This window comes from Dendrobium catenatum, unplaced genomic scaffold (assembly GCF_001605985.2).
Source record: "Dendrobium catenatum unplaced genomic scaffold, ASM160598v2 fragScaff_scaffold_390, whole genome shotgun sequence".
NCBI classification, from domain to species: Eukaryota; Viridiplantae; Streptophyta; class Magnoliopsida; order Asparagales; family Orchidaceae; genus Dendrobium; species Dendrobium catenatum.
In genome coordinates, this window is record NW_021318852.1 from 8,575,533 (window position 1) to 8,647,621 (window position 72,089).

The 72,089-nt window shown below is 36.4% G+C and overlaps 3 protein-coding genes across 5 annotated transcripts in view; 2 read left to right on the forward strand and 1 right to left on the reverse strand.

The window, feature by feature from the left end:
* Positions 1–3,223, forward strand: part of LOC110095786 — a 28,966-nt gene extending 25,743 nt beyond the window's left edge. The window contains exon 5 of one of the 3 annotated variants that reach the window (XM_020821459.2): positions 2,640–3,223. In XM_020821459.2, the coding sequence (XP_020677118.1) occupies positions 2,640–2,906 (267 nt within the window). In that variant the 3' untranslated portion in view covers positions 2,907–3,223. The remainder of the gene's footprint in view (positions 1–2,639) is intronic. The other 2 variants (XM_020821461.2, XM_020821462.2) reach the window with 2 other exon arrangements.
* Positions 3,224–7,556: 4,333 nt separating this feature from the next.
* LOC110095783 (protein MODIFIED TRANSPORT TO THE VACUOLE 1) lies at positions 7,557–28,245 on the forward strand. Its single transcript, XM_020821455.2, has 5 exons — positions 7,557–8,112; positions 8,559–9,320; positions 15,905–16,060; positions 26,294–27,184; positions 27,863–28,245. Exons 1-5 carry the CDS (start codon positions 7,906–7,908, stop codon positions 27,902–27,904), a joined length of 2,058 nt encoding a protein of 685 aa, XP_020677114.1. The 5' UTR covers positions 7,557–7,905; the 3' UTR covers positions 27,905–28,245.
* A 9,163-nt stretch (positions 28,246–37,408) lies between these two features.
* LOC110095797 (ELMO domain-containing protein A) lies at positions 37,409–43,134 on the reverse strand. The gene is made up of 9 exons (XM_020821485.2): positions 42,924–43,134; positions 41,800–41,909; positions 41,350–41,418; positions 39,435–39,550; positions 39,280–39,334; positions 38,398–38,518; positions 38,264–38,311; positions 38,073–38,167; positions 37,409–37,984 (listed from the first exon to the last, which is right to left on the reverse strand). The coding sequence occupies exons 1-9, from the start codon at positions 43,015–43,017 to the stop codon at positions 37,886–37,888; spliced, it is 807 nt and encodes a 268-aa protein (XP_020677144.1). The 5' UTR covers positions 43,018–43,134; the 3' UTR covers positions 37,409–37,885.
* Positions 43,135–72,089: the final 28,955 nt, after the last annotated feature.

Here is a 72,089-nt window from a genome sequence, read left to right on the forward strand (position 1 = left end):
GGCTGATCCCAACCGAAATAGGGAAATACTTGGTTAAACCACCTTGTGTTTGAACTCAAGTAATAGCTCTTGCATACATATCTTTAATGATTTGGATATAAGCATTATTGACTCCTTTCTTTTCAAGAACTCTCCATAGCACTTCCCTTGGAACTTTATCATATGTTTTTTCTAAATCAATAAATATCATATGTAGATCCTCCTTATTTTCTCTATATTTCTCCATCAAACCTCGTAATAAATATATGGCTTCCATAGTTGACCTAACCGGCATGAATCCAAATTGATTTTGAGAAACATTAGTATCATGCAACAACCTATGCTCCATAACTCGCTCCCATAATTTTAAAGTATGACACATTAACTTAATACCTCTATAATTCGCACAATCTTGTGCATCACTTTTATTCTTAAAAATAGGAATTAAAACACTCATTCTCCACTCATCTGGCATCTTTTTAGTCTTCAAAATATTATTAAAAAGTTTAGTAAGCCAAGAAATTCCTTCATCTCCTAAGCATTTCCACACCTCTATTGGAATATCATCAGGTCCAACAGCTTTTCCACCCTTCATTTTCTTTAAAGCCTCTCTAACTTCAGTTTTACTAATACGCCGATAAAAATATAAATCTTTATTTTCATTTAGGGTGCTAAGGTCACTATAGTGAATCTTATTTTCACAATCTTCATTAAAAAGTTTAGCAAAATATCTCAACCACTTTTATTGAATGTCATCTTCTAAGAAAAGCATTTTTTTTATCTTCATCCTTAATACACTTCACTTGAACTAAATCCTTATTACTCATATCTCTTTGTTTTGCTAACTTATACATATATCTTTCTCTCTCCTTAGTATCTGTTTCATTTCAGTTTTTTTTTTTTGAAAGACAGGTTTTTATGGATGCAAACCCAAGAAAATACTCTTAGTTGCTATGATGTGAAAAGAAATAACAAGATACAATCAATCCTCTATTCGAGACTCGAGAGGAGGATCAATCTTTCCAAAACTCTATACGCCGCTAGAGCCCAAGACACAAAAGAAAACTCAGAAATTAGCCACCAAAAAGATGCCCTAACCCTAATACAAACTCCTACTTAAAGCAAACACAAAATTCACACCAAAGGACTAAACAGCCCTCAAGCAAATAGCTCTAGCAAGTGGACCCCACCCCTACGGGGGCGGCTAAGCAGCTTGCGAACCAGCAGGCTAGCGCTTGTTGTACTGCAGTAGCCTGCTCACAGGTTGGGCCAACTGGACCGGTCCAAGCATATCAAAAACCTGCCTTAATTAAAAAGGACGATCAAGATGTGGCAAGTAGAATTTCAGCAGGTTTTGATATCAGAATGAAGACACTGAGATGTAGATAATCACAGTAGCTCTGCACATTCACATAAGGCTTCTAGATAATCAAGTCTTCTTGATATAAGCTACCCTTTCTTGGACAACACAAATAATATTATCATGTACTTCTGCCTTTCTCGTACCAAATGTTTTAATACATGAGCATGTCATCTAACATGAAAGAATTTTCCTTTAAATTAAAATATATTAGTATTCTTTAGGCTTCTCTTCAAGGTTTTTGCTGCGCTATCATATATCCTTGACGTATTTGAATTCCAACAATTGCATGTCTATACAACTTTGTCAACATCTTTTATTACCTGCAACTTATTTCTTTCAAATATATGCATTTTCATGCTATCATTCTTAATTGTATGCCTAAAAACTTTTTGATGACTACTAATTGATGCCTTACAATACATGTTGAAGTATGGATTCTCTTCCTACTATATGCACTTTCATGTAATCATTCGTAATTGCATGCTTATAAATTTTTAGGACGGCTGCTATTTAATATCTTGCAATACATGTTGAGATATGGACGCTCAACTATAAAGTAAGCAATTCAACAGTGATTATGAACTTTGTCAAAAATAAGTCTTAACTATTTATAAATCATAGCCTCTAGAAACACATTAGTTTAACAAGTTATCCTCAACCGCATAGTTTTCTTTTTCAGAATTGAAAAGTTTTTTTTTTTTGTTCGGTCGACATACAGCACATTTTGATATGGGGAAAAATTCATAGACATTCAATTTTGATAGTTGTAATTTTTTTTTCTCTTGCAATGCTGGCACTGCCATTTTTAATCTCATTTCCTCTTTTTTTAATACATTACTGTCACTATGAGGAAATTATGTCAAGTCTCGCTTCTCTTTCTTTTGCCCTTATTCTCCCATTTTGGTGCTGCAATGCCCCCAATATCTACTATAGTAGTGGCTGGCTTTCTTAGGAAATGCTCTAACATATTGGGTAAATTCAACCCTTTGATTTCCACAATGGGTCACAACAAACAAGCTTTTTAAGTGCTTAGAAATAGCTCTGTGAGTAGACTTTTAGGTATGATTTGGCTTATAGGGATGCATGTTTGTTGTTGCCTTGGTTTAACGATGTTGTGATATCTCTACCTACTGCAAGTTTGCTTTACAAATTCTGATTTATTTTGATCATTGAAATTTTGAAGCTATTGATCCAATATGATTTTGTGTGACAATTTTTAATGTCTGTTGTGAAGATGAAAATTTCTATATCTTTATCACCCAAACTATCCTTTTGAACTGATATTTCATTTCAAAAGCAGGAATTACAAAAAAAATTGGCTTGCCAGCTAGGCAAATTCAAACATGAAAGGAAAATCATCGTGCTTCAGGATCCATCCTTGAGGTGCTGGCCAGTTTTGTATCACCAGAGCAACAAATATATAGGCTTCATTGGTGGTTGGGTGGATTTTGCCAAGGGAAATAACATTTGTGGAGGAGATATCTGCGAGTTTGAACTTATTAACAAGATGGAACTTAAATTTAGAGTGCATATCACGAAAGCAGAAAGATCCAATCTTTGCTGAAAAAGTAGAATAAACTTGATCAGATTTCATGACGCATCTTCTACTTATCAGAAACAGCTTAGATGGTACACTCTCAACACCCCCATATTGCCCAGCATAGTAATGTTGTCAAGCAGATTATAATCTGTGTTTCTTTACCATGCACATTTAAGTTGTTAGGTTTCTGAATGCAATTTTTACATTTTAAGTGATAGCTTTTGGTAAGCTAATGTGAAGTTCAGATGTTCCAGTTTATTATTTTTTCTAATAGAGTGCTTATTAGTTGTACTAATGGATGCTCTGTTGTTGATTTTAGCCTTGAGATTGCTTGTTCTGAATCTTTTCTGATAAGCATGGTTATTACTTGCTAGAACTGTGGAATCTCATTTGATATAAGCAAGAGCAGGGTTTGTTTGGTTATTTTTTGTTAATTTTTGGCCTGATTTAATCATAGTTTTGTCCTCTTCATGTAAATTTCTAAATTTATTTTGCAATTTCTAAGAAAAGTTCAATTGTTTATAGTTTTATTATGTACTGTAATATATTATTTAATTATTTAAATGTATTCATGAACTTAACGTGTGTGCATATGAAAGAAACAATATAATTATAAAAGAGTAATAGTTTTAATGGCTTGAAAGTCTGATTGTCTGATAAGAATAATAGTTTAGCTATTTCTCTTGGAAAAAGTCACTTCCTATTTCTATCATCAACTGAGTAGTTGAATTGGTCTAACTTTCATAAACTTCTCTCTTCCTATTTCTGACTTGTAAGCAAATGACCCTGCGAGTAACTTGAGATTCATTATGTGCTTTCTAAAATATTTCTATAATGTTTTCAAGTCATATGGTTATTTTATTAAATAGCATGAATGTTGTTGAAGGAATAATTACATATGAGGAAAGATTGTTCCTTGCCTAGGTGAATGGTTGAATGCTATAGAGAATGCATCATGGGCAAAGAATTGATAGATACACATTTGAGCTAATGAGTTGTCTAGTAAATGCCTATCATTTTTAGGATAAATTATTCTGTGCGGATACAAATATCGTCCAGAGGCGAATCAGAACGTTCCATATCACTTTTTTGTTCTGTACTATTGTGATATGACGTATTCTGATTTATCTCCAGACGGTCCGGTGTCCGCACAAAATAATTTCTCCATTCTTAAAACTTGATCCTTATATATCATTATTATTATTGTTTTAAGATTTATGAAATAATGATGCTACAAGGATGATGACATTAAAGTCAATGTCATCGCAAGTTAGTTTATAATTGATAAATGATCATTGAAAAGATGATGATTAGATCAGTGGTTTAGATTTGTTATGGTTAGGGTAGAAATTATGTTAATGCTATTCCCTTGTTTCAAATTTATAATTTAGAATGGATGGTTGAGATTGAATTCAACAAGATCTTAGTGGTTTCAAATAAAAGACTGAATAATTTAATCCCATTGATTTAAATTGAATTGTAAGTTGAATTTGAGAAAGTACATGTTGATATTGGGGAAATACGTAGGCAACTAGATTGTGAGGACAATGAGATATGAGTTGATTGTGCTAGATATAACTTATACCAATTAACTTAATAATTTCTTGAATGACAACATTTGCATTCAAATATTTAAAATTTTTAAGTAGATAATCAGGAGGTTCGTTATTTTTAAATTTAATTAATAAATTTAAGAACTTAATATTTATATGAACCTATAAATGAAAAGTTATATGAACATTTAAAATTTTAATTATATTGTTCAGTGTTGTTGCAATTCGAGATCCCGTGTTTGTGATTTTGATGCTAACAAACATTAGTGATTGTACTTAAATTTCTCATACCATTTTGTATTACATATATACACTATGAAAGAATATTCGGGGCTCAAATTTGGGTAGAATAAGAACATGGTTGATAAGAGTTTACATTTCTTATTTATTTATTTGTAAATTTTATCAGTTGAATATGCTATTTTGGCAATCGTGCACACACACAAGGGAGTGAAAATAAGCTTTAAAATTTTTTGAACTAATCGTAATGTACGATCTAGAACGTATTGTATGATCCATTTAAAATAGAAATCCTAACCGCCAATCAAAATTAAATAAGTATTTTAATTTTTAATTTTTGAACTAATCGTGTAGTATGATGACATACGTAAAGTACGATGTTTGAAAACTTAATTAAATCTCCATGATTAGTCAATCAAATTAAGGTTTTGTTAATTTGGTATATTGCACTGCATGATGTTAATCATACCGTACGATATGCAGAGATGAAAATCGATCGTTTCGACGATCGTACTGGACGAAGCCTTAATTTTTGAATCAGTCTTATGGTATAATGTTAATCGTACTGTGGACGATATGCAGAGATCATTTTCAATCGTCCTAAAAATCATCTTGTACGATCACAAGACAATTGAACTAATCGTATTATACGATTAGTATACAATTTTTTGAATAGTTCATCTTGGGACTGTTCCATCGTACTAGATGTTATATGGTTTTTGAACTAATCATACATTACAATCCTCAATCATATTGTATGAATAATTTCGGTTGAATTGAAATTTTAAGGTTTTAGAGACCTTATATAAAGAGCTTTTCTTAGTTGTCTCTAAGAGAGACTTTTGGCTGTTGAAGGAATTCCGGGGGAGAGCTATTAGAGATCTTGGAGAGTGGAGAAGGAGAATGTGAGTTTTGTGAGAGGGAGAAGAAGTGTGAGTGTTTTCACATGATCACTCAAAGCAAGCTTGCATCTTGATTCCTCTACAGGGCTCTGTGGATCTGCTGGGGTTGCTATGGGAGAAATGCTTCAAGGTCAAAGGTCGAGGTTCTCTGCCTTCATTAGGAGGGTGCAAAATGATTGCAAGGTACTCTGCTTTCACCAAGAAGTTAAAAAAGCTTTTATGTTCGCTTCCTTTATAAGAAGGGTGAAAAGAACTTCCAATGTTCTTTGCCTCCTTAGGAGGCTGAAAATGATTCTGGTTCTCCTTTGCACCGGGTTAGTGGAAATGATTATTGTAAGGGCTTCTCTCATTTTACTGTGCGGGCTAAAGGAGAGACATTAAGAGTTAGTGTAATACCTGGAGAGGAGATTTTGGAAAATGGACGTAGATGATTATTTGATCAAACTACTATAAAATTATGGTGTACTTGTTCTAATTTTATTTTCTTCACTCTACTTTTTTACAATTTATTTTCTTGGAAAATGCATGCTGAAAATATTGTGATTGATATTAAATTAATCTAATTAAATTACCATAATAATTGTGATTGTTGTTATTTTTACTAGCTTCTACATTGAACATTCAAGTGTCTGTGTGAAAGAGAGAGAGAGAGAGTCATAGTATGGATGAAACTCACATACAATTAAAAATAAAATCAACTTGATTAGAGGGAGGAATATGACTTTTTTTAATGAAAAAAAAAAAGAAATAAAAAAATTACAAGTTTTTGCATAGTTGAAAATCACTTGATAAGTTCATTTTTCCTTTTTTTTGGACATTTTGGCCAATTATCACAAACTCAAACGCACAACACATGCACAAGATTTGAACTCAAAATCTCTTAGTTGATAGACAAAACTTCCATCCAACAAATCAAAATTAGCTGTGTATTATTCCTTAATTTGAAGTGGAGATATGCCAGCTCAAATATACTAAGAAGGGGGCACTAGAAAGCTACAGAAGCCACGAAATATGGATAAAGTTTTTTCTCCGTTGTAGGTGGTGGCAAAGAGTCTTGAACTGTTATTATAAATAACAACAAAAAAGGGTCAAGATAATTCTTTATCGAAAGGGGGAGTGAATTACTAAATCTAGCAACAGATCAAAGCCACCTTGAGTTAGCATATGATACATAGATGATTAGGATAGCCTTTATATTAGAAAGATGGTGGACTATATGATTGGGATCAACAATTAAAGGCCACAAACAATCAAAACTAATATGATCCAGCCTGAACGAGGATAGATTAAATGTCAAAGTATTGACTAGCACGGACGAAAAAAGGCTTGACATGTTCTAGATAAAATAAAAATATTTATCATGTTACTCTCATTAATAAAGTGTAAGAGTTGTTGTCCAAAATAAATAAATAAAAGGCTTGCAATCTATCATAATTATAGTTGATTTGGAGTTAGGGGCTAAAACTAATTTACTTGTAAGGCTAAGTGCCCCTATCTTCATAGCAATTTTTACATTAAATTTTTGGATCATTTGTATATATATATCTTAATTTAATTGATACAATTTTATAAAAATATTATCAATTTTTTAAATAATAATTTTATTAGCGTTTAAAGTTTATAGATGGTATGAATGGTAGAAATGAACTATAAGAGTGATATATTTGATATTAAAGTTTTATATGAGTGGTAGGCATGTAATATTAATGTTTTAGATGTTAGATATATAAATGACATGAAATAAAGTGATATGTGTGTAAATTTCCCTAATTATAATGGCTACCTTTATATTTTTTTTATATGTGTATATATTTATCAATCATTCAATCTAACCTGTTCTAATTTCCTTCAAATCTAAGAGCGCAGAGATCAAATGGACGGTCGATGATGGCGTTCGCATGGTTTCTTGTGATGCGTATGCTTAGCGCTTTCTCGGTTCTTCCTCAACAATGCCGTAATTAAAAAAATATATATTAAAAAGCCGAAATACGGCCAATCGATCTTCTTCTTTTTCTCTTCTCTGTACCCGCCCGCCGTGCACGACCTCGTGTTCGATCCGAGCCTGAGAACCCTAATCTCAATTCGTCGTCTCGTCTCGTCTCGCAGTTTTTTTTCTTGGCCTTCAATGCAAGGTTTTTCGTTGGCTTTGAGGTCAAAGAGATTTCCCATTTCTTTACTGATTGTTACAGTTGATCTGTGGTATCGGTGCTTTCCTCTCAGCTCGTATTCTTAGTTATTGCCGATTCATTTGGTCGGTCTTTTCGAGGTTGGGGCTTGAGTCCCCTGGGAACTGTGAGGGCTTGGATTTTCTTTCTGGATTGGGGGACGATGGATACGAGCCGACGGGCCGTGGAATCTTATTGGAGATCTCGCATGATAGATGGAGTGACTGTGGATGAGGATAAGATCGCGCCCGTCTATAAACTCGAGGAGATCTGTGAGCTCCTGCGGACTTCTCACGCGAGCATCGTTAAGGAGGTTTCGGAATTCATCCTTAAGCGGCTTGAGCATAAGAGTCCTATTGTCAAACAAAAGGTATACAGTTTTCACTGATTTAGAAGTCTGTTTTCATGATTTGCTTTGTTATGAGAATTTGCGTTTTCTCTGTGATTGTTATTAGTTATTTAGAGTGGTGATGCGTTGTAAATCACGAAGTACATGAAAAGATGCCTTCTGGTTCAGATTTCTCTAGAAACTATCTACTATTGAAGCTATGCACAAAATTGTAGAGTTAGGACGCATTTTTTGATACTTGGAGTTACACTGAATGCTTCTGCCAGTTTGTTTGGCCTAAGATATTCTTCATATAATAAACTTGCATTCTATTTCTCATATTATATACTTTTCTAGATTTGCTTGTGAATCCTCTGAAGAAATTTTTGATCATTCGATATGGTATGTTGGGGAACATTCATTACAAGAAGTAAAGATTGCAGTTTCTTTGAATTATTTTGATGTTGTTTCCATTGAACTTATAACAGGCTCTAAGACTTGTCAAGTATGCTGTGGTGAAATCTGGAGCAGAGTTCAGGAGGGAAATGCAACGGAATTCAGCTGCAGTGCGCCAACTGCTTCATTACAAGGGAAATTTGGATCCGTTGAAAGGGGATGCTCTTAACAAGGCTGTTCGTGATACAGCTCAGGAAGCTATTTCTGCCCTCTTTTCTTCTGATGATAATAAAGCAGCAGCTGCTCCAGCTGAAAGCATCAATAAGCGAATTGAAGGTTTTGGTAATACAAATTATGAGGTGCCAACAGAGGAGAAGAAATCTTTTCTCAGTGAAGTGGTGGGCCTTGGAAGTGCCTCTATCATTCAGGGAATAACCTCTCTTGCCGTTTCCCATGCATTGAAAAAGAATGATAGTGGGACTTACAGAAGCCCTAATCTGCGGAGGTCTCTAACCACAGAAATAGATAGCAGGGATACATATGAACCAGTAGATGAGCATCATGGTGAAAAGCGGCAGCCATCTGTATCATTAAGGAGTGCAGCTTCTGGTAGTTGGAATCCAGATTCAAGAAATAACTTGATGAGTACATCAGTTAATGATGAGAATAGTTCTAGTCACATGGTGGTTAAGAGTCGTGAGGAGAGGCTTTTGGAGACAATTGTTTCCTCAGGAGGTGTCCGGCTTCAACCTACTCGGGATGCACTTCAGGCATTTCTTGCAGAAGCATCAAAATTGGACCCACTTGCTATGTCCCGCGCAATTGAAATGAAGCTTCAATCTCATCTGTGGCAGGCAAGTTACAGTGATCATCATCATCATTATGGTTATCGATTTACATCTTTCTTTTTATTTTATTCTGTTACATTGGCAGTTTGGTGTGAAACATTTTTTTCATTCTCAATATCATGCATTTGCTGTCATATAGTTGACCCTAATGGGGCTTGATGGGAGTCTGAAAATGATTTATTGGATTTATTATGTCATCTTACCAAGTTCCTTTGGTGCATGTACTTCTATAAATGGCACAAATGAGGGTTTATCTCACCACTTTAGTCTAAAAGGAAAAGCATTTCTGAAAGCTTTTCAGCTATTGCCTATTGTGTATATGCGCAAACTAATTTTAGTGTTTTTGTTGAAAACTAGTTCAAACTCAGTGTAAAAATTTGAGATAACATGATATGAGAAAGTGCAGCGTATACATTTTCTTCTTGCACGGTCTAGAAAAAATTTCATATTTAACTACTACAATTTGTTGCCAAACATGCATATGCTTTTATATATTTAACACTATTGGTGATTGACGAGGAGTCAGAGGAAGATTTATTGGATGTATTATATCATTTTACAAAGTTACTTTGGTTCATTTACTTATATAAATGGATTAAACAAAGGATTCCCTATCCTCTATCCAGCCTAAAAGGAAGAAATTTCTGAATACTTTGCAGCTAATATAACTTCTTGTACGCACACAAAAGTAATTCAAATATTTATGTCATCAACTAGTTCGAAGTTAGAGTAAATGAACGAGGGAACATGTAGGGAATAATTAGTGCACTTAAATTTGCTTCTTGAGCTTTGTAGAAAATTGTGCATATTTAACATTTTTTCCAAATTGCCAAGTTATCTCTTTGGAACAACAACAACAACAACACATTTACAAACTAATTTTTTCTTTAAATTAACATTTAATGTGTATGTCACCCTAACATGCTCAATGCTTATTGCACATTTCTTTTACTTTTTCATTTCATTGCATTTTTCTCTTGTAGTTGCAAAATGCGTATTTGAGGATGACTGGCGGGAGTATTGAAATATCTTTCTGATGCACGCTTACCTGTTTTCCATGTTTTCCTAAAAAACTATCTGTCTTTTAAAATTTATTGTAAATTAGAAGATAGATTGGGTCATTCAATTTTTAGTGTTTGTTCTATATAACATTGATGTTTAATGTGAAGATAAATGGATGAGAAAGTTCATTGATAAATAATTAAAAAACAAAGAGATGGAACCAATAAGGGAAATTGTGCTTGTAATTAAACTATTATGCTATTGGGAAAGATATTGGAGCTATGTATGTTATTTTACGTAAAGTAACCGTAGAAATAATAAGCAGAGGAAATGAAGTTTTAATCATTGCCTATATTTTCTCATTCCCTTAGGGTAATGTTTTATTGGATTTCATTTTTATTGTTAAACTACTATCTTGCTTTTATCAATTAGGTTTTCTACTGTTATTGTTTGGTTTTATTTGATGGATTAGTGGAATAGAAAGAGTAGATATGGGTCCCGTTCTATAGCTTTTTTCATTCATATGCATAAGCATGTGGCAATATGCAAATTCATCAGACTATGCAAGTGTTTGTTTGAGATAGTCTGGTTATATCATTGGATTGTAGTTCTTTTTTTGTAAAGAGCTTATTTTAAAGTTGTATGTTATCTAAAAGATGTATATTGTTTCCTAATGTAATAAGAGAGAATCAAGATGATAACATGCCATTTGGAGACTAAGAGTCATGTGAGTCACCCCCTTCCCCTTTTTGTAGTTGTTTTGTGCAAACTGATAAGGTTGAGAAAACTGTTGGATTCACCCCCACCCACTAGGGCCTACGTAGCTTGACCTGTCGGTCGCAAAGGACTTTGTGCCTAGGAGTTATCAGACTCATCTAGTGCCCAATTATCCATCTGCTCAAGAGGTGGCAGCAAGACTTATTGCCATTAGTTGATTCCTTAAGTTGTCAATCAATTTCCACACATATACCATAGGAGAAACGTAAATTCAATCAAAAAGAAATTTAAATACCTTAAATGCTTCAAATTTTAAATTAATAGCCATAGTTGTCATTATACACTTTAGTTGGCTTCTTATAAGGATCAATATTACGTAAAGAAAAAAGAAAAAGAAACATATTAAGTTACCTTGAAGCCTATCAGACTTAGCGGATGCTAGATCACACTATGCGTGTTATGTCATTGACTAACATTTTTGCTGGCTAACCAATGTTTGACTAAGTCAAACTTTTAATTGAGCTTAAGCTTACAATGAGCTTAATCAAGTTTGAGCCATAGTTTAATACATCGAGTTAAGCTTGAATCAGGGTTGACTTGTGCTAAACTCTTCTTGATTACTTCCCTAGTTGGTAGTAAAAGGTAAACCCAATAAAATTCTTTCACCATATTGTGTGGTTTTGGTTAGTCTATGATGGTGACAACTTTTTTATTTGACAAAAAATGTCATCAACACTAACCACATACCTCAAGAAGATGCGGTCATGCCAGAAGAATATTTTTAAAATTGGTATATAATTTGTGCTCTTAGAGGATGGTCAAGAGGGTGCCCAAATGCGCCTTGTATGTTGTTTTGTTAACTTGCAACTCAATTATTGTCAGGGCTATATGGTGACTTTGAGATGCACTTCACCTCATAGAAGACATTTATTGGTAAATCAAAGTCTTGATTTGATGTCATCGTGGTAGACGAAAAGCAACATGGCCTACTCATTTTTTTGGCTCCAGATCGTTGGTATCCAATATCTCTCTTTAGAATATTATGACAAAGCTCCTTAGCAATTCACCAGGCTTCTAGTTCAGCTTTAAAAGAGCTTGCAAGCTCTTGAGTGGCTTTTGGGCAATTGCGAATTATTTAATGAACATCTTCTTGAATTCAAAAAAGATGTGATGACACTTAACAGTAGGCACGAAATTAATTGTAGGATATTCTTTAAAAGTGTTGAAGAGCAATCGACACCTTAGTGCATCATTGATGTCCATTAATGAGGTTGCTGACAAAATAAGTAATGTGATCGACAACATCGGACCTTCCTCGATATGATTCCAGGTGGAGCATCTTGAATTTTGCGAGTGGCTTCACCTCTACAATTTCCCTGAAAAATACGTAGCTCAGCTCCTACTCCCTCTGTATTCACCTGGGGGATGTGTATTTCTTCATCATTGGTGTGTTTATGTCTGTGATTAGCAACATGTGTTGAGGTTAGTGCCCTAGCATTGGGCCATCTTCGACAAGTTGTCAAGATAGAGGATCATTTGGGGGTGCTCTCTCTTGTAGTTTTTCTCTAAACTCATCCTAACACTTCTTAAATTATCTTTGTGTTTCTCTCTTCCTTTTCTATTAGATCATGGTGGATTGTGAAGTTCTTGTTTTTCATGGTGTGACTCCTAGTTTTGTTGCTCTTTTGCATAATGCCTATTGTCTGGTCACTAATATCAATCCACGCTCACTATCTTAGAGGATGGATTTAAATTTGCCCATGGGCTATATTTTACCCTACAAACAGGTTTAACTACCTAAAACAAGAGATTAGGGTTAGGGAATCAATGAATATGGATGATGGATGTGAGGTTAAGTGATCTTTATGAATGGGAAAAATGGCATAACGTCCAAAACACATGTCTCTTAACTTTTTTATTTATAAGGTTTGGAGGGCTATGTGAAAAAGTAAACCTAAAGAAATAGTACATGATATGATAAGTATAAACTGCATTGACATTTGGGTTAGGTTGAAAGGTGTGCATGTGGATTCTTTGTTTCTGATGTGGCTTGGGGGAGCCCTTAGCAAGTACCTTTGACGAGTATTCAGGGGTGAGTATCTTGGACAAGTATTCAGGGGTGAGTATCTTGGACAAGTATTCAGGGGTGAGTATCTTGAACAAGTCTATGAATGGGAGTTCCTCAAGGTGAGCAGTGAGTTTCCGTGATGAATTTATTTGTGATTCGGGGATGAACATAGTTGATGGAGTCATAACCATGGGCTCTATAGATGTGTGCCACATGTAGCTTGGGCTAGGACATTCGCGGAAGACGGATGGCCTTAGCTAAGGAAAACTACCAAGAGAGTTGAATCCCTCTGGGGCGAGTGCCCTAGGGTGATGGCTTGTCAATTTGAGTCCTTTAGATGAACACACCAGGAGTAACCAAGTCCCTGCATTGATCCTTCAGGGGCAAGCTTGTATGTTTCAAACTCCAATAGGACGAATAGCTATTCTCTCGTTGCTAATTCTGGTGATTGCCCCTCAAGGCATCACTTTTGGGCAAGTGCTCCTCTTGGCCTTGTCCCTTGGGTGTGAATCTGTTTATATAATTGTGATAGGAAACAATAGGGAAAAACAGAAATTAATCGCTAAAATCAGAATTTCAACGGTTTAATCAAGCAGATTTTTAGGTTTTTATGGAAGGAAATATAAGAAAAACTAGGGGTGTCAATTTTTGACACTACCCGAACCCGACCCAGAAAAATCCGGGTTAGGGTCAACCCGGACCCAAAACAAGTCGGGTTCGGGTTCAACAAATCAACCCGTTTAAAAAATCCGGTCGGGTTCAGGTTGACCCAGCAACTAGAAATTGTTACGAAAACTCGTATTTGACCCGAAAACTCGAGATTGACCCGTTTTGACCAAAAAATTGAAGATAGACCCGATTTTTGACCCGAAATCTATCAATTTTGGTCAACTCCAGGTCATTCGTGTCGGTTCGGGTTGACCCGGACTTGAATGGGGTTAGGTTCGGGTCCGTAGACTTGACCCATTTTTTAAAATGGGTTGGGTTCGGGTTGACCTGAATAGTGCCGGGTCAATTTCAGGTTCGACCCGAACCCGACCCGTTGACCCGAATTGACACCCCTAAGAAAAACACTCTTGATTGCTAGAAGATGAAAGAAAATAGCTTGATACAAACGATCCTCTATTCGAGAGGAGGATCAATCTCTCCAAAACTCTCTAGACGCCGCTAGAACCCGAGAACACCAAAGAGCACTAAAAAAATTAGCCACCAAAAAGATGCCCTAACCCTAATACAAACTCCTAATTAAAGAAATCATATAATTAACCCAAAAGGACTAAACAGCCCCCCCTCCCCTTCTCTCTTCCCTAAACCGTGGACCCCACCCTCAATGGGGCGGAAATTTGAGCTTGCGGCCATGCAGACTTTTGCCTGCTATTTGGCCGGCTGGACCGGTCTGGGTGTATCAAATTGTTAGTTACTACACGGGCATGTGTGTACATACAAAACTTGTTGCAACCATATTGCCTCATGGCATTTTTCTATAAATGACTAGGTCATATAGATTCATCACTAATCATTAGCTTAATGTTGATCAAAACATGGATAAATATTCCATACGTCCTTGCTGCTCAGTTAATCTTTTACTATAGGTTCAATTACTATTGAAAACATTAAGACGGAAACAAAAAGTTCTCAGTGAAACAAGTGGCTAAAATCTGTGTTCTCTCTTTTATTCTTATTAACTCAAGGGCCCATATCATATACCTTTCCTCCCATTGCTCAGGGCTACATCTACACTGGAAGCATTGCAGGGCTCCTTGAAGATCTTACCTGCTATGAGCCCACTGGCGCAGAGTATAGTACTTTTTATTCTACTGATGAAAACACAAGAGAAGTGGAGGAAAAACCGCTGACATTACATCAGTATCACTTAGATGATTTAAATGATAACTGATTGAGCTCATTTGTTATATAGAAGATAACTTTTGAACCTATTTGAATGTTTTCAAGAGTAATGGACCTATTTGAAATATCATTCAAAGGTTAATCACCCAATTTAATTTACCCTTTATAAATTGTCATTGGCATCTTGCTTAGAAGATCTTTTATGATGCAACGTCAATACTATTTCGGAAGGAAATTTTTTTCTTCTTCTAAATGAAAGGTGTATGTTTGATTCTGATGAAGCGACATGTTTTAGAGGATATGATTTTTTCCAGGATAAAGAATCTAAGAAGTTGGAGCTAAGCATGGGAACTCCTGACAAAACTTGGTGGACAAAGAGAATAGCAGAGGAAATATCTTTATGCTTCGCCTTGTAATGATTTCTGGTGGTTTAAACTTGAGAATTTTCATGTTGGTATTAAGTATCCTAATTATGAGAATACTGCTAGCCAGCTTTATTTTAATGTTTTTCCAACTTCATCAAAATGCTATATTGTATACATGGAATACTACTTTTTAGGATTAGAACAATATAACATATGAGTTTTTCATTGTTTGAATTATGAATTTATACTTGAGGTTTTGCTAGAAATTCTGTTATAATTTTCAAGCCATGTTGCAACTATTATGTCATGTATCTTGTTGATTATTTATATGAATTACCAGTGGTGATGTGAAGAGCGTATTTGTCTGGACTTTTAGCAGTTCTATGAAGAAATGAATGCTTGTTTTCTGTAAGAAGATACCTTCTGTGGCATGATATTACCTATTTTGTCATTCTATATTTAGGATGTCAGTTATTACTATATTTAGGTTTTCTTATTAGTATTTTTTGAAGTAATAATATGGATTATAATACGTCATAATTATAAGTAGAATTGCTAAAAGTCTTTTTTTTTTCCTGCTTGATTTTTAGGTCCGAATGAAGGCAATCTGTGTCCTGGAATCAATTTTGAGGAAGCAGGATGACGATTATTGTTCTATTATCGAATCTTACTTCAGTGAAAATAATGATGCTGTGGTTAAATGCTGCGAATTACCCCAAGCTTCACTGCGGGAAAAGGCAAACAAGGTAATTATCATAATGTTTGGTCTAATCATCCATTTATAGTGTTTCCCTACTTTTTCTATCGTTACTACATGTAGTTCTTTTTTTTTATATTTTAGAATTTGAGCTTTGCTGTTTGCGTCACTATTTTGATAGAATTAGATTATTCGTATGATTATTGTCCTTCACAAACCGTCACTAGTACATCAGTTCATTACATCCTACAAAAGAAAAGGTCGCCTTGTTATCTTTTGTAAAGCATGTGTTCTTGGCTGTTTTTCTACGCATTTATCCCTAAAACAAAAAGTCTCCATAACCTTGAAAAGTGGACCTTATTATTTGATTATAGTGTGAATATGTTGCTTGGTTTGTATGGTCAGTTGCTGAAGCAGTAGAATCAAGGACCAGATTCTGACTTTCTAGCCCGTATAGTCAGTTGTTGAAGCAGTAGAATTGAGGACCAGATTCAACTTTCTTGCCCGTAGGTATAATAAATAACCTAAAGTAGTGGCCCCCCCATCTCTCTCTCTCTCTCTCTCTCTCTCTTAATCTAAAAGTTTGTTTTTAATGACTTAGTTGATCAGGCTAGATTGGTGCTACCATAGTTGTGGAAGATTTTTCTAGGCGCACACTCACATCCATGTACCTCATTTCTACGCATGCACTATATATTTCAATTGCACGCATCTACTAGGAGAATCTCCATTCTCCATGAGCGGGCCCCCTCTCCCCCATAACCATAATGAATGTTTTTTTTTTAAATTGAAGGAGAATCTTCATTCTCCACTTTAGTTAGTTTTGATATTATGACCTTCAAATGTGAGTTAAGGTTCCTTGTGTTTACACCATTAAAACTTTGGGGATGCAAGGCAGTCCTTTTATGATTAATTGATCATCAAGTGTATGGGACTGTATGCATAAAAAAATTTAAAATAGATGGCTTTGATACATGATAAGATGATTTTGATTTCAAGGCTTATTGTCTTTCAAACGGCTTAGAATTAGGTACATGTGTTCTTGATGATGTATTGTATGTATTTGTTACTTTTGATAGGTGAAATTCGAGGATGAACCTATGCTTATAAAATGGCTTCTATATGGCATATGATAGTCTTTATATGTTGAACATGTTTGATGGATAATTAAGTCATCACAGAAATTGATTAAGATCAATACACATGTAATTTTTATTTTGTAAATTACGAACAATAGAGTGTTCTTGATTTGAAATTTTTATTAAATGGTAGATTAAAAAAATTTAAGAAGAGAATAATCATTGTCCTTGTAGGAGGAGAGAAGTCCATCTCATATACACACGAACAAACACACATGTAAAAAATGATAGGTTTTGCTTGTTGACAATTCCTTCATGTAAGAAGGTGATAGGAAACACTTGTAGAACTCAAGTGGGAACTTATCAATTAAGGAATTGTAGCGATATCTAGCCACAATCTCTAAACAAATAAAAAAACAGCAATAATAACGCAGTAATTGATGAAATCGGAAGGAAAATACCCAGATACAATTGATCCTCAATTCGAGAGGAGGATCTATCTCTTTCAATTCTCTAGACGCCGCTAGAGCTTAAGAACGCCAAGCAGCAATAGAAATTCAGCAATTCCCATATAACCTAAAGTCTAATCCCCTATTTCTACTTAAAGCAAACAAAATAACAAAGTAAATTGCTAAACAACCCATGTAAATCTAATTCCTGCCCTAGCCACCCCCTCCTTCCTCACCAAAATCAAATAGTGGGCTCCCAAAGGGGGTCGACTGTAGCATAGTCGAACCCTTGGTTCGCCTAGAGTACACACGGGTTGGCCCTTTGCCTAGGGCCGGCTGGACCGGTCTAGCATGGACTTGTCTAACAATACTCCCCTCTCAAAGAATCACCTTGTTCTCAAGGTGAAATGACGAAAACTGGTGCTTCACTCTCTCATATAGCTTCCACGTGACTTTGTAGTCTGGTAGGTTCTTCCATTTAATTAGAACATCCTTAGTCCCTTCTTCTCCCTGACGAACCCTGCTCAACTCCATTGATTCTAATACCACCTCCAAATCCTCTGTCAATGTCACCAATAACTCTGAACTAGTTGCATGATCCCCCATCGCTCTCCTCAAATGTGACACGTGGAACATTGGATGTATAGTCAACATCGAGGGTAATCTCAAACGATATGCTACTGATCCATTCCTTTCCAATACCTCATATAGGCCAAAGTACCTTGGGACAAGCTTTCTCATTTCTCCTGTTGGCTGCCATCCACTGTCTGTATGGTCATAGCTTAAAGAACACCCTCTCTAATTGTAGGCGTATTTAATGATGAGACAATATGCTGAAGTTAAATACATAAAAGGAAAGAAAAATGATACACGTGATTTCTTAGTCATAGGATTATACTATTATAGGATTAAGATATATGTCTATATGTGATATATATATAACTTGCTAGCTTAATCTTGATAGATTTTTACAACAACACTCAAGCCATATCAATTATATTAATTTACACCAAAGCTATCAAAACTAAATCCAAACCTAATATATAAGGATGTATATATCGACTACCATGATATGACTATCATGACATGACTCATTTCTTAGTTCTTAGGGTTTTATATGATCAACTGGATCCTCCCTTACCTCCCTAGTTTACTTTAGATTATCTTAGATAGACTTGACTTTGCCATCTCAAATAAATCTTAGGTGACTTTAACCACCTTAGGTACAAAAAACATTTTGAATTTGCTTATATATAGCTTGTTCTTGAAGCTATATGTAATCATGAATTTGTGTCCACTATTGATGGTGGATTCTTATTTGTGGTGTTCCTTGGATTACATTATAGGAAGTGCAAAAAATATGCCTTAGTTTACTTGTTGAATACCATATGCTAAATTTGTTGGAGTAGTTGAGTTCGGGTTTTGCAGCATTTTTAAAAATTTTGGTTTATGTAGCAGTTGCAACTATATGCTCCTGTAGTGATCATTTTTTATTATTTGCTCTTTGATTCCTGTAGTTTTTTTGCTTCGTTATAAATCATATCGTTGGTTTTGAGCATTGCTACAACTTCTTATACTCTACAATTTTGTTTAGGATTGTGGTAATTTTGGTTATGCTTTCTAAATTCACTTTAATTGTTGGGCTTAAATTCCACAAGATTTCTGGTGTTCTTTATAATTTGTGACTAACTTTGTGTTAATTGAGTCATGGGTTTTCAAAAACTATTGGACTTTATTTAGTATTGAGAGGACAAACTACTTTGGGATGAGTTGTTTATCAGTACGAGATAACGTTACATGAAAATTAGTTTAAAAAAAAAAAAATTCTAGTTTTTACTTTCAATCCTGTCAGTGCCTTTTGGACGTGGCATTTCTTTGAGTGTGGTGTCCTGGCAATAATCAATTTTGGGGGACATTATCTCTATGAATCATTGCAAGGTTGGGATTTTATACTTTAGTAAATGCTTTCCTCTTCTCTTCTCTTCTAAATATTTTTTTTTTTCTGTGTTGCAAGTTCTGTTTTAGCCAGATTAGCTTAAACTTGGGTTTCAATGTAGTGTAAAAATTCAAATTTTCATATGTTTATTCTGGATTAGATTTATTGTTGATCATCATCATTTGTTTTCAATTTTTTGTTTTTTCAAATATTCTTAAAGAAATTGAATTTGTATAATTAATGATATATGTGAATCCTAATTTCTTTTATGTGATTACATTCATTATATCATTTTAGTTGAACATCCTTAACCTTCCTACATCAAACATTCTGGTATGGATGATGCCACTATCTAGGTCTCGCCCTCACTTTTCCTACCAACCAAAAAGGCAATGAAGTTTTGATGGCTTGATGCTCAATTATTAGGTGCATTGATTTAAGGAACATCGCGCAAATCTTTTGTCCATTAGCCTATATTATACTTTGTTATTTCCTATTTATATTTGATTATTATTATTATTATTATTTGTTGACCTTTATGCATTATCCAAAATAAACAAAAAAATTTTCACTTACCTGTTATACAACACCGGTTGCACACTCTGCAAATTCCGCCAAAAATCCCGCTCCGTATCTCGTATCTCGTATCCTTCGAAGGCTTGGTCAAATCCCGGACACCTCGCTGCCACCTCGGGATACCTGTGCAAAGCAAGCGATCACTTGCTCCTTGGCATCGTTAAAATGAGGGGGAAGTCTTAGCTCACTCGGTTGTTCTCTTCCCCATTCGCTACCTCCCTTCGTCCCTGCATACAAATCCCGAACTCCCTTCCTCCTCCGACCTCCACACCATCAATCGACCCCGGCTACAGACGCAAGACTCCTCCTTCCCTTCCGATCTATTCCCATCTACCCACTGTAATCCCGATCGAAGGCCATCTCGCCTCTAAGAACAACGCCAGCCCCGACCTCATCACCTCAAAATCTCAGCCGAATCCTTCCTCAAGACCCTACTTCCATCCATATCCAAAACCAGAGCCGCTGCCCTCTCCATTGCCTCCGACCTCCAGGCCGAACCCAGCTAGCCCTTACCTTCCCATATATGAACCGAACCCTAGCCCAGCCCGATCTCATGGTTCCTTCGGTTAAGAGAGAGAGAGAGAGAGAGAGAGAAGAAGAAGAAGAAGAAGAAGAAGCTTTCTCTCTACCTTGATCTTCCTCCAGCCTTCAAATCAAACTCCTTCCTCTGCTCTTACCCAATTTCTCTCTTTCTCTATAGGTAGTTTACTTCTCCCTCTATCTCTATCTTCGTGTGTGTGTGTATATATATGTCTGTGTGTGTTATTATATAATATATTTATTATATATACATAATTCTTTCTTAAAAAAAAAGAATTTATTGTGTAAAAAAGAGAGGAAATTTTACAAACTTGGGAAAATCCATCTCGGTGCTTGCAACGCGGCGAACAACCACCCATGCGTGCTTTTCTTAGCACGGTGGGAGGAAGTTTATCGCGGTGCTTGTGGCGAGGCGGGTAATCCCCTCCAAAAGTCATATTTTTGGCGTTTGCAACGCATCGAGGGATCCCATGTGCACACTTTTCTTAGCGTGACGGGAGGAAACTCGGTGCAAAGCCTATGACGAGGCGGGCAATCCCTGTGCACGCTTTTCCTAGCACGGCGGGGCAATAAAGAACTCTTTTTTTTTTAAATGCTTTTAAAAAACCCATGCACGCCTTTCTTGGAGTGTTGGATGACAAACAAAAAATCACCGTTGCGGTGTCTTACAAAAGACTAAACGTGCACATCTTTCTTGACGTCCCGGGTAGGCGGCCTCTTGGTTTTTTCCCCTAAAAGGGGGAGACGTCGGGAGGCTACCGAAATTTTGTTTGAAATAAGATAAATAATTGGAACAATTTGGGACTTGTGGAGTTGATGTAATTGATTTAAATAAATTCAAATATAAGTGAATATAAACTTTAAATGAATTTAAAAGACAACGTAAGCTTGAACTAAACTTGATTGAACTCATTTTGAACTCGGACTTGAACTCTACAAGACAGCAGGGGACTACTTGAACTCAAATGAGTTGAACAATGAACTTGATTGAACTCAAAAGACCGCAGGGGACTTAACGAACAAAAGAGGCTCGTGTTGAGCCCAAACTTTATTTGAACATGTTTTGGACTTGAATGTGAATTGGACTTGTGAGTTTGGACTCGAGCTGAATAAGACTACACGGAACAAGACTTGTACAAAGAAAATTGGATCAATGAATTAACAAAGTGTACATCATGGGTTAATGAGTTCAAATGCTTATATTAGTTAGTCCTAATCTTCTAAATGAAAACCAACGTATGAACAAGGGATTGATTTGAATCCTAACACTAAGCTCTTAATAAAGGATAAAGAAGTATTACTCCACCTTTGAGAATGAATACTACATGAATTTGTGGAGAATGTTAAAATGAATTTCAATATACAGCAGGGGACATGTGGAAGAAGTCATCCAAACATAATCAATGTGTAAGCAAGAATCAAGTTGAATACAACTAAGATGAAGGGGGAGTAAAGAAATTTCTCTTAAGCAATAACATAATCAAATCTCATGACAAAATGTGATGCTCTCAAACGGATAGCACAACTTGCTTGCAAAGAGAGATCAACAAGATCTCCACCTATAAGTTATGGCATGAGATCTCCAATAAACGTCAAAGAGTCATCATGAATTCCTAACCAAATGCAAATGGGTAATAATCCATCTATAATCGTATGCAAGGAGTTTGTGGAAATGCATTCAAGTGAATAACGATGGACTAGTAGAGTTTGCAAGTAATGAATGGTGGAAATTATGGTGAATAAGGAAGTTCATATGAGAAAAATAATTGGAAGTGTTCTCCAATGAAAGCCAAAGGTCGTCATGTTAACGTGAGCACTAATGACAATAAGCAAGGATGTTAAACTTGGTGTATGTATTGTAAGTGACCTTCAAAGATAGGGGAACTTCAAGGACACATAATGACATATCCATAAGTGTTGCTGTGATATGATCATAGGTAAAGTCTGAAGATTTGATATCTCTACAAAGTATGAAGAATATAAGAGTTAATGACAATCATGATTGTTCAAGCAAAGATCGATTGAAAGATTTGTGACTCACTTGTAAACAACAAACGAGTTCCATAAACAATGGAAGGAAGCATACGATGAGCATAGTAGATTCTTGAAAAATGTATGTGCGAAAACTAACGATGATTGTAGTCATTCCGACAGTCAACAACAAGCTACAAATACACTCATCAATCTCTTATAGATCATTGAGATCTTCGTGCAACGAGTTCAATGAATCATTAGCAAACACAAAGGGGGAAAGTGTAGTGAACACAACCTACCCAGAGATCTATCATGAAGACAGATATATCTATCTCCATCAAGAAGAAGAATCAGATATGTAACGAACACAACTTTTTTGCAAACAGAGATCAAACTGAAAGGATAACAAGTGCTTGTAATCAATCGATAATATAGAGTTCTTAAGAAATTTTTGAGATATTCAAGCTAATCAAAATGCAAAAGGGTGTGGAGGGCATTTAACGAATGAAACAATTGCATTACAACACTCCAACAATTTACATCAACATATAAACAAGCATATTGATCTGCATGCAAATAATGATAGGAGATCCGCAACATATATGAGTCCACTAAGAATACTGGTGTACACACTACCTCTTATCTGTATATAGATACAAAAAAGACTCCAGTAAACGCAGTATCTTGAAGTCAATTTCAGCTTAGAAATGAATAAATTTACCTACCTACATACAACAGTAGCGGATGTACTAAAAAGACCAAAGACCACAACAAAATGAATAAAGAATACAAAATGAATGCAAGTTCTTATGAGCCTTGTGAGGAGACCCATATACGTGCCACATGCTATCTACAAGCAAATGCCGGATGATATGCAGCAAGTGCAAATGTCTACGGGCCATTGTAGAAAGCTCGCCAAGCATACAAAATGCCATTTACAAACAAAATGCCAAATGACCACAACGGATGCAAATGCCTACAACATGTTGAAGGAGGCATGTTATGTATTCAACAGGCTATCTGCGGTCAAATACGAGAGAACTGTAATGGATGCAAGTATACGCAACCGAAATCAGGATATTCGTTAGTGCGCTACAATCCACCTGCAGAAAACAAGTAGTGCACGACAGTTTACCTGTACAAGACAGCAAACAACTCAATCCCCAAGCTGCTGCAAAATGCCACCGGATGTGCAACCTTCGTACAAGCAGACAGAAGGCGTCAACAAAGTCTAAAATAAAGCTCCGCACATGCATCATAGTTTGTATACACATAGGTACACAAAAAGGGCAAGTGCAATCATAAAACCCGCATAGGCCCCGATGAGCGTGTTATTGGTACACACGTGACGTCTAGGAATGCTGCGCGGGTCACTAAATTTGAACAAGATCCTCCTAAGCAGGTATATAAGAGTCGACAAAGTTCAATAAATAATTATAAAATGCCCCCAAATACCCGCATGGGCCGTGACGAGCGTGTTATTAGTACACATGTCGTCTAAGGATGCTGCGTGGGTTAATAAGTGAATTCAAATTCGAACCCGATCCTTCTATGCGAATCAATAAGAGTCGAAAGGGTTCGAACCATCAAACAAATACACGGTTGTGGAGACCGATATATTTGTTTCAATATATTCATATTAGGCCTTCAAGGCCTATAATCAAAGAGAATTCACTAACAAATACATAAAGCCTACGAAACCAGATCTCCTATTTGCAAGTTGATAGAGTCGAGAAGGTTCAAGCTTTAAATGGAAATAACCTTGAACACCACGATGATAGCCGTGTTGAATGTATGGGTGTCAATATTGGACATGACCCGAAAACCCGACATGGAAATTTCAGGTTCGGGTCAACCCGAACCTGAACCGGGTCGGGTTTGGGTTAGATATTTCAACCCCTTTGTAAAATCGGGTCGGTTCGGGTTGACCCGGAAACTCGAAATCAACCCAGTTTGACCCAGGTTCGCGTCATTCACGTTCGCGTCCATCCGTCGCGTCGTCTATGGTCTGTCGTGTCGTTTGCGGTCTGTCGGGTTCGACGTCGCGTCCGCGGTTGGCCGTCCGCGTCAAAACTCAAGCGGCTCAAGCGATCATGCCCATAGGGCATTCCAGAACCGCAGAACGTTTCCCGGACAATGATCCGCCGTCCGCTCGTCCGGTGACTACTGCCCTCGCACCGTCACTGCGTCGCACGCCAGCAAACGGACTAATGGAGTCACCGCGTTCACCAGCCATACTCGCAGCCAAAGGTCTGCCAGCAGTCGCGTCCGCTGACGGTCCGTTCGCCAGCTATTTCGCGCGCTTGTTCAGCCAAATCGTGGAAATCCGTGTCGGGTCGGGCTGACCCAAACCCGAAGCGGGTCAGGTTCGGGTCCAAAAAATTGACCCGTTTGCAAAAAACTGGTCGGGTTTGGGTTGACCCGAATAGTGCCGGGTCAATTTCGGTTTGACCCGAACTCGACCCATGACCTGAAATTGACATCCCTAGTTGAATGTTTATCTCAACCGGAGGGGTTCACAAACACTTTCAAATACCTTCCAAGCTCCACCTAAATACCCACAAAAATCTCAAAATTTCAAAATCCAAAAATATTTAAAACTGAAATATTCCATCAAACATTTAATGCAAAATCCATCCACCCTCGACAACAGTTTGCCTGGGTGGATAAATTAAAAATTACTTCAGCTCACAAAGAGCTAATGCGTAGTCGAAAATATCACTATGATTCATTCTTAAACAATCTTTTGCCAATAAGGACGTGGTATGTGTCCTATGACCGACGGTTTTGCCGCCAAATAGAATCGCAGGATAAACGGTTATGACCCGGGGCTCTTTGAACCGAGTGGTTTTGCCGCCAAATGGGGCACCAAGAAATACCGGTTATAGCTAGAGTCAATACGCTCCTTAGTGACATCAAATCCTTGATATATGAATCAATATGCTATGATCGATAGGGCATAAAGCCCTCTGTTAGCTAAGGTGGATTCAAATTTGTCCCCTTAGACAAACACTCACCCCAGGTCTACAAGGTCCCCTTAAACGAAGCAACCCATGGTTGTCGACAAGGATCCTTCTGTCAGGTTGGGTCGACTACCTCCTCTGACTAAGTAGACCAGGGACCACGATGGCCTGGGATGACGAAACCATGGGATCTTGATCGGGTCCATCATCCATTCTCCCACTATCTGCTTTAAGTGCAAGATAGTGAAATTTCTAATTTTAAATATCAAATCTTCAAGTTCTCAACCATTTCCAAAATCTCCAAATCCTAAGCCCATTGATGCTACTAAATGCCAAATAACACGTATCTCTACATATCTGATTGACGACTAGCCTTAATTGAAAGTTCTCTCTCGTTATCGAGAGGGATAATTAACTATAGGGGTTTGCACCTATAGGAAACCAGAACTCAGATCATAAAGTCCTCGCAAAATGAGGGCGAAATCTACAAACCTATCAGCCTTCCAAAATTTACCCCTAAACTTAAATTTGTTAAAACTCCCTCGTCGAAAAGAAAAAGTAAAATAGTCGGGCGGAGGCCGGGGCCAAATTTTCGGAGCCCACATTATTATTATTATTATCTTTATTTTAATTCATTTGCTTACTTATCAGAACGGTAATGGAATGAATTGAAAAAATCTAGGCAGTAAAACAGTATCTTTGTTTTTCTTCGAGTTCTTTGTGCTAAAATGGTAATTAATCACCATTTTGGCCTTCAATATTCAGGTCTTAACTCTCCTGGGTGGGGACCTGCATTCTGCACCTGGAAATGAGGACCCAACTGATGGAAAATCCAAGCCAGTTCCCACTGCTCAGTTGCCTGATTTAATCGATACAGGTGGCTTGGAAGATGATGAATTTGGAACTTCTTCCAAAAATCTTGTTGATGAAGGCGTTGGAGATCTAACATCAGCTCCTCTAGTTGATGATCTATTTGGTGGTGCACAGATTTCTGAAGTAAGCATCAGCAAAAATGAAAATGCTGATGATCCATTTGCTGATGTCTCATTCCATACTGCTAATGAGAAAAAGCACACAGACATCTTCTCTGGATTGACAATTGATGATAAGAAATCTGATCATATTGTACTTACTGAAAACAAGCATGACTTCGACATTTTTGGTTCCAACTCTTGGAATGTTGAATCTGATGATAAGAAAAATGTTCAAGATTTGATGGCTGGAAATTATCTTTCTGTAATGAATCAGGACAGCGTACAAACAAGAGCATCTGGAGCCCTATTGGATGGGAGCAATCAGCAGAGTCAACTTCCTCCCAGTGTGAATTCTAAGGGTTTTCTTGGTCCAAATGATTACTACCCCATGACTGGCTTGCAATATAACATGCAGCCAAATATTATGCTCAATCCGGCTCTTGCTGCACAGTCCATGAACTATGGTTCAATGGGAGCTTATATCACTCAGCAGCAATTACTATACCAAAATATTGGGAATGCTAATTCAGGTTATATCAATGTTGCTGGTCTTGCCACGGATGGAGGTTACGCTTCAGCACTCCCTGACATTTTCCAGATATCAAATAATCCAATTCAGGGCAATAGTCCAGTGATGACCAACTCAAAGAAGGATGAGACAAAGGCTTTTGATTTTATTTCGGTATGCTCTCTACTCTTCATCTTTAACTCTATTTATTTCAGCCAATTCTTTCACTTTATCATGATTAATATTTTCTTACGCTTTCAAACCAATAAAAAAATTTATATTTTTATATCATTTCTATTCATGCAAGTGATGTGGTTCATTTTAGTTGTATTTGTGTATGCGAAAATATATACTTGTGAAAGGATCCAGGGCTAAGTATAAGGTTTTTTCTTTGAAGTCGTAAGTTCGAATCAAATCGAGTCATACACTGTGATTTATTGTTCATCATCTCTCTCTCTTTCTCTCTCATTATATATATAGTGATTAATGCTGATTTCTAATTAAGGCTTCGTTTGGGATGGCTTTGTAATTGCTTCTTAAATCTGCTTTCTAGTACAAAAATTAAAAATTGTGTACTAAAAAACTGCTTTAAGAAGCATTAAAAAAACCGTCTCAAATGAAGCTTAAAAGTATCAATTATGGATCGGATTCAATTAGATTTTTCAATTTAACATAATTCAAATACCATTATGCATTAAATCAACACCAAACTTGAATTTACTCTTAGGACCTCCATTGTAATGCTTATATGGATTATCTCATGAAAGAGATGAGAGCACCATTTCCTTGATGGTATTTATTGGAGCATAATTAGAACATATTCAATCTTGTTTCGCCTTCTTTTTTTAACAGGAGCATATATCTGCTGCTCGAGATTCAAAGAGAATACGGTGAATTATGGATGACCTTGAACTGAGAGATGATCTGCAGTTAGAAAGTGGCTGTTTAAAGTATCTGATGAATGTTTTTTCGAGTAATTTGAGTAAATCATTTCTTCCATAATGTATTTAAGACGTTGATCTAGTTTTGCTCCTACCATTAGGCATATGAAAAAACCAGAAATCATATACATTGAGCAGAATGTTGAGGAACTTTTGTAAAGCGCTTTCAAAATGAAGATAAACTGTGCAATTTGCCATTCTTTAGGACTGTAAATTGTAATAATATGTTTGTATTCACGTTGTGCTAGACCATTTATGGATGTCTTTTTTGGAATAGATTTTGTATATTGTACACGATGCTGTGATTTTAATAATGAATCGTTTTTTTAATGATTACAAATGAAATAAAAATGAGTTCAGCATTTAATTTTGCTAGAGTAATTGTGCATTAGGTTCCTTGTTGGTAGTCTTGCATTGCACAGGCAATTTGTGCCCCTTAAATTGGAGAAATCATTATGTGCAGACGCCGGATGCAGCTCTACGTCCGGAGGCGAATCAGGTGCAACCACATCAGCGGTAACGAGCGGTATCAAGTAGTACCGAGCTGCTGTACCGATCAAAGTGGTGACATGGCGTATTCTGATTGTCTTCGAATGGCATTCGGCGTCCACACAGAATAATTTTTCCTTAAATTGTTTGCTTGTACCTGGAGAAACCAGGTTTACTAGAGCAAAGTTTTGAGGGTTTGAAAGTCGAAACTTGTTATGGGTTTTAATTTTTACCAACTGTAGAAGTTTTAATTGTGATTGTTTTGCTGCTAAGTTTTTCTTGGTTTAATTTAAATTTTTTTGGGTGTAATATTCAAAGGAATTGAATGATTTTTTATTTATTTAAATTAGTCGACATTCATTATGTTGGCATTTTCATAATTTCAAAACTAGCGGCCATTTTCAACTGAAGCAGATTAAGGCTTCGTTTGGGACGGCTTTTTTACTGTATCATAAAAATTTTTTTAGTAAAAAATTAAAATTTTTACATTAGAAAATTATTTTAAGAAGCAGAAATAAAGTTATCCCAAATGAAGCAGAAATTAGAGTAGACGGATGGGTTCAAGGGGAGCAGAATTTCTGCCAGCAGAGTTTGGGAGGATCACACAGTTTTAAATAATCAATTTCTTGGAGAATTTTGTGACAGTTATTTATTTGAGTTCTTATTGATGTTTTATGCACCAACGCTTTTGTTGCATCAATCTTCATAAATAAAACGCTAATGCTTATAAATCCAAAGTTTAACAGCTCTCTCTTATACATTAATACAAAGTCATACGAGAAATTTCAGGAGAAAATTCTGGCAGAATTCCGACTGGGATCAACCTCTTCAATTTTCTCCCATCATTCACGGATGACAACCGAGTGAATGATGATAATAATGAAAAACAACAGAAGATGGTCAATATTTCATCTTTTAGGATATAATGGATTGCAAATCTCAACATGAGTAAACGATCGTCCGTGAATGGACAAATTATTCTGTGCGGAGTCCGGACGTTGTCCAGAAATAAAAAAAAAGCGTCGCTATCACCCCAAAAGTGTACCGCGCTCGGTATCAAATGGTACCAGACGTTTCTCTTGTCCTGTGTCCTCACTGAATAATCTCTCCTGAATGAAGATGTGTGATTGAGTACCCATCATTACCTGCAGCCTGAAATCCAAAAAGGTCTGCACTAGCAAATTAGCCTTTTTCAGGGCTCAGCTTTAGTGAAATCAGAGAGCCTTTTCAGTTCCTAAAAGGCTCCAGAGTCTCGAGAGGTAATAAGAGATTCACATGCATCAGTTCTGGCATCTCCACTACTTTTAAAAACAGAGATATTTCATCCACTTTGCCATGAAGGACGGATAAATATCAAATACTTGTCTGCTATTGATGGATGGAAGACTATTTGCGACTGAAGGCTTGATTCCAGGACCTTGACATAAGGTAAAAGAAAGTGTCAAAAAGACTCTTTAAGAGTTGCCACCTTTAGGAAGGTCATATTTTTTTTTTGGGAAATTTTGGGGCTTACGCCCATTCATTAATAGAGAAAAAAATTACAGTAAAGGACCCACCTCCAAGCAAAAAGCAGGAGTGGGGAACAAAAATTACAAGTAATGCTCAGTAAAGAAAAACCTATACCACCCCCAAAAAATGAAACCAAAAAGTGTGGTAATTCAAAAAATCAGGACTCATAAATTGCTGCAGCCAAAAGAGGCAGCCCGAAGTCATAAGAATCAAAAAGGGCTCCTGGTTGCCTAAACAATAGACCATCCAAGGAGCTAAGCTGCAGCGGTCATCATTGTCCTGCAAAAAAATTCTCGAACGCAGCATAATGTTGATGTTATAGCAAAGATAACAGCCAACCGAGATGTTCAAAGAATCCAGATAGGCAAGACTGCTATAAACGTCATCGAAGGAACAGCAGAACCACAATGGAAGGTTGCCAGGGGGAGCAACAGAAGCACCCAGCTGAAAGAAAGCCAGCATATTAACCCAATAAATGTAGTATACCATGAGCATTTTTCCAGTCCATGATCTTAGCATAACAAGCTTTTTTAACTTTCCTGGCCACCGTGGTATAGCACTCAATAATGTTGCCAAAAAGCCTATCATTACGGGCTCGCCAGATAAAATAAACAGCAGCATTTAACATCAAACAATAACAATTCCTCATGATTCTGTTATCAGAAATATCTTCAATAAACTCAAAAGCTTGCAGAAGATTCGGTCTGAGAAGCAGAGTTTGAGATTGAGGGATTAAGGAATTGAGAACCATGAAAGAAAAATCACATTCAAAGAATAAATGTGAGTGATTTTCACAGAAATACTGACAGAAAACACAAGAGGTGTTAACTGAGATACCCCGTTTTAAAAGCTGATCAGAAGTTTTCAATCCCTGTCTAACCGCAAGCCAACCATAAGAGGAGTATCTAATGGCAGAGTGCTTGTGCCAAATAAAGCTATGCCAAGTTACCTTTTGAAGCTGCTTAAAGTATTCATTTTGAAAAAATTTGTTCGAAACTTTTTCCCCATTATTCCAGAGGCAACCCGTAAAGCTGCTGGCCAAATACACAGAATTTATCTTGTTAGCCAAGAGAAGAGGCCAGTGGTCAGGAACGGCCCAGGTGCCGTTAGAGACAATATCAGACACAGTCAGGGAGTTAAGATTATCATAGCCAGCTAAATCCAGATCTTGAAAGATACTTATAAGAGAGTTACCAAAGCACCAAGGGTCCCAAATAAGAGAGAAATTACAGCTTGGGTAGACCCTAAGAGAGATGCAGTGCTTAATCAATTGAGCCACTTTGCATAAGTTAAACCAGAAATGAGATCTGCGATTTGGGAGAGGAGCCCAGAGAGATTTGTAACGATTACGCCACCATTGAAAAAGAGGATTGCTACCATTAAGAAACCTCCAAATAGTAGAGCACGAAAAACCAAAAGATAGGGAGTCCAGGGAAGGCAGTCCTATGCCCCCATTAATAGTTGGAGTGCAAGTATCTTTCCAAGCAATGAGGTGCAGTTTTTTAACCGAGATTTCCTTGTAGAAAAGAAATCTCGAACATAGCTTGTTTAAAGTCTTGAAGCAGCTTTTGGGTATAGAGGAACCTCTAACCCAAAAGGCAATAGTATTCATGATGGTATATCTGAGGAATTGGATCCTCCCCCCAAAAGAAAGAGTCTTAGCTTTGCACCCGTCTAAAGCTTTAGTAATTCTCAGAAGAAGAGGCTGAAAATGAGCTTGAGAAAGCTTTTTAGTGAAGACCGGGATCCCCAAGTATTTGATCGGAGACAAAGTTTGCTGAATGTTGAGGAGAAGACAAATATCATCAGCCGTTATGCAATTTTTAGAGAAAATAATAGAACTTTTGGAAGGGTTAACCCTAAGCCCAGAATGAGATTCAAAATTCTCCAGAATCGTCTTAAGGGAGGAAGCCTCCCTAAGGGTAGCCTTAGAGAAAACAAGTAAGTCATCAGCATATAAGAGGTGAGTAACTAAGGAGTTACCCAACGAGATACCCGAGAAGAGTTGATTAGTATTAGCTTCCTCAAAGCAAGCAGAGAGGCCGTCCATAACAATAGTGAAGAGATAGGGGGATAAGGGGAAACCCTGCCTCAAGCCAGATGTAGAATTGAAATAACATTCCAGCGCCCCATTAATCGCAACAGAGAAATGAATATCAGAGATGCAAGCTTGAATCCAAGAAATGAAAATACTAGGGAAGCCTTTAGCTCTCAATCTGTCTAAAAGAAAATGCCTTGAAACAGTATCGAAAGCCTTGTGAATATCAAATTTAGCACAAAAATAAGTCTCTTTAGAATTATAATTAAAAGTGCCAAGCAGCTCAGAAGCAAGAATAATATTGTCTGAGATAATTCTATCTTTAATAAAACCAGCTTGAGCAGTATGAACAATAGTTGGCATAACCTCTTTCATTCTGTTAGCAAGCAACTTTGCAATAATTTTATAGAAAGCATTACATAAAGAGATGGGACGGAAATCACTAACAGTAGTTGCATGAGGGTGCTTTGGGATCAAAGCAATAGCCGTATTTTTAGCAGATTTATGCATGAAAGAAGTGGCGAAAAAGGATTGAACCGCAGAGCAAATTTTGTTACCAAGAATGTGCCAAGTAGCCTTATAAAATGCAAACGTGAAACCATCAGGGCCCGGGGAAGCATTGGAGGGAGAAGAAAAAACAACCTGCTTAATTTCCTCAACCGAGAACGGGGCAATCAGCGAATCCAGCATCCCAGATGGAATGGAGTTTCCAGAAGGAAGGCTGGAAAGCAAAGGAGGTTGCGGGGTGTTGAATAATCTTTGAAAATGATCTATAAAAGCATTAGAAATGCTCTGGCTGGTAGTATGTAAAACCCCATTAACATCAATCCCCTTAATATGGTTGCAGTTGTGACGGATATTAATATTGGAATATAAAAATTTCAGATCGTCTTCACCAGCTTTGAGCCAGTGGGCTTTGCTTCTTTGGGAAATCCAGTCAACCAGACGAGCCTGACCAGCACAAATATTTTCAGTAATAGTTTTGAGTCTCAAGTTTAGAGAATAATCTAACGGATCTCTTTCAAGAGTGGAAACAGTATGAGCTTGCTCTTGAGAAAGCTTATTCAAATCCTCTTTCAAACAATTAGAAGAGTTCCAATTTCTCCGTTTGAGCTTAAACTTAAGCTCCTTTAATTTATGATAGAGGTCACAGATAGGACTTCCAGTAGCCGGCATGGAAAAAACCGACATCACATCATCCCAAAACGTAGGAATTTTGCTGCAGTAATTCTTATACAAAAACCTATGGGGATGTTTCATAGGATTGTCCAGACATAGAATAATAGGGCAGTGGTCGGAGATTTCCGGGTCAGAGACAATATAATAAGAATTTGGAAACAAATTAAGCCACTCATCATTAATGTGAACTCTATCCAATTTAATGTGTATCGGAACATCTAAACGTTGATTATACCAAGTGTAGAAATGGCCAATAGAGGGTAAATCAGAGACACCAGAGTTAAAAACAAAGTTGTTTAACTCACCCAGCTTACTGAGGGGAATGGGATTACCCCCAGCTTTTTCCGATGGATTCCTGCAACAATTAAAATCGCCCAAAATGGCCCAAGGAAGAGAAATGCTACTAGCAAGATTAGCAGTAAAATTCCAAAGTTGTTGTCTCTCCGCCACAGAATTAGAAGCATAAATCACCGAAATACAACATAAATCCTGACCACCACAGGAAACCACCCCATGGATAATCTGAGAAGAAGAGAAGAGAGGTCTAAAAGAGACCTTAAGAGCATTCCACTTAATCTAGATGCGACCCGGAGAAGAGTCGCCAAAATTATCCAAACAGCCCTCAACAGGGAAAATCGAATGAGAACGAATGAACCAGTCATCAGAAAGTGACTGAACAGAAATCTTAGCTTCCAGAATAAAAACCATATCCAGGCTATATTTTTGAACCAACGACTTGCAAGACAAAACTTTGGAGGCATTGTTAAACCCCCTAACGTTCCACGCGGCCAGACGGGGAAGGGTCATTTATGTTTGTGTTTTGAGTTGGCAGCCTTTTTGGCTTGTTTGCTCCTAGTGTTTTTGGGACTAGGTTTGTCATGAGAAGGGCTATTAGAGGATTTAGTAGTTTGGGATGGGGTGCTGGAAGAGGATTGTTGGGGAGAGGATTGAATGTTGGGATTGTCCTGACCCATAGGAGGGGAAAAAGGAATGTCCTGGAGGTCTGGAAGGGGATGGTTAGGAGGGGGATGAGGTTCCTGAACAGAGGATAGAATCTCAAATTTATTGGCAATCGGAAGGGAGTCTGCAGCCTTAAGCATTAAGGGAGGCTCAGTCTTAGCAGGGGAAGAAATGTCTGTGGAACAGAATTCATACGTGGGGGAGTTTAGATTGGGTAAAGGGGTGGGAATTTGAGGTGCTGGATTAGGAGTGGGAATTTGAAGAGTCTGATTGGGCTGATAGTTTGGTAAAGGGAGCAGAGGAGGAGCAGTCATAGGGCCTGCCGAAGAAGAAGAGGGATTGTTAGGAAGAGAAGATGGCGGGGGCTGGCTTTTTCGAGGTCTTCGACTAGAACTTCGACCACGAACCTTCAGAGGCAGGGTGGGTTGTTTCGTGGCTATCTGAGGATTTGGGTTTTTTGGGCAAGTGGAAGGACTATGATAGATAGAGCTGCAGTGTTCACAAGGGATAGGTTTCCAGTCGTAAAGAACTGAGAGGGGGGTTAACTTGCCATCCACAGAGATAAAAATTTCATCCGGCAAAGGGTCAGTACAAGATACCTGGACACAAACCCGAGCGAAGGTCAGCCTGGTTTTAGCAGCTGTTAGAGCATCCACCGCTAAAGGCACTCCAACACAACTAGCAATTTTGGAGATTCCTTCCGGTGTCCAGCAAGAAAGGGGAAGATTTTTTATCTTGATCCAAAGAGGGATCGAAGCAAATTCTTCGCGCTTGGGAACGAAATCCGGCGACCATTTTTGAAGAATGAAAGGCTTACCAAAGAAAAACCATGGACCACCAGTCCAAGCCATTTCAAAGTCTTCAGGAGAAGAGAATTTCAGCAGAAAGAACCCGTCATCAAGCGTAAGAAGAGAAATCTCGCCTTTGAGCTTCCAAGTGCGCTTGATAACCGAGAGAAGGGCTTCATAAAAAGGCCTCTTGCCAATAGAATAGCCTACCAACGAAAGCGACCATTCCGGGGCTCCAGCTTCAAACTGGGTCTGGGTGAAGAGCGCGGTAAAGTTTTTGGTGGGGTGATGAGCCAGCGAACTGGAGAAGTCATGAGAGATAGGCGATTGAGAGGATAGGAGGAGCTTCCAATGAAGGAGATCCTCAGAAAAGGGGGCTCTGGCGGTGGAGGATGCAGATGGATGAGGGGGAAAGGCGGAGGAGGACATCCTACAGGCGGAGTCCTCCTCAGGCGGCGGGCCGAGAAAAAAAAACCCGCGGGAAAAGCAAAACCCTAACAGAGCTTCTCACACTAATCTCTCACTAGTCTCTCCCCTCACCATGTCCTTATCAGATTTTCAGATAAGACACTCCCTTAGGAAGGTCATATCAGTGAGACCAAAAAAAAAGAAAAACATTAAAGGAGATCCTTATGCAGCCTATTTCTTAGGTTTCGTTTGGGACAGTTTTTTTATTGCTTTCTAAAACGGAGTTTTAATACATTTTTTTTATTTTTGTATTAAAACTCCGTTTTAGAAAATAGTAAAAAAAAAAAAAAAAAAAGCCGTCCCAAACGAAGCCTTAATCTGTTGATTTAGAGTTGGGGCTTCCAACCAAGAGGTCTTGAATTCAAAGTCTAAGCTCTGAACTAAGAAGTTTCAGGTTGAAAATGTTGTTTGTGTGTGAAGCCCAACTTAATCAATTGATTTGGAGCTTAAGCTCTCCACAAATGAGTAATTATTCCGTCAGGTTACCGAATGCATCCGGAAACCAATAACAAAACGCCACATCATTAAAGTGCTCGGTACCGTGCTCAGTACAGCGCGCTCGGTACACTCGGTATGCTCAATATTGCTCGGTGTTTTCACCGGATGTAATAATTTTTCTCCACAAAGAGGTCCCAGTCTCAAAATCTAAGCCCCCAATCAAAAAGTTTTTGAGTTCAAAGTATTGTATATGTGAGTTTATGGTTAAATTTGTACCCTCAATAAAAAGAAAATTCATTCTAACACTGATAAATAAATCTCATGACAACCATAATGATAGTGGAGGACAAAATTTTTCATGTGATAGAATGAGTTGTGACTGTGATTCTGTGAGTTTAAACTAGTTAAATTTGAGCTAGTTCATTATGTGTTTGTATTCAACTCGTTTAAAATTTTATTTGTTTGAAATTATTTGTGAATATTGTATGCATTGAACTCATTTAAATTTCAATTTAACATTAGCTAATTTGAAATGACTGAAAGTAAATAAATAATGAGAATAATTAACATTATTTGAATTCATTAGCTAATTAGCTAATTTCAATTTAACATCATTTGTGAATTCTTCTATTTATTATTAACCAATTAATAAATTTGAAAAAAAAATGAAAATTAATAATTTGCAATTTAAAGATATATTTATTAAATAATTTTAATTTTTGTGTCAAAATAAGCCGAAAAACAGTTGAACAAGGCTTTATTTGTTGTGACTTGTGAAGAACATGAACTCAAGGTAATTGTTTAATATCAATTTGCTTTTTTTTTTCTCCTTAAAAATGATGAGTGATAAATTGCCAAGTGGCCTCGACAAGTGATCTTGAAGACAACCTTTTTTTTTTTAAAACATTGAATAAGAGGTTATTACTCACTCAACAATTAAACTGATTGTTATAAAAAGGACACTTTTTTCAGATAGCTTATTGATGGTGCTCAGTAGGAGATTCATTCAAGCCTTGCCAGACTTTCCTCTACCCCATCCCATGGTTTTCTTCACAATTTTAGAGGGGAGGCAGAGGAAAACAAATAACACAGGGTTGGCATTCTATTTTTGATAATCTAAGACCATCTCCAATGCTGTTTTCCGTTGCTCCAACCGAGCAGTCATTTTGCTGCTATTTCATCGCGGGTGAATAGTGCGACATCAATACCCGCTAATTTTTTATGTGTCAACGGGATTTGCCCGTGAAATGGAGATAGACGGTTACGAGACGACGAAACCCGCAAAATAGAGTTCGATTGGAGCAGAATTATCTCATTTTGAAGCTTTGTTGTATTTTGCAATGGAAAATGAGGTTTTCGGTTGGAGATGCCCTAATAGAAATGGGCATTCACTTTATATGTTCATAGAAATAACATTATATAACTTGTTACACCATTGAAATAAATCAGACGCTACAATAAAGTAGCCTCTTTCAGCATCAAAGATCCATAAGCTTTGTTGATGGCAAAGTCTTCCCTAAATCCTCAAAGCAAAGCCATCACTACAGAAAGTTTGTTGATTTTTTTATTTCTTTTACTCGTATACAGCTGAATAAGACAGATTTTGATAAACTTTCAAGGCTAATTACAAAGGCTGATTAATAGACACAACTTGAACTCATTCACTACGAAAAATTATTCTGTTTGGACACCGAACAACATCAGAGACCAATAAAAATGCACCACACCACTTTTTTACTGTACTGCAGCTCAGTACTGCTCCGTACTCGGTACCGCGACATCCGGACGTAGAGCAGCGTCCGGCATCCGCACAGAATAATTTCTCGTTCATTACAGACTGGCTGGTTAGCTACATAGTGACACGCAAAACCAGCTGAGAAAGAAGATAAATAATTGACAAGTAGAAAGCAAAGCCTTGTGCGTCGAAGTTCTACAACTCGATCTACGCTGCTAGCCAAAATTTTCATAAACTCACAAGAATATTTAGAGAAGAAAAATATTAGTAGAAAGGCGGGGTAGATCACTATGTACATATTTCATCATGGCTATGGTAGACTCGTGGTTCTTACAAGAGAAGGCTATATGATGGCATGTCTTCTATCCGCACAACATCATCAAATAGAAGCTCCCTCTCCAACCGAGTTCGGGTTGATCTCAGAACTTCCTATAATGCAAATTTAACAAACAAATTATAGACCTGTTAGAGTAATAGGAAAGTGTGAAGCAGATAAGGATGAAAAATATCAAGTTACATTGAATTCCATGTAGGAGGCCTTCTTTTCCAGCCATTGCTTGTCCATGATCATGAAAGCCACACAGTATAACAGGTCGAAAGCCCGGTCATCCCCTGAAAGCTAAAAGCGTAAGGAGCTGGTATTTGCATAATACGCTGGTAGTATGAACGCCATGTTGAACAGTTTACATTATACAGAAGCCATTCTACCTGCTAACATTTGGAGAAGAACAGTTTTGATAAATGTCCTAGGCTTGGCTGCAGATTTTTTTGGAATCAGTTAGTAACTCATGAAGCTGGAGTCATCTTGTAGAAGCATTGATCATTCAAAATCAAAATCTTACAGGAATCCAAATCGAGCATTTGCTTGATCATAAATGTTATGTTGACACCAGCAACTGCAAAAGGGTACTCCCAAGCAGCTCGCTTTCCACCTTGCTTATTCAGCAAACTCTGAAAGGGCACCTGAAACAATATATTCTGAAACATATCAATTTACATTTCTCTAGAAGAGTTAGTTATAATTGGTGAGACCAGAATAGTAAAATAGGTCTTAAATCAATATTAAGACATTGTCCTAGCCATGATTTTTAGAGGGGTGTTTGGGGTTTAAGTTGGGGAAGCCCAACTTCTTCGTAAGCTTAGCATGTTTTAAGCCTATCTTTTCCCCTTATAAGTTGGGAAAAGCCGGACAAAATTTTTTTTTTGGAACATTTAAGCCTTAAAAAACACACACACAACGCATACACAAAGACTCGAACCCACGACATCTTACTTGGAAGCCTAAGCTCTCAACCAACAGGCTAAGATGAGTTGTGTGCCGGACAAATTTTAAGCTTGTGCCGAAGCACGCTAGGTATAGTATATATTCAGTCTCCTTTGACCCCTAGTTTAGATATAATGTAAGTTGAGGGGAGACAGATTGAAATCTTGAGCAATTATTCATAAGCACCCTAAATTTTGCATGGTTGCCTAAAAGAAAATGTAAGAACTACTTCAATACTCTGAGCTCAAATTTCAAGCAAAAGTTAGCTGCTTATCAACTCTAGCATGCAGGTAAGATATAAGCCCATTTAACACTTAACAATTTGAAAATATCGCACGAAGCAAGTCAAGTTTGAGCTTCAGATATCTAAAAAAAACTGGATAATGAAGGAAGAATCAAAGACAAATGACTTGCTACAAGTAAAATGAGACTAGGAAGAGAAATGACATGAGTTTCTTACAGTAAATGATTTAGCAAAGAAGAGAAGGTTCTCCAAAGAAATGAATCCAGCTCCCCTGTTCATAACACACCCTTTTGTTATCAGCCAACGGGTGCATTAAACAAAATCACCAATTACTGAGTAGAAAATTGTAAGGAGTTTACACTTTTGTCTACCTGAAGTCAGTTGATGGGTCCTTACCCTGCCAACCCATTTGCTTCCACTGCTCTGAGATCAATCCGATGAGTTCTGTATCTGGATACGCAGCATTCCAAAGAGCTCTTAATGTTTCCTATAAGAAACGGTAAGTTTATTAGATTTTGGCGCAACAGAGGATGAAGTTTTGCATATGACTACAGCTGAAGTACATAACTAAGTTCATGACAAATTTGAGTTCGGCTTGTATGTTGATCCATGAAATATTACGGGCTAGCAAGTGACATCAAATCACAGCAGAGACTTGATGAATCACATTTAAACAGCAAGTTTGAAAATCTGATGGATTTGCATACCTTTGTAGCCAAAGAAATATAATAAATACTGATAACTAATATAGAGTATATAAACTCTTATTTGATGGAATTATTTTTACATGCTAAGTTCTCAAAGTGTGAGTTTTGGTTGAGGAGCTTTTCATTTCTGGGGCATGCAGTGAGCGGTGTAGGTATTTTAGTAGATCTCCAGAAGATTCAGATTGCTTTTGATATGTCAATGCCTACTACAGTTTAAGAGGTTCGTAGTTTCTTTGCATGTCGGTTTTTTATTTCTCTTGGATACGACTGGAGGCATGTGAGGGTACATTAAAAAATATTTTCTACTTAAATCAATTATAATTTTTAAGCTAACATAGAAACTCTAACAATCTAAGAAGTAAGCTAGTGACCACCGAGAGGCTGCATAACAACTGTTAATGAAGTGGTGACAATCATGCCCCTTCTTAATCATGTTTTGAACGGGACTTATACAGGGTAAATTTGTAAAAAAAAAAAAAAAAAAACTCCAGCCACGTCATTTGGTGAATTCTTTAGGAGACCTCTTAATAATAATAACAATATTCCTCCATATTAGAAAGACAGCAATGTTATTAAAATTACATTATTATTTGTTGATTCATTCAATCTTATTTATCTTAAAGTAATATTATCTTGTAAGATCAACAAGTATTCTAATCTTTTGCTTTTATTTCCATTTATTTTAACCACTAGTTGGCCTCAAATGTTATTTATGAAATATCAGTAAAAAAAAACAATATATACTTATCAAATGTCAATTAAACAAACAAACAACCCCTAAGGCCAAATCTTTGCTAATACATTTCACAGAAGGGTTAAGGTAGCTATAATGGCCTCATTTATATAATATATCTAGAACCTTATGGAGTACGTGTAGCTCTAAATTGACCCAAGAGCTTCAAACAAAGTTCCCAGTGCTTTAACGAAGGAAAACAAAAAGCCCCCTTCAACAAAGACTTAGCTGGCTTTCATTAATAAGCTGAAAAACAGTGGAATTTGTCCAAGAAAGTAGCATTCAAGGTCCACTCACACCAGGCATGAAAAGTTTGAAAGAGAAATTGACAGGTGAGCTGGAATATGTACTGGGCTTTAAAACAAGAAAAGCAACTAATTTAGATTTCGTTTGAGACAACTTTCTTACTATTTTTTAAAATATCTTTTTAGTACAAATTTTTTAGAACTCAAAAAATTTTGTATTAAAAAGCAATAAAAAAACTGCCCCAAACAAAACCTTAATCAGGCATTACTGACTTTATCAATTTTAACCAATTCAAAATATGGTTTCAGCATCCTGCATCTAAGAGCAAAATATTTCCAATGAGGCAAGTGACTTTGCCGTTATATTGGTAAATAATTTACTAAAAATATTGAAATAAAAGAAACCTTTTTCTTGTTCAAATAACTAGAAGGCTTATGAGGGATTCAATGTATGCCAAGTTCGAAAAGAACAATCTTTTAATCATAAAATGTTCCAGAAATTAAGGGGAAAAATATTTCTTCTCACACATGGAATGCATTGAATCTCTCCTCATCTTGAGAAATTTTTTTTCTTAAAAGTCACATTTTTAAGAAAAATCACCTGATGATCATTCCTTGAGGGATCAAAATAGATGTTCATTCGATGCTTCAGCATTTTTAACCTTTCCACCTGCAAAATTTTTTCAATTAGTAGGTTCCATACGATTGATTTTGTAGAATTCCTACTAATGATGGAACAATAGAAAATGAAACACCAGAGCACTATAAGTCGGTTTCCTAAGTCAATAAATTATGGTACTCTGATAAAGATAAAAAATAATGGTGAAAACAACGAGTATCAGGATTCAGGAACAATGAAAAGAACAAAAATATTCAAAAGAAATCAAAGAAATAATCAAAAGGAAATTGAGAATTAGCAAAACATTATAACATGTAAAGCTTAAAGGGTATTTTACAGGAAAAGTAATTCAAAAGTATAGTAGATTCACTTAAGATAAGTGCTAGATATCTTGTTTGATATAGGTAGAGCAGCAAATCTGAAACAGTTCACCTGTAATGGCGTTAGATTTGTGAAGTCACGCTCGTAAATTCCTTTCCGTTTGATGCAGACACAAGAAAGTCCCCGTCCAATCCATCTTGGAGGGCCACCCACTATATCCTCTGTAAAAACAAAGCTCACTTAAGCGATGCACGATAAATCAAAATTTTTTTCTTAAAAATTTTCGTATCCCCTCTTTCGAAATCCTAAAACCGTGACTGATATTATTAATCCAGGAATTAACACGTTGGCCGTGGCAAAACCTGTCGATTTGCAGGAAGAAAACACACGCAAGCTCCAATAATCTTACTTCCGGATACATAAAGTGACAAAACCTATAATGAATTATTTATAAGAACTCCCAAGAACAACTTTTTATCTTTGCTCATTTCTTGGCAAAAATTTGCTTTATTGAGTTTATGTAGCTATATGTAGGATTCAGTGAATCCTGAGAGAATGGAAAACTGAATTCGTTTGAGGCTGACAATGAGATTTATTAAAACAAAGTTCTTCAAGTCCCCCCCAAAAAAAATGATGGGATTTAAGCTAAATCTTGCTAAAGGAATGCCTAAAATAGGATCTTGAAGTTGAACAACCCCTTAATCTGATTTTAATTGCCCAACAATTGTTGAAATTTTGAGAAACAGCACGAGTAATTTTTAGTCACGAGAAATTTAGCATCTTTCTACTAATAAATACTTAAAATCAAAACAAGAAGTGTATATCCAAATAAAATGAGTGAAAATAAATACTTTTTATGAGAAATTTCTTATCGGATATCCATCCGTTACAAAGCCAGGATGCTGAAAGCCAGAGATTCTCGCTCGCCTCTCCATCCTCCCAGGAAATCCACAAACAAAAAATCGCGAAATATACAGACACTAAAACCCAACCACGCTTGCCAGTTTCTCATACACCAGACATTGTAAGGAAGAAGAAAAGAAAGAACGTTGCGGGCAACAGCCAAAAAAATGGAGCTTTTAAATCCTCCAATGCCGCCCACTCAAATCGCCCGCCCAACCGAAAGAAAATCTAAGCAGGTAAACTAAAAAGTAGCAGCGGAATGTAAAGTATGCCGATTAATATGGAGAAAGGTTGAATCCAGCCTACCCTGAGAGTGGGATAAGGAAATAAACCTGAAGAAGCGAGTCCATTGGAGGATCGGGAGCTTGAGGATAGAGGAAAAGGCCGAATCGCTGCGCAGCTTCCTGGTTTTCTCCCACCTCTCATTTCTTCTGTTTTATCTTTCTCACTTCCAAGTTGGTCGCTTGCCTCTCTCGCTCTGTGTTTCGCTTGTTATAAATAATCAGAATGGAGGGAAAGCCAAACAGAGTAGCTTAACGAGCCGCAATTCGTCTGACTGTTGCGGTTTGGTGACGGGCAGGAGAATTGCAATTTGAAGACCTTTCAGGTAAAACGCTTTTGAAGCACGTGTGCTTGGGCACCTAAACATACTTTGGAATCGTTTAGGCAGATTTTTTTTTTATATTAAGGTTAACAAAAATAAATTTATATACACTTCATATACATAAAATTTGGATAAAAAATTTCTTAATTGATAATCAAAATTATCAGCCAACAAACTAGATGAAAATTTTGATGATAATATATCTAAAAATTATTAGTTCTAATTTAAAATAAATATAATATATAAGTAATTAATATCACACTTGTTGCGCCCTGAAGTATTCACGACAGTAGAAAAATATAAAGTTTAACGTCTTAGCTTTGTACGAAGATCCAGCACACAAACAGATGAAAGAGATGGTATAGCATTCATAAGAGATATCAAGATTTTTACGTGGAAAATCCCTAATAATGAGGAAAACCCACGGGGATTGCCCTAGTTTGAATGAATCCACTATTATTTGCAGTTGATTACAAATGAGGCCCTTCCTTGAGGAGAGGCATTGGCTTGATGTAACAAATATAAGTCATATAGAGTGTGTTATATGGTGAAAATATGAAGAATCATTGTTCACATATTCATTTGGTCGGAGGGATCATATTCGACGGGCGACGGAGGTCGGAAGGACTGTTGTCTGGTGATAGAGGTCAGAAGGGTCGTAGTCAGCGGGCGACGGAGGTCATAAAGTCTGTTGTCTGGCGATGGAGGTCGGAAGGACCATAGTGGGCGAGCGACAGAGGTCAGAAGGACAGTTGTCTGGCGAGAGAGCTCGGAAGGACTGTAGTCGGCGAGCGACAGAAATCGGAAGGGCCATTGTCTGGCGACATAGGTTAGAAGGACCATTATCAACATATGACAGAGGTCGGAAGGATCGTAGTCAGAAGGTGATGGTGGTCCGATATCAATTGGTGGACGTGCAAAATTCTGGTGTTAGTTGGCAGCCGGGCAAAAAAAAAACCAGCATTAATTGACGGTCAGGTAAAAGTCCGACGTCTGTTGGTAGTTAGGTAAAAGTCTGGAAACAGTTGTCAGTTGGGCAGAAGTTCGTCGTCAGGTAGAAATCCGGCGACGCGCGAAAGTCTGGCATCAGGTAGAAGTTCGATGAAGTCCGACGATAAGCATAATTCTAGTCTGGCGATTGGTAGAAGTTCGGCGTCGGGTAGAAGTCCAATGAAAGTCCGGCAACGGGTAGAAGTCCGACAAAAGGCAGAAGTCCGCCATCGGGTATCTGGCGGCGGGTGGATGTCCGTTGTCGGGTAGAAATCTGGCAAAGGGAAGAAGTTTGGCATCGGTCGATGGTCGGGAGGTGGTCGAGAAGGAGTCTGGTGGCAAGATAACTCTTCTTTCTCTTCTTTCTATTCCATTTCTTCTTCCTTGGGCTCCTTCCTTTGACTCCTTCTTCCTCCTTCCCCCCCTCGATGAAGAATGAGAGGTCTATTTATAATTTTTTAAGAGTGGCATGACCAGTATATATGAGGAAAATCAAAAATAAATTGGGAGTAGTTTGAATGGACGACCGATGTTGATCCCTTAATCATAGACCGTTTATTGCCATTTAAATGTCTTAATGATATCAGAATTCAACAATCTTGGGCTCGTTGGATTTGTCTCGTCGAGCCGCTCGATTCGATTTTAAGCATGTCACATTTGGAAACCGTTATGTAATCCAAATTATGGTTGAAACCTTCCAAATGTGTTTCAGACCTTCGATTTGGAGAATCTAGGTACGGATTGAGTTGAATTTGGTGTCGTTGGGTTTCTATTTCCGAGACGTTCAGTTTGACTATAAGTTTGTTCTAATCTGAGTTGAGATGGTATCTGATTCAATTTTTTAAGTTTTCAACTTGATTTTTGCCTGGAGATTCGTCCACGATCAAGACACTCTTTTCATGATATATCAACACTAATTTCAAAATAAATATAAAATTTTATTATAATGCATATTTTTATTATAATGTGTATGATATATATATCAACTCTTGTGTATGCATATTTTTATTTTATATATATATACAGAGTTCCGGCGTCTTCAGGCGGCAGGAAGAGCTCCGGCGGTGGTCGAGGAGGTGAGGAATCTCCTTTTCCCCTTTCTCCTCTTCTTCTTCTCTCTCTTCACTTGAGTCCCTTTGGTGTAGAATGAGGGCTCTATTTATAGTTTTTCTGGAGTGGCATAGCCCGTAAATAGGCGTGAGAGGGCGAATTGGGAGTGTTTTGAATGGACGGCCGATAATGAATCCTTTGATCATGCACCGTTCGTTGGACATTTTAAGGCCTTAATGATGTTGGAATTCGGAGATCTTGGGATCGTTGGATTCCTCTCGTCGAGCCGTTCGATTCGAGTATAAGCTCGTCAAAATCGGAGACCGTTTGGTAACTCAAATTGCGGTTTGAACCTTCCAACAGCGCTTTGAGCCCTTGATTCGGATTCATTTGGGCTCGGATTGGGTTGATCTTGGTGTTGTTGGGTTCGTATTTCCGAGACGCTCAGTTTGACTATAAGCTCGCTGAAATCGGAGTTCGGGTGCTCCCAAAATTAATTTTTGAAGTTTACAACTAGCTTTTGCCTCGAGATTCGTACCCGGTCAATCTAATTTTGTGATGACGTATCAATAATAAACATAAAATTTGTCCTCTTTTGCAATTCCTAATAACTTATTATTAACAATATAAAAATTATGACATAAATTTTATTATGTTTTTAATATATCATATTGTATAACAGAGAACTCGATATTTGAAAAAAATGATAGATCACAGTCAAATTTTTTGTATAACATTTTAATTACGGACGTGCCATATGGAAGCTTTTCATCCCTGGCCTATACCATACAAAAGTGTGCACAGCCAATAAAGACAAGTTATTTAGCATTATTAGCTTCTTTTTCTTAATCATGTGATTACTTCGAGGCTGATTTTTATTTATAAAATAAATAAAATATATGGGATAATAATCTAAATTTTATATATTTTAGATGGTACAGAAAATATTATATCATGGTTATTTTATATCGCATTACCTTTTTATTTATTCTCAAATTTTTATTTAAAAAAAAAATTAGTTAACATTCATTACTCGGAATCACGTGACTCGATTTTGATAGCGACAGTTGACGAGACATTAACACGTGACTCACGTCAAACTTGGTCACCCGACGAGACGAGGTTAGCACAGACGGGATGGCGGCAATGTCACAGGCTAGCACGGACGTGACACACGCACCATGTTCCCGGGTTAATCGGGATTGAGTTCGGGTTTCCGAGTCAATCTGAACCCGACCAGTTTGAGAAACTAGTTGATCATAACCTGGAATTTTCGTGTTGGATTCGAGTTGGATTTTTAGTTAAACTTAGAGGGGCACTAGGAGGACAAAGATCTTTAGCATGGAGAAAGGAAGAGTAGTATGTGCAGAGAAAGCTTCCAATTATATAGAACTTTCAAGATAACCTCCTCAACTTTAATGATTATAGGGATCTCTTTCAGAAGATATTTAGCAATACATAGTGTGTATTAACAAAAAAATTATATTTTTTAACATAATTTTTCTAATGCACAGCTGTGTCAAAACTCAAAAAGCTTTCAAATGAATAAATAAAATATTATGGATTCATATAAGCTTGAAAACTTAGCAATACACAACAATACCTAGCAAAATACACAGCAAAATCTAGCAAAATACATTTTTTAATATTTAATAGTACACAGTAAAATACATATAACAATACACAATAATACCCACTAATATATAACTAGGGGTGTTAATATTTGACACGATCCGAAAATCCGACTCGAACCCGACCTAAAAATTTACGTTCTTAATTTAATTAGAGTCGGACCCTGCACGAAATAATTTTTTCCTTCACGTTGGACCCCCTAACGTACCGTGCCCGGTTTACTCGCCGGCTTATTGGATTAAGCCTTGAAGGTACGGATCCCATACGCCGCACTGTAAACTTGATAGTTAACTCAAAGTTACTCTTTTGGCTATTAATTCTTCGCGTATTAATAACTTATTCTCCAGCAAACAATTAACAAATAAAACAAATAAAAGAAAAGAACATAATTTTTTTATGCATTGTTTGTTGAACTTTGGCGCAAAATATTATTTGGTAATATTATTTTATTCATATGCAATTTTATTGAAAGAGATTTTTTTTCTTAACAATAAAGTTAGAGTAAGAAATGCAAATACAGTATAGAGCTTTGGACATTATTTTTATTTTTTTCTAATAAAAAATTAAATAGGGATTTACATACATATTATTTTATATCATCCTATTTATATATCTAATATCTAAATTTTTAATACTTTATGTCTATCATATATAGACAATTTTATTATCAAATATGTAATTCATATATTTCATTCTTATTACGCATATCACCCTATAAACTTTAATATTTCATTCCTTATGCCGAATTTGATTTGTGTGTGGTAGGTAATAAATAATAAAGATTTTGATATTAGATATGCAAATAGCATGATATAAAGTGGTATGTATGTAAATCCCCCAAAATTAAAAATAATTATCTTAGGTTTTGCTTAAAAATTGTGCCAAAAATTTATGAATTAAAATAATTTATTTTTATATTTTTTAAATATTAAAATATATGTTTATTATGTTTAAAAAAAATTGTAATATTTAACATATGCGATTCTTATATTTAAAAATCAGTTTATATATTATAAAAAATTGTGTGAGCATATTCTCATTAAAATGATTAAATTTTAGAATTTTTTTTGAGTTGAGTATATTAATAAATATTTATATATTATATTTATTGTAAAATAAATTTAAAATTTTAAATGTATTATGATTCTTTTTTATCAAAATATTAATTCTTATAATAACTTTTTAAAATTTAATAGAAAATGCAGGGTGGTTTTACTTTACTTCGAAGCAACAATATTATTTAACAATTATTTAGTGTTGGAGTTAAGTAAGCTAATTATTTAAAAAATAATAATTATAAAAATGGTAAGGATATACGACGCTTCAACTAAGTATTTATTATGATAAAGTATAAATAAATCATAGTATTTAACATTATTAGAAAGCAATGAAAAATTGGACCGGACGCCAATTTATGAAAAGAATCTTGTTTTAAGTTTAAATAGCTTAAAGAGTCTGTTATTTTTTCTTTAGAAAACGTACTAAAAGATAGATTCTTAGTAGTTTTTTTTTTCTTTAGAAAACGTACTAAAAGATAGATTATTAATAGTTTTTTTTTTTTAATTCTTTGGCTAATTTTGATGCCTAAATGAATTTGAATTCATATAATCTTGGGTAGCGTCGGGCAGGTCCACGGGCAATTGGGCAGACGTTTTAAACGAGTTCGCAGGTTGATCCGGCAACCCGTCGGGTCAACCCGAACCCTACCGTTTTTTCAAACGGGTCGAATCCGGGAACCTGAACTCGCCCCGTTTTAAAATCGGGTCGGATCCAACCCAGATTTTCCGAGTCAGATTTTCGTACCCTAATTGGAATATAATGTGATGTAAAATAATCCAAATGTAGGGGTTTTAAAAGTTTTGGTGCTTGGTTGGAATACAAAGTGATGCAAAGAAAATGTAATGTAAATCATTTTAGTTCTTTTTTAAAGTAAATCAAACTCGTCCAGTTTTAAGCTAGCATTGTTTACACCACAAGCTAGCTTGCTTGTAGGGTTGTCAATATGAGTATTTGGGTCGGGTTCATGTCTAACCCCGAATTGACTCGGGCCCAATTCAACTGGCTTGAAACCCAACCTAATTTTTCAAATCGGCCAGAATTTATGACCCAGACCTGACTCAACCCGTTAACCCCGAATGCAACAACAATTCGTGCACGGATACAAGCCCGAAAGGGAGCTTTCTAGTACACTACTTTAAGAAGTAAGAAAGCCTTCCCAAACGAAGCCTTAGTCCATTGATTATATAAAATTGATCTAAAATGATCCTTCATGTTGTAATTGTGATACAAAATTGATCCATTGTAGTCCCGAAGAGATAATTTTGAATCAATTTTATTTAGTCAAGAGACTAAATTAGAGCAATATGATACTTTGAGACTAAACATCCCATATAAAAATGATGACAGGGCTATTTTAAAGTTTATCTCATTTAAAAATAAACAAGCTATTCTAGAGTATTTTAGAAGGTTTAATCTCCTAGGTAGCAACCTTTAATTTTAATCAAGGGCTAGGCTACAACCTGACAAAAATGACTGATAAAATAAAGATTAGTCACTTATTGAATCCAGATGAAGGCAATCGTTATTATCATTTTCTTCTTTGTATCGTCAGCATTCTAACTATAAACGTGTTTTTTTTTTTAAAGAAAATTATGAAACAGGTTGCTAATATAAATGATAAAGTAATAAATTTACTTGCATTAAATTAAGTCTTGATTGGACCATCCCCCGATATTTTTTATCGCTCTCCTAGGGTTTCCCTTTCGCTCTCCGGCGGGCGGGCTGGCCTCATTTTTCCAGAGAAGTTCTTCCTTGCATCTCTCTTCTTGTTTTTGTTCTTGTTTCTGAGATTTTGCTGCCGTTTTTTCTCTCCGGCGTGTGCCGGATGGCTCCGAAACTTGTTGATCCTGGTTTTTTAGGGGTTTCGAGTTCTTCTCGCTCTTTTCTTAAAGCTATGTCTGGATCTTCTTCTAGTAATGGTTTTCCTAAACTTAAGGTGTCTTTTTTCCGCGGTATGCCGTCACTGTGGATTTCGGATGATGAAATCTTGGCTTTGGCTGTGCCTTTTCAATTTTCTCTTGTTGGTTTCTTTCCTTCTAAGAGACCTTCTCTTGATTCTATTCAGAAATTTTTCTTCAATCTCAAGCTCAACGGTGAAGTGTCGGTCACCTTGCTGGATTCGTCCCATATTTTGATCAAATTGAAAAAAGACCTTGATTATTGTCGCATTTTCTGTCATCGATTTTATCTGGTTTTTAACTGCTTTATGAAGCTCACGAAATGGTCGCCTTCGGTTGATATCGGGGTTGAATCTCCGGTGATCCCAATCTGGGTATCTTTTCCCTTCTTACGGCCGCACCTGTTTGCCCCTAAAATTCTCCATGGATTGGCATCTATTTTTGGCAAACCTCTAAAGATTGATTCGGCCACGTCTTTGGGATCTAGACCGTCTTTAGCTAGGGTGTTAGTTGAGCTTGATATCACTAAATCCTATCCTGATCATATTTGGTTAGGTTCTGAAAAGCTTGGCTATGTTCAGGATGTCGTTATGGATGAATTCCCTTCATTTTGCAGTTCTTGTCGTTGTTTTGGTCATGCGATGGATGAATGTCGTTCTAAAAATATTGTGTTGGAAACGTCTGTTTTACCAAAAAATGTAGAGCATGTAGTTAAAATTGCTGATCCTGTTTCTGTGGAACTGGTTGCTGTGAATCTGGATCTCGGTGATTTTCCTGTTTCTGATCGTGGGGGACGGCCGATCCATGTGGGTGGAATTTCGGGGTCTGTGGATCCTTTGGTTGTTTTTAATTCGGGGTCAGATACTATACCCCTTTTGAATGTGTATAATTTGGATAATGCTGTGAATGTTGTGTCTGGTGGTCACGTTGGTAACGTCGCTGTGTTATCCCTCGATGCACCTCCCTTTGTCCCTACGGGCACTGAGTCAATTTCTCCTCTAAATTTAAATGGTGTTAAATCTGTTAAGGCTGTTGTTTTACTTGATTTGGGGGTTTCTGTTTCACCTGTTTTTGAGGTTGGGGCTGGCTCTCTTGAACCGGCTGCTATATCACCTGAAGTTGAAGCTTCCCTTTTACCGGTTGTGAATGTGGTTAAAAATCCTGAGCGTATGTTGGTGGAGCAGTTGAATGGTGACTTGGTGTGTTCCAATAGTGTTGTTGATGTCCTTGTTCAAGTGGTGGACACGCTCAGTTTGGTGAATTGCTTGGGCGTTAACTCTGTCTTTGATGTTAGTAATCATGGAGATTGGTTGCACTGATCGTCTGAATTTGAATCGGAATCCGATCATTTGAATAGTGGCTTTATTTCGCCGGAATTTTACGGGGGCTCTGACTCTGGGAATGACTTTACTTTGGTTTGTGAGAGACCAATTCGTTCGATTGCCTCTCGGGGGAGAGCTCGTAGAAGGGGTCGTAGAAGACGTTGAATTATTTGCTATTTTTCTGTTAACTTTCGAGCCTTCGGTTTCTGATGTTTTGTCGATCAGGGCAATGATGTGGCCGGGGCTCGTGTCCTCGTCGTATTGCTGGTGGCAACCTTTGGTGACTTTCGTAGAGATGGTTGGTTTCGGTGCGCTTTTTTCACCTCATTGGATGGTCCGTGCGAGACATCAGGGATGCTGGGAGTCTCGGCCGCCTACTGAGCCCATTTTTCATTAAATTTTCTTTGTATTGCTCCTTTGCTTTTCCTTTTTGCCATTTGATGTTGTAACGGTGCTTTTTTTTTATTTTATTAATATATTGTTTGTTTGTTTAAAAAAAAAAAAGTCTTGATTGGGAGGGTTATAAGAGTTGAGTACTTTATTTTCAGTCTAGGTATAGAAAAGACTACTCTCATTGAATCAATTATGCTTAGGGCTCCAAATGAATAATGCATTTCATAAGTTACTTATTGCTCGAATCGATTAGAGCTCGTTTATGATCGCTTAACTGATTAATCAAGTTCTGAATATTTTTATAAAAAATTGAATGATAAATGAACAAGCTTTAAAAACTTAGTGTTTGATTCATTTATGATCTTGGACAATATCATCTAAAGCTTGTGAATATGCTCATTAAGAAATTCAATTAAGACTCTATAAGATGCTCATTTAAGATTGAATTATAAAGATATTTAATATGTGATTATGTGGAAGACTTGTTCTTTTTAATATTCAATTATTTTTCTTCATGAAGATGAGCTGCTTGTTTATGCTCGTTAAAATGTTTGTTTATTTATTAGTTCATTCAATTTAAACTCAACAGGTTGCTCATTAATAAGCTTGAAAGGCACGTTAAGCTAACTAATAAGTTGCTAAATAGTATTGCTCATTAATAGACTCAATAATATGTGTTTGGTTAGCTGATCAGCCAAGCTTTAAAAATCATAATTTTTAAAAGAATCTAACTTAAACATTATTAAAATTACTTTAATAATCGAGCTTGACATCAAGGGAGATTTTGGCAAACAAGCTCAAGGTTGGGTCAGCTCTTGCTCGGCTCGGCTTGGTTCATATACAACCTAGTTATGCTATTCTATGTGGATTTTCAATTAAACTTCATTCTTTGATCAAAGAACTTAATAGCTCGGGTTGGTTCATATACAACCTAGTTATGCTATTTTATGTGGATTTTCAATCAAACTTCATTCTTTGATCAAACAACTTAATAATACAAAATTTTCATGTTCTATTCATCTATGAAATTCAAACAAGTGCATGAACTCTATTAAATGTTTTGTTCAATTGACTTGGTGCTTGTTTCAAATCATAAGGCTTTAATTTAGCGTACACAAAGTTTTGTTTTCCTAGCCCTTTGTTTTGCACCATGTAGATGTCTTTCTCCAATTCACAAAGGAAGAAACCTATCTCTACAACAATTTGTTTAAGCTACAGATCTTCCGCACCTATAATATTTATATCTGGATGAATAATCATAAACTATAGTAGATAATAAGATTTTATTTTCTAGACTTTTAGTTGTAGTCATATAGATGTCTTCCTCTAAATAACCATGAAAGAAAAGAAATTTTCACCTAATATGTTGCATGAGATGAATATTCAGTAGTTTACTTATATAGGACTATAGCTCTATAATTTTTTTTTTAAATAAAATCAACTGAGGGCCTACACGTTAAATAGATAAAAGTAACAAGTCTTTAAATGATCAGAAGCTCGCTAAAAAGACAACAATTAAAATAACACCAAAAGAACTTTGGATCCTACTTAATACCATGAGGAGACAAAAAAAAAATGAAATCAAAAGAACCAAACATACTTAGTAGAACACCAACAACAATAAGATCAACACCTCTTAGCCAACCAAAAGAGCACAAGCCACAAGGAGCATACTGAACAACCCAATATCAAAGTTTGTTAAGGCAATGAACACACCATCAAGCAATAAGAATCTTAATAAAATATAGCATGGGAGTAGAGAAAATAGCCAACCTCCACACCAAATTGCAACAACGCCAACCATCAATATAAGAAAATCGAAGACCACCAAAACAGCCAACCTTCCAACGAAGTCAAAAGGAGAAAAAACAACCAAGTCAGTTTTTATCTTCTGGATATGCATCGACGACGTTTGCCACCACTGGAGAAAGTGAGATCAATGACATGAGTAACATTCAATCCATACAAATCATGTATGGCCCCAACGTTATCACCCCCAAGCCTTCCTCCAGTCCGCATGGTGAAATCGAAGATTCATCAAGCCAATCAGATTGCAACAAAAAGGACTCCCCTGATCTCAAAATAAATTGCAACTTAAGAACATTTGTCAAAATTAAATCAACAAGAATATCAATCAGAGATTCGAAACCTACACTCCCCTCAACAGAGGGAGGAATAACCAATGCACCATGGTTCAAAGGGAAAACAAAATTATCCAAATCATCAAACAATTCATTAGCCATCAACACAAGATGTTGACAATTCCTCTTATCTACTCCACCATCTACACCCTTCTCGCTAAGAGTCAAAGCAATAATGCAATCCTCCACCACACGACACAAATCAAATTAGCATTCGTTGTCCCAAGAATAGCCACAATAGGAGAAACCAAATCATCAGTATTAAGGTAATTATCATCACCCTCAACCAATGTAGCCTTATTCTCTTGCTCCCCATCGTTAAGTATAGAAGGATCACACCCATCAACCATAATAGCACCATTGTTATCTGGTGGAACACCAACATCATATTGATCCACCCCAATCAATGAGGGATTAACACCAGCTCTTGAAAAGTATGAGCACCAACTGAAGCCCCCACCTCTGTAAGAGGGCAAACACCTAAATTAGGAAATAAAATCGAGCAACTGTCTTTCAAATGACCCAAAGATTTATAATGGAAGCAATATGATGGAAACTCTTCCATCTCCACAGAGCTCTGTAAAATCTTCTTTCTACAAAAATGAAAATTAGGTTTTTTCATGGCCTAAATTCATATGACATAAAAATTGTGCTATTTAGCACTCTTGTTATGCTTAAGCTGCAGGGGTGGAACCACATTGAATTGAGGGCGGGTGTTGTAGGGGCATAATCGCATTGAATTGAGGGCAGGCAATTGCCTCCCTCAAAATTGAGTTTTTCTTATAAGGGAGAGCTATTTGAAAAATTTGCCCCCCTTAAAATTTTTTTTACCCCATCTTAAAAAGTTTTGTCCACATTCAATCTCGATCCAATTCACACAGGCCAACCCACTCAGTGTTTCTCGTGTGCATTATTTCTCCTATCTCGTTCATGCTTATCAGACTGCTGGTTAGATTCCAGTTCGCATGTAAAAGCCTCCGCCACCTACACTTCTCTGGACACTTGCTATCAGCTTTGTCCATCTCACAAATAAAGCTAATTTCACCCCTGCTTGGTTGCATTGGTTGAGTGCCTCACAATTGCTAATAACTTGATTTGTCACAATTTCAGCTTTTTTCCCATGCATGTCAATAGACCTGTCAATATTTGACCCCCGAAAACCCGATCCGAACCCGACCCGGAATTTTCGGGATTGGGTTGACCCGAACCCGAAGTGGGTCGGGTTCGGGTCCGGGAAACCGACCCGTTTGCAAAAATGGGTCGGGTTCGGGTTGACCCGACGGGTTGCCGGGTCAACCCGAAAACCCGTTTAATTTAAAAAATTTTGATTCCTGCCCTTGCCCGCTGCCCCTGCCCGAGCTGCCCGCTGCCCTAGCCCGCCCTTGCCCGCGCCCGCTGCCCAGCATCCGTTGCGGCGCGGTCTTCGACGGTCGAGCTCGCCTGCCAAGTCGCGACTCGCGACTCCTCGATGCGTCGAGCGCCTGCGGCCTGCCCCGCCCTGCACGAAGGCCATCAGCCGCGTCACGCGACCGGACGACTCAACGCCGTTGGCCCGTCGCCCGTGTCCGCGCAGACCGCCGCAGTTCTGCCGACAATTCGCTCGTCCGCATGGCTGTGCCACAGGCTTACGCGTTCCGCGATCCGGCGTCTCCGGCGGTTTCTAGGACAGCTTTACGCTGGGTCGGGTTTCGCTGTTGACCCGAAAACCCGAGGCGGGTCGGTTTCGGGTTCGAAAACCGACGATCCGTTTATAAAACCAGGTCGGGTTGACCTGAACCCGAATAAATCCGGGTCACTTACGGGTCGGGTCGGGTTCGACCCGTAACCTGAAATTGACAGGTCTACATGTCAATGTTTTAAATTTTTCTATTATTCGTACTCTATTTTCTTGGGTTGTAATTCTCCTGTTCAGGCTAAACTTGCCACTACAATTTCGGCACATTTCTAAATGGCACGTGCTGTTCTTTGTAACACATTTGAAGAAAAAGAAATAGCAGGAGATTCAGAAATTGTATGCTGACTATTTATTTAAAAAAACAAAATCATCCAGTATAAAATTTTTAAATGGAGTATGATGATCGAGATTAAACAAGTAGGTTTCATTTAAGATAATTTTCTTATTATTATTTAAAATAATTTTTTAGTTCGAAATTTTTTTAACTAAAAATTTTTGTTTTAAAAAACCATTTTAGCAAGCAGTAATTAAACGAAGTCTTAGGATTCGTTTGGGACGACTTTTTTATTGCTTCTTAGAGCAACGTTTGAGTGCAAAAAATTTAATTTTTTACTAAGCCTGAAGCTCCTAATATCTACGAGCTTCTTAGGTAAATTCCAGGGATTGCAATCTCGTTGTGTTGGCGGTGGCTTCCTATGTGGTTTTCTTGATGTGGGACATTACGTGATTACTATATTACATGAGCTTTCTTTTGCTATGGCAACGAGTTCTATGGTTCGTTCCTAGAACTTCTCGGTGGGGGATAAATGAAATTCTCATCATAGGACTCAACTTCCTCTCGGACGAGAGATTATTACGTGCGGTGTCCGAATCATTTGGAGGCGAATCCAGACGCACAACGTCACCCGAATGTAATGGGCCCCAGGTGATATGGCATGTTCGGATTCACACCGGACGACGCCCACTTAGGCTTCGTTTGGGACGACTTTTTTATTGCTTTCTAAAACGGAGTTTTAGTACAAAAATAAAAAAATTTGTACTAAAACTCCGTTTTAGAAAGCAATAAAAAAGCCGTCCCAAACGAAGCCTTAATAATTTTCGGCCTCTTGTCAACTACGGGATGTGTTGCCAAAATTATCATTTGATTATTAAATTCTAGAGATTAGTTTGAATAATTAATGCCGTTGAAATAGCCATTAGGACCTGCTTGCTCTGCCACCAAATTCTAATGGCCATCAATCTCACTTTCAACCGGCAGTATCGTAGAGCACCAGGCGCTCTTAGTTTGGAGAAATTATTACATGTGAAGTCCGGACAGAAAGATGCGTTGAGTGTACACAGTGTTTTTACAGTTTGGTTCAAATTAAATATATATATACACTGTTTGTACACAGTATGTACACTCATAATTCGGACACATTTTTTCTGCACTGAATAAATTCTCCTTAGTTTGACCAATTTCTCATTATTAAATTATTTTTTACAAAAATAATAGATATTGTAATTTGAAGGTTTTTATAATGAAAGTAATTATTGATCATAGAATCTAATTAAAAATATACTGCAACATAACAGACCAAATTTTTTAAATTTAAATAAGTTCTATGTTGTTCACTCTTTGGGCAACTAGGTGGAGCTTCCTTATTATTACAATTATTATTATTATTATTATTTATTATGTTTAAATTTATTAAGTTTAAAAACCAATTTTTTTAAGAATTTTTTTTTAAAACTCAATTAGTATCTTTTTAAAAGAATTTTTAGCATGAGATTTAGTTCTGTTTGAGATAACTTTGTTATTATTTTGATTTGCAGGCATCAATAATGATTTCATTTAATTACTATTTCTTACCTTTTTAAAAACTTTTCACGGGAGAAAATAATTTTTTATAATTTGAATAACTAAATTATTTTCAACGCAATAATTTCTCAAGCAACATTATAAAATGCTAAAGCTATCCTAAATAAGAGAAATTATTATGTGCGGACACCAGATTGTTCGGAAGCAAATGAGAGCACGTCACGTCACCCGGTACACAAAAAAAGTGTGATGTGGCGTGCTCTAATTTGTCTCCAGACGTCGTCAGGTGGCCACACAGAATAATTAACCCCTAAATAGACCTTAGTATAATATTGCAATCAGCTTCTCTATTCATTAAAAAAAAAAATTCTATTTAAATTTTAAAAATATAATCAAAACATGAATGATCAATATTGATGACTACTATAAATTTTTATAAATTAACATTAAATTAATCCAAATTAAATAGGGAGTTCTTTTTATCTAATAACTTCTTCTTTTTTTTTTTTTTTGGTTGAAAAGAACAGTTTGACATATGGGAAACAATATAATTAAGAAGAATGTACTAATGATTTATGTATTAACGAAATGATAATAATAATTTTTTTGACTTAGGTGAACCGAATAGAATTCTCAAAGTTTTTTTAATCGATAGTGATTAGCAATCTACTTCAATTAGAATTTTTTTCTGTGGGTTGGTTAGGGAAAAGTGAGAGAGGATGAAAATCAAGGCTTGGGTGCAATCGTTTAATTCAAACCTGTCTTACATCAGGTTGAAAACAAAAAAAGGAAAGCAAGTTACTAGAAAATACTGCACAGAACTGCACTAAAGCAAGCTTTAAATGAGAGATCGATGAAGAAAAACAAGGCCGACAAATAATATAAAAACATTCCTTGATAAGTACATCCACACGATGAACTGGAACTGTGACCCTACCGTTTAGTCAATTTGTATTTACTTATAAGTATTTCAATTTTATTTGAATTGATAAAAATTTTACATAGTTTATATTCCATGTTATCATAGTCTGACCGTTTATATTTTTATTTATTTTTTAATTTTGTTATTAAATTTTTTTCTTAGTGAAGGGATGACCCGATTGCAATATTACACTCAGGGTTTGTTTGGGACATCTTTCGAGTTGTTTTTCATTGCAAAAATCGACCATAATTTCGTTTGATTAATGTTTTCTTACAACTTTTCGAAAAAATTTATGGTGGAAAGTTGTTTTTGTAACCAAAGTAAGTAATTTATTTTTCCCACAATAACTTTTCAATCAACTTTATAAGACATGAGTCTGGTCTTGAGGACTGGGAGCGAGAGGTGGTGGCGGATTCAGAGATGTCGATTTTAATTTGTTCGCGGTTTGGTTCCGAGATTAGAAGTTGCACGTGAAGGCGAAGAGGGTCGGGACTGCGAGTGGCAGCAGCGGATGCAGTTTGGTTCCGTGATCGGAGGTGGAGAGGTTGCGCAGGGTGGAGACCAAAGCAGGTGGAGGATTCATGGTTGGTTCAAGAATCACTGGTTGTTCATGCGGATTGGAGTCGTGAAAGAAGGATCAAGAACCCCATAGTAGATCACCCAAGAGTTCGCAAGAAGCGAGCACCGGACTCGGGATTGGACAGTTGGATCGTGCGAAGTCGCAGGTTGAAGCATGCACAAGTACCCGGGGAAGATAGATGAGTCAGAAGTTGCTCGATGCTGGAGCGTGGTTGTGTCACGCGGGAGCATGTGATGCAAAAGGCACGAGCATGTGGATCTCGGGAGGAAGAACGAGGGACACAAGAGTGCATGTTCAAAACACGCGGGAGTGTGAGCTGGAGTTGTGGATCAAAATGCACGGTGAAGGTCATTTGTGTGCATGATTGGGCTCGATTCAAAAGATTTGCACATGGAGCTAGTATAAAGGGCCAATAAAATTGCAGCAATCATGAGTTCTTATAAACGGGTGGTTCTTTCATAGTAAAATTGGACCAAGGTGTAAATTATTGTGTAGTAGTCCGGTTTTAGATTAGGATGATCTGCATATACACCACACCATATATAAATGCCTATAAATATGTATTGTAGGCTGATGTAAAGGTGCCCCTCTTGTAAGCCCAACTGAATAAAGGAATTGAGTTTCCTACAGTAGCTCTCTCCCTCTCCTCCCTTCCCCCTCTCTCTCTCTCTCTCTCTCTCTCTCTCTCTCTCTCTCTCTCTCTCTCTTCCAAGAAGCTGAAGCTTCCTCCAAGTTCTAACATCTGGCCTCTAAAACCATAAGCTGAAATTAAGTTTACAAATTTATGGTATGTTTAAAATGACTGGCAACGCTTTATAAAATTGTTTGTGAAGTTGCAACGAGAAAAATAATTTAGCTACTCTAGTTACAAAAAATAGTTTGTCACTATAGAAATATTTTGTAAAGCATTGAGAAAATAACAAAAGAAGTAATAGACAAAGGAAATTATGGTTGTTGTGTGAAGTAGAGTGAAAATTGTCTCAAAAAAACTCTAAAGACTTTAGGATAAAATAATCACAAAGATAAAATATAAAAGTTCTTGAATGTAAGTGCATCAAAGAACATAATTAATGACTACTTTCAAACTGAAAGAATCTCTATATTTCGTCTTTATGGATATCTATGAGGCTTCAAAGTTTAGTCACCATTAATGTACTGTTCCTCAATTCTCTCAAAAACCCAATGCTTCCATGCGATTCCATCATTAACATCTGAAGCTTTCCTTTAGCCATTGCAAGTTATCTTTGGATTGCTATTTAGGTCTTCAAACAATACATTCGTAATAGGAGGATCATTGACCTCTTTAGTATTTACTTTTATTTTTGAGATATTGAATAAAAATTTTGAACACTTAATGCATTTAGACTTGTCATTTTTTTTTATTGAAATTATCAGCCTCTAATTGAATATAAAACTCTGCAACATTACTGTGAAGTGATCAAGATTACTAAACAATTAATGAATACAAAGCTCAATAGATCTATCAATAAATTTTTTATGAAAATTCTAACTCAAAATCTTATTTTCAAAAATTATCTTTGTACCTTCTAAGGCTTCGTTTAGGATGACTTTTTTACTGCTTCTTAAAATAATTTTTTAGTTTAAATATTAAAATTTTTGTGCTAGAAAGCTACTTTAAGAAGCAGTAAAAAAACAGTCTCAAATGAAGCCTAATACTTTGTTTAAGAAGGTCTCGAATGAAACCTAAAACTATCTTGAAATTACTAAAGCATAAAGAAAGAGAAAATGATATTTTTTTTAGCTTACCTGAATTATATGAAAATGAGTGCTTTTTACTTTGAGTTGTAACTTTGTAAGGCTCACAAATTTTTTAAAGGACATTATCAACGTTTACATTATAGGAAGACTCGATGGGAAAACCTTAGGTCTAAGCGACGAAATTTTATTTGGTTCGGTCGACCGAATGAGAGAAACATTCGGTCGCAGGTAAAAATCGTTGATAATGTTCGGTCGGAGGACGTAATAATTGTTCCTAAGCGACAGGGAAGTAGGGAAGGTGGTCATGGAAGGCTGGTGGATGTATGGAGGTGGCGGAAGAGGTATCATGGACGGTGGTGGTATTAAAGCCTTAAAGGCAGTGAAATGATAAATCTTAATATTTAGGATCTGTATTTGATAATATTCTTGCTGTTTTGCTCGTAGATTGCAACTACATTTTTTTTTATTTTGTCATTTTTTACACAGTTTTAAAAAATTTTAGTTGCTAAAATCTATTTTTCACAACTAGAATAACTATGTTATTTCATCCATAGCAACTTCACAATCAGATTTAAAAAATAATTTAGCCATATTTGTTATGTGTGGAATCTGATTGAGTTTGTTAATCTGGTTATTGTGTTGTTTCGAACCTCAAAACTTATTGTGTACGCAGGGGGGGGGGGGTATTGTGTAGGGGGGGGGGGGGGGGGGGATTTACCCCCTGCTTGGGTTCGGGTGTTTTGCAGCAAAAAAGTTTTTTTTTTCATACAACCCCCCGAGGTTGCATACCGAGCGTCCCAGCGCTATGTTCCATGCACAACGCCACAGAGCTGAACGACATAGAGTAGCGCGCTGCAGCGGTCCAGATATGGGGCCGCAACATGTCAAAACAGAGACTGAGCGCAGCATTTCTGAGTATTTGAGTGCTGCAGCATTGTCAAACAGAGACTGGGCATCGCCCCAAACTTGGGCCGCAGCGTTGCGAGACAGGCTAATCGATTTGCTTTCTTGTTTTCTAAAGGTTTGCATCCCCTTAGAGTTTATTTACATGGCTTTCTCTTGTATTTTCAATCAGGGTAAGTGTGAGAACAATGTATGTGAGAAGAGAAGCGACGAGAGAGTGAGAGAGATGACAGATCTGTACTTATTTCTCCCAATTTTCATAGTCAATTTTTTGGTATGCCCCCGCACGATCGTCTGGCTTGCCGGCACCAGCGCACAGCCAGCCGCATTAGGCGCTGCTATTTGAAACTTTTACTTTTTCTTTTTCGTTTTTTTTTTTGGGAAAATTAAGGGCAAAGCCTAGTTTCCATTGATAACAAAAACTAGTTACATGTTTAGAAGAGGGAAAAACAAAAGAAATACAAAATTGTGGATGAAGCCACTAAAAGCAGCTAGAGGAATAGTCACCAAAGAGGTGCAAAAACACACATGTCAAAAAGTAAATATAAAAGATGAAAAGATGGCCCCTGCAGGGTAGAAAAGATAAAAAAGATCCACCAAAAAGTCAGGCTCAGTAAGAATTGAATTGCAACCAAGAAGTCAATCAAACCGCGGTTGCAAGAATTGCCATCAAAACATAATAAGTTGCAAAGATTGCCGTCCAGGGGGAGAGGGGTTCAATCCAACCATCATAGCCCCCAAACATAAATCCACAAAGTCAGCAATAAAATCAGCAGTCAGCAGACAACAAATGACATACATAACTTGTCGGGACATTAAAAAATCGAGAGGAAATATCCAGATCAATTGCAACCACAAACAAGGGAAATCACCAAAGTTACAGAAATGCTTTAAAATCTCCCCATTCTTCCACGTGGACACTTTAATAGCAATAGCTTTTTTGATAGAAATTTTAAAAATATGGCTCTTAATAGAATTGGCAAATTTTCTATTATTCCTCTCCCTCTAAATAGAGTAAATAGTTCCCCAAAGCATTAACAAACAAAAAAACATTCTGCTTGAACTTAATAAGCTCCCACCAACAAAAAAATTCACATTCTGATTAAGATTCGACCGCATGAGAAAAGCGTTGAGAAGAGAAAGCAGTTCAGAAATGATATTAAAGCTAAAATCACATTCAAAGAAAAGATGTGTCACACTTTCTAGCCCAGAATGACAGAAACAACAAGAAGAATCAACCCAAATGTTCTTTTTTAAGAGATTATCTGCAGTTTTTAAACCTCCAACAAAACAAAGCCACTCAAATATAGAATATCTAAGAGCATAATGTTTGTGCCAAATGTAATTGTACCAATTAAGATACCTCAATATATACCTCAATATCATCTTTATAGAAATCTTGTATAAAGGAGCCAAATTAAACCACAGAGCCATTAGCCCAAAATAAGCAATTCCCACTACCATCCCTAAGGATAGGGATATAATGAATGGTATTAGACAACTCTGCATGACAATTCGCAGGAAGAGACTACCCGTTAGCATCATAGATCACAGAAAGAGGAGCATTATCATTAAACTAATTGAGAAGGGTTTGATGATGCTGCAGCTCAAAGATACAGGTGTTATTTCACAAATGGTCCCATATAAGCTTAATAGCTGAATTCATAGAAACTTTGAAGACTAAGTTTGGCTTGACTTTAGAAGCAGTGGCATATAAGCTCTTCCACATGGAAGAAGAGTGATAAGGAGGGGTCTTCCAGGGAGATCCATATATAGTGAAAAATCAAGAAGAAATGGGAGAAGACCCGTTATAGATCCTTAAAATAAGAGAACAATCAAAAGCATACTGAAGAGCCTAAATAGAAGGTAAGCCAAATTTTCCCTTTTTCTTAGGTTTGCAAGTATATATAAGCCCAAAAAACTAAATGAATCTTCCTAGCCATAAACTCACCAAAGTAAGGAAATTTTGCATATAATTTGGTAATTTGCTTGCAGCAACTTTTGGGTATAATAGCACCGCGAATCCAATAGATGATAGTATTTCATATGGTGAAACGAAGGAATTGAAGCTTACCTGCAAAAGAAAAATATTTTGCTTTCCAACCCAAATGCTTGTTAGATATAACATCAAGAAGAGGTAAGAAATCAGAAATGAGGGTTTCTAAGCAATCCTTTGAAACATTTGCCTTAACTAAAAAATCCCACTTTTAAAGGAAACTGTTTTAGAAGTTTCACATTTACTGCAACATTTTCAAAGCAAAACTTTTATTCATTTTTTTTTTATTTTTTATTCGAAATTTAATAATTTATCAATAAACATGTTGGGCATCTAATATTGGGGTGTAAAAAAATGGACCCAACCCGAAAAATTTCATGTTCGGGTCAACCCATTTATTAAATGGGTCAGATTCGGGTTACGTTTCCCAACCCGTTTATATAACTGTGTCGGGTTCGGGTTGCCCTGAGAACCCGAACTCAACCCGGGTTGACCCGAAAACTCGCTCAATTGCTCACCTCGCCTCGCTTAGTCCTACTAAGTTAATTTCTCACGTGTCTTGCCGCCGTAGATTAGACGCTCAGTCGCACGACTTCGTTGAACCAGACTTCACTCAGTCCGACTTAGTTAGCTACTCCAAACTAGACCGAACTGGACTTCGCCGGCATTGCCTGTCACACAACTCCATCGTCGCTCACGTGTTCGAACTGGACTCCACTGGCATTGCATGTCACACGGCTCGCCATCGCTCACGTGTCCGAATTGGACTCCACATTCGCAGTCGTTCTCTAAGTTGTTAGCCGTCGTCGCCCGCACCGTAGTCGCACTGGCTTGTTTAAATCAAACTGGTTTACCGGTTGGCTTGGGTCAACCGATAACCTTAGCGAGTTGGAACACGACCCGTGTCTACCTGTTTTGCCATCCTTAATCTAATAAATAGTATAACCCTCTTACACATCCTCAATTATAAATACTCCCATGAAGTATATAAAAAACTCAATTTCTCTCAAATCTCTTTTCCTAGTTTTTAATTAAGAGATTAAACTTCAAAATTTTAGGTAGGTTAATTGTCCATTTCGAGCTCATCTTCATTCCAGCCCTTAATATTACTTAGGGGTGTCAATATTTGACACGACACGAAAATCCGACTCGGACCTGACCCGGAAAATCCGGGTTGGACCTGACCCGATTTCAAAACGGAAAGCGGGTCGGGTTCGGGTTCCCGGATTTGACCCGTTTGAAAAAACTGGTCGGGTTCGAGTTTACCCGGCGGGTTGCCGGGTCAACCCACAAACCCGTTTAAATTGAATTTGCCCGCGATGCCCCGCATGCCCGCGCACACTGCCGCGCCTGCCAGTGCCGGAGCCCTGCGCTCAACAGTGATTCTTTGTATTCTCTCCATGTAATGTACTCTATGAGATGTACACCAAAATAAGGTCATCCCCCAAGGAAGGGCCTCATGTGTAATCAACTACTATATTAGTGGATTCATTCAAACTGGGCCCCGTGGTTTTTCCCCCTTTAAGGGATTTTCCACGTAAAAATCTTGGTATCTTCTAAATGCTAGACATTTTCTCTTATCTGATTGCTTGTCGGATTTCGTACAACACTAAGACGTTAAACTTTATATTTCTCTACCGCCGCGAATACTCCTGGACGCAACAATATTATTTAAAGATAATTTTATACTGAACTAACTGAATATCTATAAACCTAATTCAGAATTTTTTAATTTAGTAATTTTTATTAAAATTTACTAAAAATGCACAAAAAGTAATATTACTCAAAATTATTTTTTGGATTAATTAACTATATTAATATAGTACAAAATAGAAATATTACAAAAAAAGATGTATTTTTAATGGGATTATAACAAATTAAATCTCAAAATATGTTGACACATAATAACTCATAAAAAAAGTTTTCAATCTTATTTATTTACTAAAAAAAATGTATTTATACTTAAAGCATTAACAAAAACAAAAGAAAAAAAATGGTGGTTTTCCTCCTATCCAATCGCGCGGACAAAACAAACAAATAAAAAAAATTAAAATAACTTATTTCTCTCTCCTACCTACATGTTGTCAGGACAAATTATTACAGAGCTTACATCCAACTCCAATCAAACCCTCTACACAACATGTGTACAATTCTAATTATAATAAAAGATTATAAGAGAAAAAAGGGTTTGGAAATAGAAAAACAAATTATCTATAGTTCGAAATAACATGCTATCATGCAACTTTATAGGGTAAAACAATTTTTACTTGTTGCTGTTGCTATCCTTTCTATTGGAGAAATTATTACGTGTGATCATTTGAAGTTGTTTACAGGCGAATTAGGACACGCCACATTATCATTTGTTATGTATCGATTCTATGTACCGGGTGACATGACGCATTTTGATTCACCTCCAAACAATACAATAGCCGCACATAATAATTTCTTGTATAACCCTCAGCTTCAGTGCCTTGAAGTTCGTTATTACTTATACTTCTACTAGCTGCTGAACTTGACAACGATTAACGATTTGACACTATACGGAAAGGAAAATGTCATGATCGTCATTATTCAATCAAACATGGCTAACATAACTTGTTTGATTAAGGCTTCGTTTGGGACGGCTTTCTTATTGCTTCTTAAAGCAGCTTTTTAATACAAAATTAAAAAATTTTGTACTAAGAAGCAGAAAGAAAGCTGTCCCAAACGAAGCCTAAGTCAAATCATTCTGATTGTACTAAATTGAATGTTTTAAGTGTCGTATGAATTCAAAGTTGTAAGATTTTGATGTGACACCCACTGCGACTTAGCTCAAGTGGGGGGAATTCGGCTGGGCAAAGCTCAGGTCCCGAGCTCAAATCTCTTGGATGGCACTGACTGCATTTAAGTGTTGATATGAGTACATGATATGGGCTGTCTGCTAGGTTGACCAGGGTTTACTCACCGCGAAGTGAAGGGGTTCCTCATCACAAAAAAAAAAGATTTTGATGTGACTTTTGTACAAAGATTTAATATATTTGAATTAACTTTAAAATAATTTTTTTAGCGAATTACAAGAGGGTCCTCTATTATGTTTTGTTTGTCTTTTTTCTCCTAATGAAAATATAATGAGAAATTGCTTTTGATAAAATAGTTTGAACTATTTAGGAGAATTTGAATTACAGATATTATATGAAAAACAAAATTAGTTTTTTTTATAAAGGATCTAATTTGATTATTTCCGCTTGTTGAATAATATTTTTGCAGTAATCATTTTGTAACAATAACAAATATTATTTTTTAGAATTATAAAATGAGATTCTCTCTTTAATAATTATATTAGAATATTTAATGTTGCATCCTGGAATATTTGCGATGATAGAGAGATATAGAGTATAACATCCAAATTTTATATGAAGATTTAGCACACAGGTAGATAAGAGAGATAAAGAGATGCAAGAGTCATAACAAACAACAAGATTTTTATATAGAAAATCCTTAAAAAGGAAAGAAAATTATGGGGTCTAGCCCAATTGAAACGAATCCTCTACTGTTTATTGTAGATTACAAATCATGCCTTTCCTGAGCGAAGAAGTTAGTTCAATATAGCAAATATGTATCATATTAAAAACTTTACACACTACAGGAAAATCGTGTATTTCCGACAGATTTCAAAATTTTTCGGCGGATTTTCGGTGTAAACGATTTAGACGCTAAATCAAGCATTGGAAAACTTTTTCGTCGAAAAAAAACTGCTGAAATTTTTACCAGAGGAATTATTTCGTCGGAAAAGTTTTACGGCTGCTATTCGACAGAAAAACTCCGCCGAAAAAGTAAAAAAGATTTTAAAATTTTAATTCCCGCCCCCAGCCTGTCGGAGGGCCATACCCACTGCACCCGCCAGCTCCTGCTTGACCATGTAGAGAATTTTACATAGGACCTCTTCCTTTTAAGAGTTTCAACCACTCTACTATGATGTAAAATATATTAAAATACTAACCATTTTATATTTAAATATTCTAATCCAGAAAAAAAAATTAACAAAAATTAAAATATTAAATAATTAAAATAAGTTATTAATAGTAATATTAAATTTGTTAATAAAATAATAACTTAAAATTACTAATAAGCAAGTTAAAGCTTATTACTAATAATATTAATATTAAAGTTATTAATAGGATACTAATTTAAATTATTAATATTAATATTAAAGTTATTAATACAACAATAAGTTTAAGTTATTAATAAATAATTAAATTAATTATTACTTTAATAACTGAATTTTAATTATTTAAAATTCTCTTACAGTTATTAAATTAATAATGAATTAAAATAGACTATAAAATTATTTATTAATGAATTTACAAATATATAATCCTTTTTAGAAATTATTAAAATCTGTCGGAAAATTTGTAGGAAATAAATCCACCGGAAAGCTACCATAAATCCTCCAAAAAATTTTCCTAAAATTATGTCAGAATTATTTCATCTTTATCCGTTTGAAAGCCACTGGAAAATCCAGTGCCGAAAATTTTGTCGATACTGGGCGATTTTGTAGTGACATAATTGGGGATGGATGAATCCAATGTCATGAGAGACATTCTCAAAAGAGTGTTGGCCAGTTCATTTAGTTTGTAGGGATTCTATTTGGGTGACATAGGCCTGAGAGATTTTAGTCGGCAAGTGATGGAGGTACCGTAGTTGGGTGACGGTTGTCGGAAGGATCGTAGTCCGGTGATAGAAGTCAAAGGAGTTGTAGTTGGCAAGAGACATTTGTTAGACGAAGGTCTGATGATGGCCACCATATGGAGGTTTGTTGACGATGGTTGGGCAGAGGTCCAACAACGATGCCTTAGTGGCCCGAGTTTGCCGGTGGTGGTGTTGCGGGGTGGAACTTCGGGATTCTTCAAGCCTCATAGCATTTTTGATCTCTAGCCTAAGGTTCAAGCTAGCTTTCAAAAGGTCTAAGACCTCCACTCACCTGTGAAGAGAAGATAGAGTTTATTTATAGATTTTTTAGAGTGTCATTCTCCTTAAAATATTGAGAAATTCTAGAATAAATTTAAAGTGATCCATCAAACGATCCATATAAATTCCCTCGATTATGGAGTATTTGTTCAGCATTTAAGGGCCTTAAAATGTCAGAATTAAGCGATCTTAGGCTTGCTGGATTTATCTCGTCGAGCTGCTCGATTGGGCCATAAGCATGCTTTATTTGGATGTCATTTGGACAATCCAATAATACACTAAATCTTTCAATTATGCTTCGGTCCCCTAATTTGAGCCCATTTGGGATCATATTGGAACGATTTTGGCGTCATTGGATTAGTCTCATAATACATTCAATTTAACTATAAATTTGCTAAAAATGGAGATCAAATGGTCTCGAATTTAATTTTTAAAATGGCAACTGGAATATGCTTCAAAATTCGCGCTCAATTAAGACGGTTTTTTTTGTCACATATCATTTACCAATTTAAAAATTAAACAACGTCATTCTATCATTATTATTGACTTATTGCTGAAAGAGATATATTTATAACAGATGACCGCAATTTAAAATGAACAAACAATAATGGCTTAATCTTAATTATCCAAAATAAATTCAAAATTAAAATGGCTAAAAAATGGTTATAATGTAAAAGCCCTTAGAATATTTTGATCAAAATTTTTAGTCAAGTTGATTTTTAAAATTATTAAATTTTTTTTCAGCTAAATATGATATAAATTTAAATTTTTTTCAATATTGTATGTATCTCAAATAAATTTAACAATTGTAAAATTTATTTGAATCAAAATTTAACGAGAATACCAACCTTCTTAGGAGGGAATAAAATTATGAGCATCAAAATGAGTTAACAGGTTCGGTTTTGCTCTGGATTAATTAAGTCAATCCAAAACCAACCCATTTAATTAATAAACTGTTGAAAATGATGGAATTGAAGTTGACATGTTGGTAACCCAAATGATCTGAACATGACTTGATAATCTATTTTAATTTAAAAAAATTACAACTTATCAACTATATATTCGGATAAATTGATCAAAAAATAATAAGATTATACTAATAAACCAAAGAATTAAAAAAAAATAAACATGTCATTTGCAGATAAAAAAAGTTTCTTATTAATCCGAATCCGACCCATTTATTAAATGAACTAGTCAAGTTGAACTTAAATTTTTGTCTTTAGATCGGATCATTTTTTACCTACGTAGAAACCATGACCTTAGTATATATAACAGCATAATATGAATCATTGGTCAATAGACTGAACAACAAAATGTTTTATCTTCTTGTTGCGTCCTGGAATATTCGCAACGGAAGAGAAATATAAGTTTAACTTCTTAGCTTCGTACAAAAATATAACACATAATCAGATAAGAGATATGGTATAACATTCATAAGAGACACCAAGATTTTTACATGAAAAATTTTAAAAAGAGGAAAAACCACATGGTCTAACCCAATTTGAATGAATCCACTAGTATTTGTAGTTTATTACAAATGAAGCCCTTCATAATTGGAGGGAAGGCTTTGGCTTGATGTAACAAATATACATCATATAGAGTGTGTTACATGGTAGAAATATGAAGCATCACTATTAACGTGTTCATTTGGTCGGAAGGACCATAATCAATAGTGGTTGGGAAGAACTCCAGCGTTGATTAACAAACAGGTGAAAGAACTTTGGCGGTGGTTGATGAATGGGAGGAAGTCCAATAGTGGTCGACAAACATGCGAAATAACTTTGTCAGTGGTCGACGAACGGGCGAAAGTCCGATGGTGGTTGAAGAACAAGAGAAAGAACTTCGACGATGGTTGACAAATGGGCGGAAGTCCAGTGGTGGTCAACGAACATGCAAAAGATCTTCAGCGCTAGTCGACAAACGGGAGGAAATCTGACAGTGGTCGACAAAAGAGTGGAGATTCAACGTTGGTTAGGAGAACTCCGGCGGTAGTCTATGAATGGGCTGACGAACTTTGGTTGTGGTCAACGAACGAGTGGAGGTCCGTCAGTGGTTGATGAACAAGCGAATGTTCGATGGATATCGAGAAGGACTTCAGCGGTGGTCGATGAAAGGACAAAAATTCGATAGTGCTCAAAGAACGAGAGGAAGTCCGGTGGTGTTTGGGAAGAGATTTGGCGGTGGTCGACAAAGAGGCGAAAAGTCAGTGGTGGTTGATAAAAACTCCGATGTTTGTCGACAAAATGGATGAAAATTTGGCAGTAGTCGACGAACAGGCGAAAGTGTGGCGGTGGTCGGGAAGAACTCAGGTGGTAATCAACGAATGGGGCAAAAGTCCGATGGTGGTCAACGAATGGGCCGAAGTCCGGGGTTGGTCGACGAACAAGCGGTAGCCCGGCGGTGGTCGAGGAGAACCCTTGCATGATGGTCTGTTGCAAGTCAGGTCTCAAATTCTTTTCTTCTCTTCCTCCTCTCTTCTGTCCCCCTTTGAGTAAAGAAATGGGGGCCAATTTATAATTTTTTTAGAATGGCATGGTTGGTAAATAGGGGGATGATCAAGGTCAAGAAGAGAGTGGTTCGAATGGACGACCGATGTTGATCTCATTGATCATGGATTGTTTACTGGTCATTTGAATGTTTTAATGATTTCAAAATTTGGTGATCTTCGGCTTGTTGGATTTGTCTCGTCGAACCACTCGAATCAACTATAAGCATGTCACGTTTACAATATATTTGGTAATTCAAGTTATGCTTTGAAACCTCTAAATACACTTTGGACCCTTGATTTGGGCTCATTTGAGCTCGAATTTGTTTGATTTTGGTGTTGTGTGGTTCTTCTTTTCGAGACGTTCAATTCGACTATAAGTTTGCTAAAATCAGAATTTGAATGGTCCTTGATATAATTTTGGAAACTTTCAACTTAATTTTGCCTTGAGATTCGAACTTATCAAGATAAGTTTTTTATGATATATCAAAGCTAGTCAACTTTAATTTGAATTTCCGTTACAAGTTTAGATCTGATCATTTTTTTACCCCTCTAAAAACCATGAGCTAGTATATATAAGATCATAATATGAATCATTGGTCAATAGAACAACAAAATGTTTTATCTTCCTAAAATTCACCACCACCCTAGAAAGACTAAAATTATACATAATGCTACATTTAATAAAAATTACACAAAAGATATTTCAAGTATATTTTTTAAATGAATTAATTTAATTTACCAGATTAAATATTTATAAGCATTAATTATTTGAGCATAACTTTTCTCTTTCTAATGAGGAATCCACGTGCACTTTTCATTAAAAAAAATCCATATTAAAAAAAAAAAAATTTGAAAAATATTCCGAACAGACGCCATGGCCTCATGTTTTAGTTGAAGGAAAAGAAATATGTCAAATATTTCGATTAAATTTTTTATTCTGATAAATTTTAAATTCATTAGATTATTTGCGATAAGTGCGCACAGCACTTTATTTAAAATCTCTGAATATCTAAAATTAATAATCTTTAAAAAAGGAAAAAAAATTAATTAGCTCTAAGATATATTGAAATAATAAAAAATTATACATTTTTAAAATATTGAACAAAAAATCCATATAAAAGCTTTTGCATCTCATATTATTAGTTCAAAATTTTGTGCTAAAAAATTTAAGCTTCTTTAAGATAGCTCTTATTTTTAAATATCAATCACAATTTCTATTTAATTATTATTATTTTGTTACTTTCAAACAAAAGAGTTTACTTGAAAATTGATTTCAACAACAGTTTAAAAAGTTACTTTCTTTGCATCAATTTTAAAATTTATTAAGAAAGCTATCCCAAATAAAACTTAAGGTATCATTTGGGATGACTTTCTTATT

Excerpts from the sequence above, each read along its gene's own strand:
- LOC110095797 (XM_020821485.2), bottom strand. The coding sequence starts at position 43,017 with ATGAGAGGTGGGAGAAAACCAGGAAGCTGCGCAGCGATTCGGCCTTTT. Across the intron at positions 41,910-42,923 it reads CAATGGACTCGCTTCTTCAG|AGGATATAGTGGGTGGCCCT; the intron begins GTTTATTTCCTT and ends TTGTTTTTACAG. Across the intron at positions 38,312-38,397 it reads AATGCTCGATTTGGATTCCT|CCAAGCCTAGGACATTTATC; the intron begins GTAAGATTTTGA and ends AAAAATCTGCAG.
- LOC110095783 (XM_020821455.2), top strand. The coding sequence starts at position 7,906 with ATGGATACGAGCCGACGGGCCGTGGAATCTTATTGGAGATCTCGCATG. Across the intron at positions 16,061-26,293 it reads TGCGGGAAAAGGCAAACAAG|GTCTTAACTCTCCTGGGTGG; the intron begins GTAATTATCATA and ends TTCAATATTCAG. Across the intron at positions 27,185-27,862 it reads AGGCTTTTGATTTTATTTCG|GAGCATATATCTGCTGCTCG; the intron begins GTATGCTCTCTA and ends TTTTTTTAACAG.